We start from the raw sequence: 71,916 nt of genomic DNA on the forward strand, positions 1-71,916 counted from the left end.
CGAAGCTGCCTTCGCCCTAGACGTGAAAGGTTTTAATTTCTGAGGGTTTGGTCCCAAATCTCTCTTTCAATTATTTAATTTAATTGTTTGTTTATTATTTTCCTTTAAGTTACTATCGTGTGTATTTTATTATTAGAAAGAGGTACGAGGCATCAAAGTAAGTATTTTAATGGTTTTTAATTGATATTATGATGTAGATATCATGTTTATATTGTTATTATGATATTCCTAGTATCATGTCTAGGGTAATTTAATATTAAATATGATTGTTACGATGCTTCTTATGTTCTTCCTAATACTTATGATTGTTAGTATCATGTTAGGGTTAAAGATTTGATTTTTATTGCTTAGTGACATGCTAGGGTTTGTTATAAATCTTGTTAGTATCATGCCTAGGATCCTGCTATTATTATTATGCTTTAATATTAACATGAACATGATTATGATTATAATTGTTATAATTTATGATGATTATGAATCTTATTATTATTATTTTGATGATTATTATTTTATTTATGACGATTATTATTATGATTATTATTTTTATGATTATTATTATTTTGATGATGATTATAATTTTATTGTCATGATATTTATTATTATTATGTTGCTTGATATTTATTGTTATTGCTTGATCACGCCTTTTATGAATGTTTAAAGGGAATTTGTACTTGTAATCACGCTTATATAAGATAATTAATAATCTTTTTAGGGTTAATTGTGATTATAATTTCAAGTGATCGCCAATAATATATTTATTTGTGCATTATATTCAACCAACATAGATAAACAGGTTTAGGGTTAAACCTATTAATTGCATGTTAGTTAGAAAGCGCACATGAATACGATCTGAATAAAGTAGAGGCCTATTATTAGGGCAGGTTCAATCTCTTTTAGGTTGGATTTGTACCTTCATCCCCGAATTACCAGTCATGGTTCCAGACCTATTGGAGTTAACGATCTCTTGGATCGTTAAGGGGTGTAACCTTCACCTCGTGAACAGTTTACAAGTTCCTAAAACTTGTTGGCGACTCTTTCGCTCTATCTTCTTCCCTTTTGGACGCCACCGTACTTTAGTGTGTGATCACAGTGGGGTTCAAGCTAGGGGATTAACGCTTGAATTTATTCCCTACAGTATAGGAATAAAGAAATTGTTTGATTGAACATTGAACCTATTTCATGCAAGAACTGTATTATTTTGTTTTTGGGGAAGGGAATTCTTTTCTAAATCTTTTCTTTACATGCTGTAGGGAATATTTCAAGCGTTATTCCTAGCTTGAACCCCACTGTGATCATACACTAAAGTACAGTGGCGTCCAAAGGGAAAGAAGATAGAGCAAAAGAGTCGCCAACAAGTTTTAGGAACTTGTAAACCGTTCACGAGGTGAAGGTTACACCCCTTAACGATCCAAGAGATCGTTAATTCCAATAGGTCTGGAACCATGACTGGTAATTCGGGGATGAAGGTACAAATCCAACCTAAAAGAGATTGAACCTGCCCTAATAATAACCCTCTACTTTATTCTGATCGTATTCATGTGCGCTTTCTGACTAATATGCAATCAATAGGTTTATCCTAAACCTGTTTAATCTATGTTGGTTGAATTTAATGCACAAATAAAACTATTATTGGCGATCACTTGAATTATAATCAAATTAACCCTAAACAAGATTATCAATTAACTTATTAAGCATGATTACAAGTACCAATTCCCTTTAAACATGCATAAAAGGCGTGACCAAGCAATAACAATAAATATCAAGCAACATAATAATAATCATAACAATAATCATAATAATAATAATAATAATAATTATAACAATTATAATCATAAAAATAATCATAATCATGTTAAAGCATAATAATAGAAAGATCCTAGGCATGATACTAACAAGAATAATAACAAACCCTAGCATGCCACTAAATATTAAAAATCAAAGCTTTAACCCTGACATGATACTAACATGAATATTAGGAAAGAATATAGGAAGCATCATAGAAATCATAATTGACATTATATTCTTTACCCTAAACATGATACTAGGAAGTAATAAAACATCCTAACATGATACTAGGAATCAAAATAACAACGTAAGCATAATTTCTATATCATAATATCAATGCAAGCAATTAAAGCACTTACTTGGATGCCTCGTATCTCTTTCTTATAACAAAATACACGCGTTAGTAACTTCAAGGAAAATATAAAACAAACAATTAATAAATTAAATAATTGAAATAGAGATTTGGGACCAAATCTTTAGAAATATCAAACCTTTCACATCTAGGGCGAAGGCAACTTCGAACTTGGCTAGGTATGTCTAGTGCTAATGTATGAGGAATTGTGTTTGTAAAAGGCTAAGCTAGAAAGAGAGAGAGAATCAAGAAATTCTTGATGAGAGTTCATGATAGAGAGAATAAGAAAGAATAAGAAATAATGAGAATTGATTATTGTTGAGAATTGATGATTCTATATGATTTAAAACGGAGTTTTTAGGAGGCTATTTATAGAGAAAATTAGCCAAAAAGATAGAAAATCGAAAAAACAGAGTTAGTGCCAGACGCTAATGCTAGCGCCAGGCGCTAATGCTGGCGTTAGGCGCTAACCATGTTTTTGAAGCGTTTTCTAAAATCAGATAGAAATTAACCGTACATGAGGATAAAATCGTATTTTCCTCAAAAACTCTCTTTTATTCCGATTAAAACTCTAAAAAGTCAACAAAAGTCAATTTATCAATGCTAATTAAATTAGGAATGAAAAGAACCTTCTAGAAGAATCTAGATGACTAAAACCATTCCTAATTGAATTAAGAATGATAAATCCATATTTGGCCCTCCCTTAGATCATTGGGCCGCATATAATGTTCAAACCGAGCCCAGTTTAGTAATTTGACCATAACTTCCTCAATATTCATCAGAATTGGGCTTATATTATATCGTTGGAAAGCTCTTTTCAAGCCCCATCCAACTACACTACTATTGGACCCATATCATGGACAAACCAAACTAGATTGGCTGTTTTCTTAAAATAAGTTTTCAAAAACAGAGAAAAGAAAAAAAATTAAAACTATCCGCAACACTAGACTTTCCACACTTTAACTTCATTCGATTATGATTCGACGTGAAAAGTACTCATCATCGGGTTTGGTTTTGGGGAGACACAAATGGGTGTCTACACATGCCAAACCTACCTAACAGATTCGCCAAACTAGGAACACTCCAAAAGAAACCTAATGAACATTCTTACGATTATGTTCAAAAGATTCGTTTTTACTGTTCCTACAGGAGTAACATTTTAAGGGAAGGGGTTTTGATAGCCTTGATTGTTCGTTGTTTGCCTGAGGAGCCCCCATATTATGCTGTCAAAGCAAAATTTGATGGTTTCTACCTACAAGGGGACATCCCAAATTATTATAAATATAGGGACTAATATGGACAGTGGTACCCTGATTACAGATTCCTAATTTCCTACCTTGTCAGGGTAGAAAAAGCTCATTGCAGATAATTCAACCTTCCATACCTGATTATTACTATAAAAATTCGATGGGACAAGATACCCCTTATCCTAGCCATCAATCAGAGATTTGCTCTTCTTCGTCTTCTTCACATGGTGATCAAGTAGAGAATGGAGAGTAAAGGGACGTAGATAGTTCAATCATGGAGATTTCTAACCCAAATCCACCTCCAACTCCAATTATCATTGATATTTTTTCTGATGATGAGAAAGAGGGAGAGTTCGTGCAAGTAGAACCTGAACCAGAGTCACCTGAACTAATGAGGAGGCAGATGATCCTGAGTTCGACCCTGGTAGCTTCATGCAGTCGGCAGACAAGAGAGACAACATTCGAAAGGATTAGATTTTATGGTTTTCCTCGTTATGGATTATCAGTTTTAATTACAGTTTATTATTATTACTATTTCAATGTTGAATTAATAACTGGCATGACCACATTGAGTCAGTGAGCTTATGTAGTACATAAGTTTCTAGACCACATATTATTTTGGTAATTCTAATTTATTTTAATTAATAAAAATCCTATTTATTTCTTTGTTAAATTATTTATATTATTGAAAAATAATTCATTTCATTTTCCAAAAATCTTCCATTTCATATCACCAACCTAATAGCCAAAATTACAAGCAAATTAATTCCAATAAATTATTTCTGAGCTATGGGAATTACTTTTTATTATTTATGTGATGATTTATTAAATGCATGGTTAATTAGCAATCAATTATTGATTTACAAAGCTACAAACTCAGGGAATTCTTAGCTTTTGCTATCCCAATTTGTTAGCTTCAGATTTCATTGTGAATGTTTCAAGGGTGTTAAGTGATAGATGAGTGTATGTCTTGAGAGCTAACCAAAGCCATTTCTAATATAAACCCTTGATCTTTATTTAGGAGAAGCAAAATGGCAGGGGGAAGTAATTCTAGTAATGATGGAAACAATTTGAATGAAGTAGTGAGACAATTGGCAGTTGCAGCCCAACAATTGGCTAGGAATTTAACCAACAATGTGGATGCTCAGGGTGAGCTTTTCATAAGGTGGCCCGAAGCAAACCACCAACCTATCAAGGAAAGCCCGACCCTACCATACTAGAAAATTGGTTAAGGGAGCTTGTGAAACTGTTTGGGGCAGTTGGGTGCCTAGAAAATTCTAAGGTGGGCCGTGCTACTTATTACTTGAGAGGTGAAGTTGATCTTTGGTGGCAACAAATGAGAGAACTATTAGAGCGCTACCAGATTCAATTGGACTATGTTCCAAGAGAAGGTGAGAGACAAGTTTTACCCTAGCTTCTTAAAGAAGTAGAAGGCTAAGGAGTTCTTAAACCTCAAAATGGAAGGAATGTCAGTGACTGAATATTATACCAAGTTTATTGAGCTGTCTTATTTTGCTGAAGAGTCCGTCTCTACGGAGAAGGCAAAGGCTTGGAAGTTTGAGAGTGGTTTGACTACTAATTTATAGCTGAACTTGTGTGGATAAGTTTTTGAAACCTTGGATGAGGTATATGCATGGTAGAGCTGCACACTTATATGCCTTAGAGGTGAAGAAAAAGAAGGAATTGGCTAATGTACAAGTGAAAGAAAAGAGGAAAGAGGTGGGACAGAACTCTGGGAACCAACAGGGTAACCAGAATAACTTCAAGAAGCGGAATTACCACCATAACAACAATAACTTCCACAACAACAACAACAACAACAATAACAATTTCCAAGGTAACAATCGTCAAGGAGGACGTAACTTCAATGGAGGGGCTAGGAACAATGACCAAGGGAATAATATAATTAAGAGGTGTTATTTTTCAAGAGATGCAAGAATAACCACCCTAGAAAGGATTGTGAAGGAAATCTTGTTGCTTGTCGTGCTTGCAACAAGTTGGGACATAGAGAATACGAGTGTTTCTCCAAAGGTTCTAATGGGAATAAGAAAAACAACAATTTAGGAGGGACCCAAAGGAACTTTCAGGGAAACAACAATAACTTCAATGGGAATAAGGAGCTCTGCAGATTGGAGCAAAGAACAATAATAACAGCAACAATGGGAACAATCAGTAGAAAAGTGGAGCTGCAAGAATAATGTATGTGTTGAGTAAGCATGAGGCTGGTTCCACAACCTTTAGGAATGTACTTTTAGAGAAAAAAGGAAAAGTGTTTCAATCTAATCTCATCAAGTTTTGGATAAAGGATTTTGATGTCATCCTAGGATTGGATTGGTTGAGCAAGTACAGTGCAGAAATAAGTTGTCGATCGCAGAAAGTGAAAGTGACCACAGGTGAGAATGAGGCAGCGACTTATTGGATGCATGGCGAAACCAAATTCCCTAGGTTGATATATGTGTTAAAGTTGGAAAAGTACATGAAAAAGGGACATCCAGTGCACTTCTATAGTGTGAGAAACATGGATCATGAGGAGGCAACTAAGCTAGAAGATATTGAAGTGGTGAATGAATTTCTGGATGTATTTCCAAATGAGATCCCCGGAATGCCACCTAAGAGAGAAATTTATTTCACCATATACTTATTCCTAGGAACAACACTAATATCAAAGGCACCGTATAGGATGGCACCTGCAGAGATAAGTGAGTTAAAGGAGCAATTGCGAGATTTGTTGGACAAAGGGTACAACAGACCGAGTGCATCTCCTTGGGGAGCACCAGTTCTGTTTGTTAAGAAGAAAGATGGGAGCATGAGGTTGTGCATTGATTACAGAGAGTTGAATAAGGTGACAATAAAGAACAAATATCCACTTCCCATGATTGATGATTTGTTTGATCAGCTTAAAGGTGCAACTGTGTTTTCTAAGATTAATTTGAGGTTTGGATATCATTAGTTGAGGATTGCAGATGAAGATATTCCTAAAATTTCTTTTAAGACAAGATATGGACACTATGAGTTTACAGTAATGCCATTTGGATTGACAAATGCACTGGTAATCTCTATGGATTTGATGAATAGGGTGTTTCATCAATTTATGGATAAGTTTATAGTAGTGTTCATAGATGATATATTGGTGTATTCGAAGAACAAAGAGGAGCATGTAGAACACCTGAGGGCAATTCTGCAAACACTAAGAGAAAATAATCTTGATGCAAAGTTCTCTAAGTGTGAAATTTGGTTAGAAAAGGTAACATTCTTGGGTCATTTTGTGTCTAAGGATGGTGTGGAAGTAAATCCAGCCAAAATCAAAGCTGTGAAGGGTTGGCCTACGCCCAAAACAGTGTCTGATGTTCGGAGTTTCCTAGGTCTAGTAGGATATTATAGGCGTTTTGTGAAAGATTTCTCGAAGATTGCTAAACCTATGACTACTCTAATGAAGAAAGACAAGAAGTTTGAACGGGATGATAAGTGTGAAGAAGCATTCAAACTCTTGAAACAGAAGCTAGTTACAGCACCAATGCTAACACTGCTAGATGAAAGTTGTATCTATGATGTGTATAGTAATGCATCAAAGAATGGTTTGGGATGTGTGCTTATGCAAAATGAAAAGGTGATTGCATACGCATCAAGGCAGTTAAAGACCCATGAAGTGAATTACCCAACCTATGATTTGGAACTTGCTGCAATTATCTTTGCACTAAAGATCCTGCATCATTACTTGTATGGAGTGAAATGTAGAATTTACACATACCATAATAGCTTACTTTTTCACTCAAAAGGATTTAAACTCTCGCCAAAGGAGAAGGTTAGAGTATACAATGGATTATGACTTAGACATACAATATCATGAAGGAAAAGCAAATGTGGTTGCAGATGCTCTAAGTCGTAAAACCAATCATGGATTAAATACCTTGATAGTGGCTGATGAATTATGTAGGGAAATGAGTAAAATGAATTTAGAAGTTATAGAATGTGGAGTACTAGCTGGTATTCTTGCAAATTTAACTATCCAACCAACCATATTCGATGAAATAAGGGAAAACCAAGCAAGAGATGTGAAAATAAAGCAAGGCAAGGCTACAAATTTCAAAATTCATGAGGATGGCAGTTTGAGGTACAAAGGTCGATGGTGTGTACCTCAAAATTGTGAAGAGGTGAAGAGAAAGATAATGGAAAAGGGACACAATACACCCTATTCAGTACACCAGGAGGGGATAAGCTATATAAGGATTTGAAAAAGGTGTATTGGTGGTCTAGAATGAAGAATGAAGTAGCGAAATTTGTAGCAAAGTGTCTGACTTGCTAAAAGGTGAAAATAGAGCACAAGAGACCACATGGAACTGTGCAATCATTGAAAATTCCTAGATGGAATAGGGATTGCATTTCAATGGATTTTATGACTTGCCTTCCAAAATCAAAGAGTGAAAATGACACCATTTGGGTAGTGGTGGAAAGACTTACAAAATTTGCGGTGTTTATACCAATGAAGGAGACTTGGAAGATGGAGTAACATGCAAAAGCTTACATCAATAATGTTGTGAGGTTACGTGGAGTTCCAAAGGATATTGTGTCTGACCGATATTCCAGGTTTCTTTCAAAATTCTAGAAAAGCGTACAGGAAAACTTTGGTATGACACTTAAGATGAGTACATTGTCACCCTACCACAGATGGATAAACTGAGAGAACCATTCAAACCTTGGAATACATGTTGAGAGCTTGTGTTATAGACTTCCAAGGAGGATGGGAGGATAGCTTGGATTTGATTAAATTGTCCTACAATAATAGTTATCATGCGAGCATAGGAATGGCTCCATTTGAGGCATTATATGGGAGAAAGTTATCGTAGTCCAATTTGTTGGAACGATATAAGTGAAACAATGATTCTATGATCGAGGATACAGTGAAGCAAGTAAGGGAAATTCAAGCTAAGATTCAAGCAGCTCAAGATTGCCAAAAGAGCTACGCAGATTTGAAGCGTAGAGAAGAGGAGTTTGATGTTGGTGACAAGGTGCTATTAAAGGTATCGCCAATGAAGGGAGTAATGAGATTTGGAAAGAAAGGAAAACTAAGCCCAAAGTACATTGGTCCATATGAAATACTGCAGAAGATAGGCAAAGTAGCTTATAGGTTAGCCTTACTTATGGAGCTAAGTAAAGTGCTTGATGTATTTCATGTGTCTCAATTAAGAAGGTACATACCTGATAAATCCCATGGGCCACAACCTGAAACCATTGAGCTAGACCAAAGTTTAACCTATGAAGAGAGACCTGTCAAAATTTTTGACAGTAAAGTGTGTAGTACACGCAATAAAAATGTTAAGATTGTGAAAGTGTTGTGGTCTAACCAAGAATATAAGGAAGACACTTGGGAGGCAAAAGAAGAAATGAAAAAGAAATACCCAGAGATGTTTCAGGTATGTTGAGTTACGGGGACGTAACTCGTTTTCTTTTAAGTGGGTAGAATGCGGTAGAATTTCGTGCTTTTTCCCTATATTTTCAGTTATTTTTATGCTTCTTGAACAATTTTATCGAGTATTTTGAGTTGTTGTGTTCACAATAAGACACAAAAAGGTAAAGGTATGACAAAAAATACAGCAATATTATACTAAATAAGGAAAAACTTTTAATTTCGTTTCCCAAGTTTATTTTAAAAACTAATTTAATCCTAGATCTAATAGTTAATTATGAGTTTTGGGATTTGATTTTTGATGTTTGATTATGAGTATTATGTTAATTAATTTTCAAATTATGTTTTTAATTAAAAAGCCCCAATTTTTGAAACTCTAGGTTCTTAATTTATAAATTATTGAACGGTTATGATGTATAATTGTTTAAACCTTTGATTAAAGTGTTGTAAGGCTTAATTACAACAAGTTTTCATTAAAATATAGAGCTGAAATTTTTGGTAGAGCATTAAAAATCAAGTTTTTTCAAGGAATTTTAATTACTCATTAATTGGGATTAAAGTATGATGTTTTAAATATAATTTCATCTTATTTTAATTAAATTACGAGGGGTTTTATAATAGTATATATTGCTTGAAATTTGTGTAGAGAGGCTTTTAATACTCTTCTATGATTTTAAATTGTAGGAGACTTTGAAGTGAGCGATTTCTATTAGTCGTGGCGATTTTAAGATCGTATACAAGGTACGTTCGCATACTTAGCATAATTATGTTAATGTAGTAGCATGCTAAATGTATTTAATTGATTACAAGTAGTATCATGCTAGATTTAGAATGGAAATTATGATTTGGATGTTATTGGTGATTGATTTATAAAGCATGATTTATTTGTGATGGATTAGTGGATGGAAAATAATAGTTTGGAATATTATTTATGAACAACATATTTATTTGTGGCATGTTAGAGAGCATGTTTAATTAAACTAAATGTTTGATTTGGTTTGGAATATTGAAAATGAATTTTATTATAGATCATATAACTTTTATTGATATTGTAAGCAAGAGAAAGGAGCTATATAAGTGTCTATGTACATGATGAAATAATTGTATGTTGGTGCCTTAGTGCACTTAAAGTGTTTTTAACACCGAGGGATAGGATTTGTGGCGCTTTATGCGTTTAAGGTGTCATTGGCACCAAGGTAGAATTAAAAATGGTTCAACATTTAATATTATGTGATCACTAATTATTCAAGAATTAAATTGGTATATTTGATTGTTTGAATGATTATTGTTGATTGAATGATTATGGTTTGAGAGTCATCGCCAAGTTTAATAATTTGTAAATAACATAAAGTGAAAGAGATTACGCACAAAAACTCCTGGAACGTACCTTAAGTATGAACATAGGGGGGAGTTATGGGGTTTTATATTTAACCATAACTTCTACTAGAGTACAGGACGCTATACATTTCTTTTATTATTATTATGCGCAGGAATTCCGCCACCTATGAGTGGTTATTGATGCTGGCACGGTTAGATCCTGTGTTAGTAACCTCAATTTATTTGGGGGAGGTTAGGGGGAAGCCCGTTCGATGCGTAGTCAACATTACATAAATTATGTAGTGTCTATTGAGAACTTTTGTTGATTGTTGTATGAGATAAGTTGTGGGTTGATATGGAATTATATGTTAGTGTTGTGTTAATTACGCTTATGTATTTAGCTTTGCTGATTAAAAGGCTAAAGTTGTATCACCTAATGAAAAGTATTACCTAAATCCTCTAACTAATGTGGATAGGAAAGTAGGGTCGAATCCACAGGGAAACAAGTGTTCTCATTCCTAATTAATTAATATAATCTAAATTATTAAGTAACCAAATTGTTGTGAAGTATATTAAACTAATGAGAATAAAAGTAGGGAAGAATAAAAGTAGGGAGAACGAAATCAATAAAAAAAAGCCTAGGGCATATGTTCACCAATAAATAATATTCCGGGATGAAAGACAACAATCAAGTATCAATGCAAAAAAATTAACCAGATTATAAAGGGCTTTCGCTACGTATTATAATCACCTAATTAATCTACCGGTATTACATCGCATCTCTCGAATGTTGGCTTAACCATTTATAAATTAACCTGCCTATTGAAACTAAGCCTAAATATCAATTCTCATATCTCGAATCTCGAATCAATATTGCTTAACTCATACAATTAAACCTACGCAAGTTTAATTGCATAGCATTAAATCAATCAATAGAAAATCAATCAAGCATTGACAATCAATAATAATAAATTATCTTTTCGTATTAATCATGGATCCCCATAACCCTAGAATTAAACTACTCGTGTATAATTAAAACTAAACTAATAAAAAAGATTAAAGAAAGCATGATAAAGATCAAAGCAATTAAGTAAATCATAATAAAAACAAGAATTAAAGAAAATTACAGAAATAATATTAAACTAATTATGAAAACTATAATAATAAGTAGTTAAAGAAAACAATACGGAATATTAATCAAACTAGTAGAAGTCAACTAATACTACAAAATTGACGAAAAGCGAGTAAAAGCTACGGAGCAATAATCCTAAGTAAATAATCAAATAAAGCTGCCGAAAAGAAACAAAACTAAGTAATGAAAAGCTTTTTTGACCCCAGTAATATTCCATACTTTTATAAGGAATCAAGGATAAAACCCAAAAGCACTAACAGATTGTTTGGATAACGAAAAGGGAAGGAAAAGAAGGGGAGGGAGGAGAAGAGGAGGGGAGGAAAAAAGGATGAGTTTTCCTTTCAAATATCTCCATTGTTGGAGTGATCAATTTCCTACAATTTAATCCTTCCACTTCTCTCCCCTTCAATTCCCACCCTTCCTCATTTGCTATCTAAATGAAAGATACTACATCTCTCAATTTCTCCTCCCTTCCTTTCCCTCCATTTCCTTCAATCCAAACACACCAAAAAAGTCGGAAACCGACATTAGCCTAGTAGCTGAAGTAAGGCCCAAGGAAAAGGGTGCGTCCAGCTGCTAATTTATTTATCTAATCGGGCCCTATTGTTTAGAGTAAGCTCGCGGACTTGATCTTGAGCGCGAACTTGATTGGGCTTCTAAAGCTTGGTCCCAATTTCCTTCCTTTGTTGATTTGTAATGATAACTTGTAAAATCTTGGACCATCTCATATATCGAGCCCTTAATCACCGAACTAAATTTCTTTAACTCGGTCTTGTGCTTTAAATACCCGGCCATAAAATACACTTCAACTCTAATATCTTTGTAGTGGCTCAATATGCTCGGGAATTATTATAATTCTGCAAATTCCTACAAAATAATACCAACTTTACAAAAACACTAGAAAACGTATATTAGTAATAAAAATAGCTCCACAGAGCTCAAATAAGCATAAATATGACCGTGGGACGGGGAATTAAAAATATATAAAATAGACTCATCAAACTCCCCCAATCCAAACCTTTGCTTGTCCTTAAGAAAAGCAATGAACAAATAAATCAATACTTTACCCCAAAAATATTTTAAATCAAAAAATATAATTCAAGGTAAATCTGACAAACATGTATCAAAGTCAACCAATCAAATCCATCCAACTACCAATCTTCCCTAACAATTGTCAAATAGAGCAAACCACAAGAGCATATATAATTCAAGACTAGTTCTCACACACTTAACTCTCATTTATGTGGCAAGTAAAAGATGTACTCGATCGCTCTCCAACCAACCCCTTTTATGTGAACAATGCCCTCCCAACTCACGCACTCGTGTGTTTAAAAGACATGCACTCAACCTAATAGTCGACTCAAAATATATCAAATCATTCTTTGCATTGATAAACGACTAATTTCATATTCATACAACTCTATGCACAAAGGTCAGAAGGTCTTCAAAGCTTGTAATATAAGACTAGGGTAAAGGGTACGAAGTATTTGGGAAAATGTGAGAGTAAAGCCATGCTTAAAAGAGCCAAATTCCTAATAAAACCAAGGCCAAAAATAAATAATGACCAAAAGATCTCCAACACAATTCAACTCTACTCTACAAAAATTCACCAAACAACTAATTATATAAAAAAAATTCCCAACACTTACAACTCCACTCATAAAAATATGATAATATAGAACTTGAGTGAAATAACAAACCTTAAACAATTTTTTTTCATCAAATTTGAATTTTTTTATTTGATTTTTTTTCTTAAGAAACCTTCAATTAGAACACTTGAACATTGAAACAATTTTTTTTTTCTCTTGCTCTTTTTTTTCCTTTTTATCTCACACTGGAATTTTTCAAATTTTGAACAACAAATTCTCATTTTTTTCCAATCATAACATAAGAACAAATAACTCCTCTTATTCACCCACATTGTGCAAATTATGTGCATACTACAACTCCCTCACCATACTAACTATTAGCTCCCCCAAGTCAAGCTTGGGACTAGTAACCAATGGGGCTCAAATAGGCTTGTAATGTGGCTAAATAAATAATGAAAGGGCACAAGCAACAACATGGGTAGCAAGAAGGGAACAAATGTATCTAATATCATCTGAAAGCCACCTAATAGAATAAACCCCTTCGTCCTCCTCAATGTGCATAATAATGAGTCATATAAATATTAATTATAGTTAAAAAACCAATAGTCAATTTCATTGACATACCAGGAACTAACACACATTCCTAACCAAATCAACTAGTCAAGCACTATATTCAAAAATAGTTGGACAAGATTGACGCATGTTAAGGTTCCAAGGCAATTAAACATCAAATCTTGATCAACTAATTTACAATATTTATCATCATATACTAAGAATCAAAACAATTTCAAAAAGTTTTCATCAAGGGGCACAAGGAAGCATGATATATAATGCACTGGAATGTATTTTTGTGTGTTTTTTTTTTATTTTTTCAATTTTTTTGTATTTTTTCATTTTTTGAAGCAATAAAATCTATACTATAAAAGTAATAAAACTAAACTAAGAAAGCAAAGAAACTAAACTAAATACACCAAAGAAAATAAAAAGAAATGGGAAAGAAAGAGTACCTATATATACAAGATATCCCCCCAAGCTAAATCAGACAATGTCCTCATCGGCTCATAGGGAAACAAGTAATCCAAGTGACTACCCCTCATCATCAAACTCGATGCAATGCATCACCTTAGTACAATTTTGGACAAAAAAGAAGCAAAGTGTTAGTAAGAAAAAAGGCAAAAACGAGTTAGGTTTACTATTTTGCTTATAACTTTTTTTTATACAAATGATAATGGAGTGATTCTAATTGCATGAAAAAGTAGACTAGAAGATCTTTCGAATGATAAGTCACACGGAAAATTTCGTTAAGAAACGCAAAAGTTATGACGTTTTGAAGTTGGCCAGTTTTGCTGCCGCAGGCCCGACTCCAAGGTACGGTCAGGTGGTTTTTCACCATTTGATGGATGAAATTTCTTCCTACACTCGATTTTCTTCGTTTTTACCCTTGATTGAGCAAATATCACTCGATCGGGTGGAACTTTCACTACGGGCCCAAACTCTACATCTTGTTTCTCAATCTCCACTTGTTCATCTTCAAACCCGAGCCCTACACAATTTAAAGCTCTTTTTATAGCATCCACTTCATCTTTCCAAGTACTAGTTTTTCCTGCAGAAGATGCAACACAAGATATCGCCTCCAAGGGATCTCTAACGGGAGCTTGGGGCTTATTAGAAAAATTATTTACATCAACCACACCAATACTAAAATACTTTTCCTCTAACATGGGACTTTTAGGGACATTATTTAGATTAAAACTGATATTATCATCCCCTACACATAATGTAAGATTACCACTTTTCACATCTATTATCGCGCCTGCAATATGAAGGAATGGTCTACCCAAAACAATCGGAATTTGCAAATCTTCCTCCATATCAAGAATAACAAAATTAACAGGTATATAAAATTTACCTACTCTAACTGGAAGATCCTCTAAAACACCTATAGGGTATTTAACAGAACGATCGGCCATTTGCAGAGTAATATTAGTAACTTTTAATTTACCCATATTTAATTTAGAGCTCACAGATAATGACATAACACTTACACTAGCACCCAAATCACATAAAACTTTTTTAATCATCAGATTACCAATATGACATGGAATAGAAAAACTACCCGGATTTTTAGTTTAGGTGGAGATTTATTCTGTATTATAGCACTACATTCTGCAGTAAAAGAAACCGTCTCTATCTCACTAATAGATCTTTTTCTAGTCAAAATTTCTTTCATAAATTTAGAATATGCAGGAACTTGAGTAATTAAATCTGTGAAAGGGACTGTTACCTGTAAATTCTTCAAACCTCCAGAAACTTACCAAATTGCTTATCCAACTTACTCTTTAAATGTCTATCAGGGAATGGAAGTTTGATAGCAAGACCCTAGACATCTCCACTCTTATCCTGGGGTTTACCCTGCAAAGAATTATCAGAAGAGTTAGTTTTTCCTTGTAGCCCAACAGGTCTAGTAACAACATTGTTTGGTTTAATAGAACCAAGATTAGCCATTTTTGTTGTAACAAGTTCATCATCTTTGGGCATAGGAGTCTCATCATAGTGTGTACCACTCCTCAGGGTAATTGCATTTGCGTATTCTGTTATTTGTACTAGCTGTGGTGGTAGGGCTTCATGCTGGTGAGTTTGCATAGTATAGGAAACTTGCGCAATCTGAGTATCTATTATTTTATTATGTGCTATTAATGAGTCAATTTGCGCATCTCACTCTGCATCTGCTTCTGCATATTGGGTAACATCGTTTTGATTTCTAATAGGCCAGAATCAAATAGAGGAGCAACAACCTGTTGTGGTCTCTGATGTGGAGGTTAGTAGTACCTCTGTTGTGGTCTCTGATGTGGAGGTTGGTAGTACCTCTGTTGTGGTTGTTGTACCTGTGGTGGAGGGTTAAGCACATTCGTGCTATTGTCGACATATTTTGGTTATTTTTCAACCCTGCATTGTAGGTGTTAGAGTATGAACTAATTTTCTTATAGGTCTCTGATGTGGAGGTTGGTAGTACCTCTGTTGTGGTTGTTGTACCTGTGGTGGAGGGCTAAGCACATTCGTACTATTGTACGACATATTTTGGTTATTTTTCAACCCTGCATTATAGGTGTTAGAGTATGGACTAATTTGCTTATAGGTCTGAAAAGCATTAATCTTCTCAAGTGAACTCCTACAGTCCTGTGCCCAATGACCTACAAGACCACAATTTTCACAAAATATTGCAGAGTTAGTACCAATAGCAGATACATTAGCAACGAAAGATGAATTAGAATTGATTAGGGGATTTTTATCCTCCAATCACCGTCTGACAAGTGGACCAACCAGGTTCCGCCACGTGTCCTTCACGTAGGCCAATAGGAGCCTGCCACGTGTCAATCACATATACGTCCTCTACGGACTAATCGAGGCACGCCACGTGTCCACCCATGCCAAATGGGAAAACCGGCCAACAAGGCCCAATCCTGTCTAGAGGCCCGGTCAGCCCTAGGTTTACCCTAAACCTAGAGAGTGGCACGCTTCTCAAGACTATAAATACTTAATTAATCCTCATTAAAGAGGAGATCAAGAAATCAAGCAAACATCAAGCAATTAATCTCATCTGAAGAACAGAGAAGAACAGAAACATTACGGAACACTAATAACCGGCTAATCTCGCTAACAAAGCAGATTACCAACATTAAACACTCTCACCTAGAGAGATCTTATTACTTTAATTTCCGTATTAATTACTCCTTAATCAGGTACTAACTTGACCGTTGGAGGCGGAGCTCTCAGGAGTCTCCGTTATTTTGCAGGTACAGGCGTCCGGTTCCAGTCTCGGAATTGTAACTCTCCCGCAGGACATCAGAAAACCCCGAAACATTTGGCGCCGTCTGTGGGGAGAGTACTTCAGAGATGGCATCCAAGTCTGTACCGACTCCTGAAGAGAGGCGTCCCCTAAACGACCCTCAAGTTCAGTCGGACCATGACACCGAAAGTGAATTTGAAGTTGAAACTCATACAGCTCCAGACGGGACCCTAAGGGCCCGACGTACCCGTCATACCGAAAGGAGGGAACGGGAGCATCTTCAAACAGGAAGCGAGCCAGCAGGCGCACCGCCTGCTCGGCAACAGCCGACTGATGGGTCTGCTCCCATCACAAGGAACGAACTCATGACCTTCATGAGGGACTTCAAGGGAGAGATTCAAGAGTTGATCAACAAAAAGCCTCCTGCTTCAGTCAAAGAGCAGTCGGCCAAAAAACCTTCCACTTCACTGAAGAGGAAGCCAGTTCAAGGGCGAGAGGCGACTCCTCATCCTAAATCCAAGAAGCGGGAGCCACCTGCTCTTGTTTTCACAAAATTCCGTTATCCTACGGGAAATAGGAAACCGGTTCGTCATATTCAGGCGGACGGGTCAAAGCAAACGTTCACAGATGCTCGGCTACTGCTAGAGCAGAAGAAGAGTGACCGATTGTCAGAGTCGGCTTCTACTTCAAATTTTCAAGACAGTTTGCGAAATGCCTCGATGAGGCATACTCATTCGTACCATGAGAGTCAGTCAGGCGGCACCTCCCGTCAGTCCGGCTTTCATAGTGCCCAGGCGGTACCAAACTTACCATTTGTACCGCAACAACAGTATTTTATGCAGCCACCTCCATTTGGTGGACCTGCAGCAAAAAACGTCCAACCTATGGACTGGCAGCTACGGTTGCTTAGACTTGGTGAACAGCCGTCGGCTTTCTCCAAGGAAATTACTGAAGCCGCTCAGCCGGCAAAAGTAAAAAATGTACTAGTAGGCGCCTATGACGGCACTACTAACCCAGAAGACCATCTGATGGCATTCACCAACCTGATGTACCTTCAAGGGTTGGATGATCCCACTTGGTGCAAGTGTTTCCCAGCGACTCTCAAGGGAATTGCACAGCAATGGTTCGACAATCTGCCGACTGGTTGTGTAAACAGCTTCAGGACGCTTGCTTACTTATTTGCCTCCAACTTCGCCATGAACATCCCTGCGAAGAAAACGACCCTTGATTTGGGAACAATTCAGCAGGGCGAGAAGGAGGGGCTTCGTTCTTACATCAGGCGGTTCAACCTGATGAGAATACAGATTCAAGGGTTACCGGATGAGGTAGCTTATACTGACTTTTTTAGAGGTCTCAAAGACGGGACTACCTTCAAATTTGATTTAGTTCGAAAAAGGGTGGCGACTCTTCAAGAGGCCTTGATTGAAGCAGAAGCCTATATACAGGCGACTGATCTGTGTACGATAAAACAGTCGGACGGGAAAAGGTTCGACAAAAGAGAAGGACGACAGAAACAGTCGTCTAACAAAGATGAGAAAAGAAAAGAGGTCTGGGCGGCTGATTCCTCTAAACAGCCGGCCTAGAAAAAGAAAAAAGAATTCAAACCATACTCCCCAAAGTATGTGTTTAACAAGGATAACCAGTTTATCCTAAAAGAAATAAAGGGACGGTTCTCAATTGAGAAGCCGGTCCCCATGAAGGGTTCTGCAAACAACCGGAACCAAGACAAAATTTGTGCTTATCATGATGACGTTGGTCATCACACCAATGATTGCATCAGTCTCATGCGGTACCTAGACCGCCTGGCTGAGCAAGGTGATCTTGACACTTATGTCAAGAAATCTACGGGGAACACTTCCTCAAAAAAGCAGTCGGCCAAAAAGAATCAACAGGCCGACAGTTCCGATACAGATGATGCAGTCGTCTACACCATTGCAGGCGGCTTCTCAGGAGGCGGCCCCACTATTAGGGGCAACAAAGATAATATAAGGCGGTTAGATGTAAATTCCGTTTACCAAGAACGGCCGTCCAAATATACATTTCCTGAGATTGTCATCACTGAAGAGGATCTAGGAGGGGTAAGGGGGCCGCATGATGACCCTCTCGTTATTGAATGTAAAGTGGCCAACCAGAGAGTTGGCCGAATCCTCATAGATACCGGGAGCTCCTCAGATCTCATCAGCAGCAAATGTCTGTCAAAACTGAAATATCAGACGGACTGCATACATCCGGCCTCCCACCCTTTAATAGGGTTTGGAGGAGGAGTCGTCCACCCACTGGGACGAGTAGATTTACCCATTCGCCTGGGCGAAAAAGGGGAAGGACGACACATGGTAGTCCGGTTCCTAGTAGTAGAGGAACTCTCGGCCTACAACATGATTCTGGGTCGACCAACCCTGAATAATTCCAAGGCTGTTATAATCCCGTCTCTTATGCTGCTTAAGTTTGAGAGAGATAATGGAACAGTCGGCTCCCTAAGGGGAGATCAGAGGATGGCCCGAGAGTGTTATCTCTCGGATGTCAAGCCCACTGTTATGGCCACTGGGTCAAGTGGAGAAAAAACAGACCTTGACAATGTCAAGGAGAGTGCGCCTGTTCAAGAAACAGGCGACAAAAAGAGAAAGGCGTCCCAGACAGAGTCCGCAAGAAAAGCAAGAAAATAGCAATCATTGGCAGAGGAGCGGCCGGATGAGTTCCGCCCTCAGCCGGCTGGTGAGCATGCGGACCTTATCTTAGACGACTCACGTCCTGACCGAACAGTCAAAGTTGGGACGACTGCTCTGAGAAACCTTGGTGACGATTTTCACAACCTATTGAAAGAATACAAGGACATCTTTGCATTTGAAGTCCATGAAATGCCAGGCATTAGTCCTGATCTGGCAGTACATAAACTCGCTGTGGATCCGAAAAAGAAGCCGGTACGGCAAAAGAAGCGGAACCATGGCGAAGAAAGAAGTCAGGCGGCAGCCGCCGAATTTTTAAAAATTACTTGATGCAGGGTTCATTCGGCAATGTTACTTCCCAGACTGGGTTGCAAATGTGGTGCTTGTTAAAAAGCCGAATGGCACCTGGCGAATGTGTGTAGACTACACAGACTTAAACAAGGCGTGCCCCAAAGACAGTTACCCTCTGCCTAAAATTGATAATCTGGTCGACTCAACAGCCGGCCATGCCTTGATGAGTTTCATGGACGCCTATTCTGGTTTCCATCAAATTCCCTTATGGAAGAAAGATCAGGAGAAGACGGCCTTCGTCACTGATCAGGGGTTATACTGTTACACGGTCATGCCGTTTGGTCTTAAGAATGCCCCGGCTACCTTCCAACGAATGATAAACACTGTGTTTTTTTATCAGATTGGGAGAAACGTCGAGGCATATATTGATGATATGATTGTCAAGACTAAACTTCAGAAAGATCATCTGACGGACCTCCGAGAAACTTTCGCCACACTCAGGCGGCACCATGTCATGCTCAATCCCAAGAAATGTGTATTTGGATTGAGTCTGGGAAATTTCTCGGATTCCTTATCAATCAAAGAGGAATAGAGGCGAACCCTGAGAAGGTGCAGGCGGTCATTGACATGCAGTCGTCTCGTACCATCCGAGAGGTTCAGAAGTTAACAGGTTGTCTAGCGGCCTTGGGGAGATTCCTAAGCCGATCAGGCGACAAATGCCTATACTTTTTCCAGGCAATTAAGAAAAAGGCAAGGTTTGAATGGGGGCCGGATGCTGAGGCCGCCTTCCAGAAATTAAAAGTTCACTTGCATTCCTTGCCGAGGCTGGTCAGCCCTTTGCCAAAGAGGATCTCTACATGTACCTGGCCGTCTCTGATCATGCGTTAAGCGCTGTGCTCCTTGCTGAAAGGGACGGCTGTCAGCTCCCGGTCTACTTTGTCAGTCACGTACTGAAAAATGCCGAGTTGAGGTATCCCCTAGTGGAGAAATTTGGTCTTGCACTCTTCATGGCTGTTAAAAAATTGAAGCCCTACTTTTTGGCACATGCAGTCGTCGTGTATACCAACCAACCAATCAAGCGGCCCCTTACCATCATGGAGTCGTCAGGACGAATGATCAAATGGGCCATAGAAATACAGAGCCTCGAAGTTACTTTCGAGCCTAGAAAAGCAGTGAAGGGGCAAGCCTTTGCTGACTTTATTGTAGAGATGACTCGTCCTCCTGACTCTCAAGTTCCAGACCAAGTATGGAAGGTATATGTGGACGGAAGCTCTACTTCAAATGGTTGTGGAGCAGGCGTCGTATGTCAATCTCCAGAGGGCGACAGGTTCGAGTATGCTCTACGCTTCAGTTTTCAGGCTTCAAACAATGAGGCAGAATATGAAGCTTTACTAGCCGGGATCCGCATGTGCAAGGCGGCAGGGGCAAGAAAAATAGACGCCTGTTCTGATTCACAATTGATAGTGAGTCAGTACAATGGCGAATACAAAGCAACCCATCCGGCCATGATCAAGTATTTACAGGCGGTCCGACAAGCAGTCGGCTCCCTTGAGGATTTCCATCTGATCCAAGTGCCGAGATCAGAAAACAACCAGGCAGATGCACTGTCTAAATTAGCATCATCCGCCTCCTCCGATACTCCTCGAACTGTTTTTTGGGAAGTAATGGAGAAGAGAAGCATCGAGGAAAACCCTATTGGAATCCTAGACAGAAGCTCAACCTGGATGGATTCAATCAGGGCATATCTGACAAACGGTACACTGCCGGATGATCCTCAACAGGCGGCAGCACTGAAAAAACGAGCCTCCTGTTTTGAAATGATACAGGGAGAACTTCACAAGAGGGGGTACCTTCAACCTTTCTTAAAGTGTGTTACTCCTGAAAGGGACGAGAGATACTAGATGATCTTCACTCTGGTTACTGTGCTTCTCATATAGGTGGTAGGATGCTCGCTCAAAGGGCAAGGCGGCAGGGCTACTTTTGGCCTACTTTGGAAGCACATGCAATGGAGATGGTGAAAAAATGTGACAAGTGCCAAAGGTTTGGCAAATTAATTCACCGTCCGGCTACTGACCTCACTACCATTCACAGCCCACTACCGTTTGCTAAGTGGGGCGTGGACATTCTGGGTCCATATACGCCTGCTACAGGCGGCAGAAGGTATATACTTGTTGCCGTTGACTACTTCACTAAATGGGTAGAGGCGGAGGCTGTAAAGGGAATCAAGACGAAAGATGTAATTTCATTCATTTGGAAAAACGTCATCACTCGGTTCGGGGTTCCCATGTCTATGGTTTTTGATAATGGTCCCCAATTTGAGACGCCTGTTCTCAAAAGCTGGTTGGGAGACCAAGGAATTGCACACTACTTTGCATCTGTCGGCCGTCCACAAGCAAACGGCCAGGTAGAAGCCTTTAAGAAAATCATCTCAGACGGTCTCAAGAAAAAGATTGAACGAGCAGGCGGCCTATGGGCGGATGAACTACCACATGTTCTCTGGGCCATTAGGACGACTGAAAAAGGGGCGACTGGAGAAACTCCATTCCTCCTAACTTATGGTGCGGAAGTTGTTCTTCCAATAGAACACTACGAGCCGACTCTTCGAGTAATGCTATATGACGAAGAGGCAAACTGGGAAGCCATGCGCCTGGCATTAGATTCACTTCCTGAAAAGAGGGGCAATGCTGTTTTGCGCCATGAGATCTATCGCCTGAGAATGACTAGATCATACAACAAAAAAGTACACAGGCGTCCACTCAAAGTAGGGGACTTTGTACTTAGAAAAATAGAAGCAGTTGGTAGGGCTAATGAGTCTGGCAAACTAACTCCCAACTGGGAAGGACCCTACCGAATCTATGAGGAAGTCAGGGACGGTACCTACCGTCTGGAAACACCAGACGGACAACCGTTGCCTCGAACTTGGAATGTAGATAACCTTAAAAAATATTTCTTCTGAATAATGTAAAGTAAAGAGCTACTTAATAAAGTTTGCACTTAATATTCAATTTTGTATTACGAGGGGCATGCCGTCTGTACCTTTACAGTCGGCTACTCTCCATTGAGTATTTTACTCACAATACTTAGCTAAAAAGATTAGGGCCTGGCCGACCCTGTGCCTAACAGGCGGCTACCCTTCTTTTACTTAGCACCTACGTTCACCAAGAACTTACCAAGGCCACCGGCCGAATGATCAGACCAGGCGCCAAGCCAACTGATCAAATCTACAAAATTAATACGACCTGTCCCAACATCATAGCAGGCGTCCGACGGCATCCCTCCGGATGAAATTCGTCGCAGAGAGCAGCTCCCTTTTGGGTGGAACATTGTTCTATAAACTAATTACACGGCACCTATACGACTGTCCCCAAGGGCAACCACGTAGCCGTTTTTGAGACAAGGATAACTCTATCACTAACCAAACCAGTGGTAGCAGTTGACATCTGAGTCAGATGACCGCCTGTATTACTTGGGATAAATGCAGGGGGTACCTATTGAGTTAATAGCCAACAAACATTGGCGAATCAAGGGGTCTACCTGGCCTACGCCGCCTGGTACCTCTACTTCTCAAACAAAAGTGACGGCGACTGAGTAACTCCAACGTTAACTCATAGTCACTCCAAATTTGGTATGGAACCTAAAAGGTTTGAGTCGTCCGCCTGTTTTAAACAAACAAGGGCACTCAAACCCCTATTCCTACTAGGTAACCTATTGAGTTAATAGCCAACAAACATTGGCAAATCAAGAGGATCAGCCGGCCTCCGCCGCCTGGTACCTCTACTATTCAATCTAGAGTGTGACGAAGACTAAGTAACTCCTATGTTAACTTAATAGTCACTCAAACTTAGTATGGAGCCTAAAAGGTATGAGTCGTCTGCCTGTTTTTAACAAACAGGGACTCTCAACCACTACTCTTGCTAGGTTCACAAATTACGAGTTAAAAGCCAACATTGGCAATAAAGGGAAACAACCGGTACCCGCCGCTTGTTATCCTACTTAATTCCTTGGCGACTAGGTAATACTATTTACTTGGTCAGACCGATTGAATAAATAGTTCGAATACCGATTGAATAAATGGCCGACTGATCGTCTATCCTGGAAACAGACAACCAGTCGTCCAGGGGCATAGGCGGCGTACTTACTATTTGTACCTGTCTGCAACGTTCGGCCATGTACAACAGTCGGTCTAGTGAACAATGGGATATTAGATATTGAATACTTAGACAAATTTGAATCAAAACAAAAATTTGATTAAAAATAAGCCGGTCATTAAAGACCAGCAAAATATTCAAAGCCCCGGCCCCCTGGCCGGGTAAAAACAAAGCAAACGGCACGCAGGCCGTGGAAAAAATACTTTAAGCTTAAGAAGGGGGCAGTTCAGTATTAGCAGCTGCCGCCTGGTCAGCACTCTTCTTGCTGGACTCGGCTTCAGCTGCACCCTCTTTTAATGCCTTACCCCCAAGTGGCACAAGCGCCACAACCGGCTTTTCCTCCTCCTCCAACGTATCTCCCAATGCCTCTTCTTCAGCAGCCGCCAGGATCTCTTGATTATATGTTTCCGAACACTGGCGGTACGTTCTTTCCCATGAGGCAAAGTCGGCATTGGGGAACAGGCGGCCCCAGGTCATGCGCTGGATTTGAGCGGAGTCTTCCACCATCTCCCGGACGAGCTCTTTCTTCTCTTGCTCGGCCTTTTCCGAGAGCTCTTGGGTAAGACTCTTCTCTTGGCTCACCAGGCGTTCTTTTACGTTGGCCAAAGATTTCTCCATGGCTTCGTAAGAGTGCATTTTTTGGCGAAGAGGTTTCAGCTCGGCCTTAAGATTTGTGACGGTCGCCTCCAGCTCGTCATTCTTCTTCTGGGCCGCCTCTAACTGAGCTCGAACAGCGGCGGTAGCCTGCGCCTGATAATAAAGAATATCAATGGTCAGTACTTCATTTTGGGCAATTTGAAACATTGCCTTATCACAGTTGGAGGCGGCCATAGCTTTTGCAGCCTTTACCTCTTTGTTTTTCCGATCAATCGGCTTGCGAAGGCTGTTAACTCGGAGCAGGGCCTAAGTACAAAAAGAAAACAGGCGTCAGTTTCCAAACAAAAAAGATATCAGGTGTCCTGGAATTCAAATACTCAAAAAGTATACCTCAGCAAGGACCCCTGCAATCCCATCAAGGTCAAGGGTGCCGGCACCCCTGACCGCCTCCCTTTCAGATGGAGGAACTACTTTGATCATGGACTTGGCTACCTCAACCAAGTCAAGCCCCTGAGGGCCGGCTGCATCAAGCGTAAAAAAGCAAGTTAGACCTAGTCAAGAAGGAAGCAAGTGTGAAAGTTTTTACAAGTGATGGTCCATACTTCTAGGCGGCCCCGCCGGGGTTTTAGAAGAAGTGGCCGGCTGCTTCTCAACCGCCACTGTTTTCCTGGAAGACCCAGGAGAGCTTGCAACAGTCGTCCTCCGGGCCTTGGGGTCCGGCTGTTGCGAGGAAGAAGCTCTTGGAGTGCCCGACTGAAAATAAAAAGAGTTAGTATATGCATAAGACAACTCCTAAAAGAGGAAGAGTTTTCGAAGCCTACCAAGGGTGCCCCCTTGTTAGGGGAGTCGGCACAAGACTGTTGCATGAGAGAGGCCCGCAACATGGCCGCCGCAGTCTTGGATGCTGTTATTTTACTCATGGCGTCAGCTGCAAAAAATGAACAGCAAAGTTAGTAAAATCCCAAGTAAACAAAGCGTGAAAAAACAGAGTATTTGACAGGCCGACTACCTCTAGAGCACCGACTGCTGAGGCCACAGGCGGCCAAAAAGTACTCGTCATAGAGCCACTTGAAGCTCGGGACGCAGTTTAGGGGTACTTGCTCTCGTACCCCTGAAGTAGAGTTCACCCTAGTCTCTACTTTGAAGAGTCCTTTGTCTAGGATCTCTCTTTTAGCCTTTGGGGGAACAGGCGGCATGCTGCGGCGGCCTGCGAGAAGAGGCGGATCCCTATTCCACCTGTTAAAACGTTGGTTCAGCTCCGTGTTTGAACCCTCAATGATAAGGAAGGTGTTCCGCCAATCCTTCCATTTGTTCGCCTTACCTCTCGTCATGAGGTAACCCCTATGGCTTGTTAATTGATACCAGCCGGTACCTCCCGACTTAGGGGTCCGGCTGAGATAGTTCATGTGGGCGAAAGCCTCAAAGCTTGGCTCCACCCCGTACATTTCGCACCCGGCCACATAGCCGAGTACGTTTACCCAAGAGTTGGGGGCTAACTGCCATAACCCCAAATCATACCCATCTAAAATCCGCTGAACAACCGGATGTAATGGGAAGCGCAGTCCAGCTTTGATGGCCGCCACATAGCAGCCAAAGCAGCCGTCATCATAGCTGGTACCAGCCGGCCAGACGACAGTGTCTTCTGGATCTGGCACGAACAGTAAAAATTCCGGGCCCATTCTGTGGTTAGCAATAAAGCTCTCCACTTTGTCTTGCATGGTTACGATCCGGCCCCGGGGTACCATGCAGTAGTAATGGGCGTTTTCCTCTCTGTAAGAGGCGGACGGCTCCGCCCAATTGTCCCCCTTCTCAACTGCATGAGAAAGTCTCGCCTCTTGTAGGCGGCTGTTTCTTTCTTCTGAGCCTGGAGAACTGTGGCCAGAAGAGCTGGACTCGGACTCGTCCTCTGACGAGTCCGAAGAGGACGACTCCTCCCCTCTCCCAGAGGGGCCCGCCTCCTCTCCCTTAGAAGGAGCAGGAGGAAAATTAGACATATGAACGGTAAGATGGGAAGGGACCACCTTGGCCCCTCTCTCAGAATTGTCGGCTTGGCAGCCGTCTCGTTTCAATTCTACATCTGGCGCCTGGTCAGATGTTTCACTAATGAGCACCCTTTGGGAGGAGCCGTCTAAGTTTGATATCATAGCAGTCTTTTTTGTTCTGGCCATCACGTTCTGCATAGACACAGATACAGTCGGACTTTGTATAAAGGGCAAAGATGGGTCCAGAAAAGGGCAGGCGGCACTCCTAGTCCTAGATTCAGCCGTCCCGGTGACCGGCTGATCACTAACTTAGGTCGTGTCGTGTGCTTCCGTGGTGCCATTTCAAAAAATAAAAAGAAAATTAAGAGTAAGAGAACTGAGTTACCTGAACGAGTGACGGTTGATGAAGTTCTGGAAATCCGGTGCAGTCGGCTTGTCAGAACAGGCGGTAGGCAGAAAAGGTCCGAAATGTCAGAGCAAGTTCAGGGGTCCGAATGTTCTCGCAAAGTTCTCAAATGTGAAAATGACCGAAGTCAGCACTTCCTTATATAGGCAAAGTGAGAAGGCGAAGGGTCGCTTCCAAATTCAAAATTTGGGCGGGAAAATCTCTCGGCCGTTTGCAAGGTGACACCTGTAGCAGGCCGTCGCCTGTCACCGTGCGACACCTGTCACAGGCGACACGTGACCAGTCACGTGCCACTTGTGAGGGGCAAATGATTAGGGGATTTTTATCCTCCAATCACCGTCTGACAAGTGGACCAACCAGGTTACGCCACGTGTCCTTCACGTAGGCCAATAGGAGCGTGCCACGTGTCAATCACAGATACGTCCTCTACGGACTAATCGAGGCACGCCACGTGTCCACCCAGGCCAAATGGGAAAACCGGCCAACAAGGCCCAATCCTGTCTAGAGGCCCGGTCAGCCCTAGGTTTACCCTAAACCTAGAGAGTGGCAGGCTTCTCAAGACTATAAATACTTAATTAATCCTCATTAAAGAGGAGATCAAGAAATCAAGCAAACATCAAGCAATTAATCTCATCTGAAGAACAGAGAAGAACAGAAACATTACGGAACACTAATAACCGGCTAATCTCGCTAACAAAGCAGATTACCAACATTAAACACTCTCACCTAGAGAGATCTTATTACTTTAATTTCCGTATTAATTACTCCTTAATCAGGTACTAACTTGACCGTTGGAGGCGGAGCTCTCAGGAGTCTCCGTTATTTTGCAGGTACAGGCGTCCGGTTCCAGTCTCAGAATTGTAACTCTCCCGCAGGACATCAGAAAACCCCGAAACAAGAATTATTAATATTGTCTAGTTTCTGGCTAATAGAAGTCAATTGTGTCTGCAAAAAGGATATAGAATCGACTTGGTGTTTTCCCTTGTTTGCAAACCCTCTGGGATTCCCATATTGATAATTATTAATAGCCATCTCTTCGACAACATTGCCCACTATATTCTCATCCAAATTCATAAATCTTTCGTTAGCTGCAGAGTCCAAAATCATTCTTGAATTATATCCAAGCCCATTGTAGAAAGCTTAGATTATCTGCCACTATGCTAGTTTATGATGGGGACATTCTTTCTGCAAATCCTTAAATCTTTCCCAAGTTTCATAAAACTTTCATCGGCTTCTTGGGCAAAATTTTGGATTGCACTCCTTAGCAAAGCTGTCCTCTCTGCAAGGTAATATTTATTATAGAAATTCAAAGCAAGAGTTTCTCAATCAGTAATACCAAGTGCAGTTCTATTAAATCCATTATACCATAATTTATCTTTACCACATAAAGAAAAGGCAAAAAAATCTCCCTGATTTGGTCCTTTGTGACCCCAGCTTGCCTAATGGTGTTGCAATATTAACAAAAATCTACAATATGAATATTCAGGTCTTCACCCTTAGCTATGATAAATTGCTTCCATTCGATCATAGTAATAAACTGGGGTTTAATCTCAAATTCCACTCCATCAAGATTAGGTGTAGGAGCAAGATGTGGAAAATCCGTCAGGGACGGTTGCGAATAATTGCTAAGCTTGTGAGTAGAGGTGGTGGCGGTGGAGTCATGCCTGATTCAGGGTTCCGAAGAAACTTCATAACCGCTAGAATCAGATGGGGGTTCCAGAGGTGTGATACCTTTGGAAGTAGCTCGTATCTGTCTGGAAAGATTCTTCTGTCTATGAAAAGATCGTTCAATTTCAGGATCGAATGGAATGTAACCTGATCTAGAATCCTTGGGCATAGAAACAGAACTAAACAAACAAATACGAGAAATTTGTCCCAAAGAACTTGCGTTCTCTGAGAAGGGAGAAAATAATTTAAACTGCAAAAATAATTAGAAATAAAACTAAAATCGTTTCCCCGGCAATGACGCAAAATTTTGACAGGCTAAACTCTTATCACCTAATCAAAAGTATTACCTAAGTCCTTTAACTATGTGGATAGGGAAGTAGGGTCGAATCCACAGGGAAACAAGTGTTCTTATTCCTAATTAATTAATATAATCTAAATTATTAAGTAACTAAATTGTTGTGAAGGATATTAAACTAATGAGAGTAAAAGTAGGGAAGAATAAAAGTAGGGAGAAATCAATAAATAAAAGCCTAGGGCATAGGTTCACCAACAAATAATATTCCGGGATGAAAGACAACAATCAATTATCAATGAAAAAAAAATTAACCATATTATAAAGGGCTTTCCCTACGTATTATAATCACATAATTAATCTACCAGTATTACATCGCATCTCTCGAATGTTGATTTAACCATTTAAAAATTAACCTGCCTACTGAAACTAAGCCTAAATATCAATTCTCATCTTTCGAATCTCAAATCTGCGCAAATTTAATTGCACAACATTAAATCAATCCATAGGAAATCAATCAAGCATTGACAATCAATAATAATAAATCATCCCTACATATTAATCATGAATCCCCACTACCCTAGAATTAAACTACTCGTGCATAATTAAAACTAAACTAATAAAAAAGATTAAGGATAGCATGATAAAGATCAAAGCAATTAAGTAAAGCATAGTAAAAATATGAATTAAAGAAAATTAAAGAAATAATAGTAATCTAATTATGAAAACTATAATAATAAGTAGTTAAAGAAAACAATAAGTAATATTAATCAAACTAGTAGAAGTCAACTAATACTACAAAATTGACGAAAAGCGAGTAAAAGCTACGGAGCAATAATCCTAAGTAAATAATCTAATAAAGCTGCCAAAAAGAAACAAAACTAAGTAATGAAAAGCTTTTTTAACCCCAGCAATATTCCATCACTATCAGCAGTGAGGAAAAAAAAAACCTCTCAATCTCTCTCTACCCACTTTCTCACTCCTCCCATACAATTTCTCTCATCAAATGTTTTTTTCACTACATCAATGAGGAGAAAAAAAAACCTCTCATCACTTTTTCCTCCACTATTTACTATACCCCACCATAATACACATCATCTTTTTATTTTATCTTTATTTTGAAATAATGTTTATACTACATATTTAATTTTCCAATACAATTAAAATATGTGAAAATAATTTATTTTTTAATTACATTTAAAAATAATTTAATAAAAATGTATAATTTAATAACAATTTATAAGTTTTATATTTACTTTTCAATTACGTTTAAAAATAATATAATAAAAATTTATAATTTTTATATTTATTTTTCAATTACGTTTCAATTATAACTTAATAAGATTGTTATTTATTTGTCAATTACGTTTTAATTATAATTAATAATTTTTTTTTATTTTTCAATTACGTTTTATTTATAATTTAACATTTGAATTAGTAGCACATTTTTGTAATGAACACATTAAATAGTCACATGGGAACTTCAATAACGGTAATACAAACACATGGGATGTTAAATAACGGTACAAGTACGAACTAGATAAAAGTGGTTCTACTAAAATAAAATACAAACACGAGTATTAAAACATAAATAACGATACGGTTACAAATAACAAACTAAAAAATTATTTATTCAACCGCATTATGACGAAAGTTCTGCCATATGTGCTCCACTAAATCTTGTTTCAGAGATGAATGAATTTCTCTATCACGAAGGGAAATCCTTCTCTCCAAATACGTGTTGAAATCAATGTTGGGTGGTCGCCCGACGTTGAATTCAAATGGCTCGTTGTTAAACACCGTGGCACTTGTGCTCGGGTCTGCCCGCCTCACCGTACGTTGTGGTCGATCTTCTTCGTAGTATCGTCTCAAAACATCTGCACGTGCGTAGTTGTGTCGTTCATCCTCAACGATCATGTTGTGCATTATTATACAGGCTTTCATAATATCACAGAGAATATCTTCGTCGTATGCAAGTGCTGGTTGTCGTAGTATAGCGAACCTAGCTTGTAAAACTCCGAAAGCCCGTTCGACGTCTTTTCGAACTGCTGCTTGTTGATCAGCAAACAACTTGTCTTTTCTAACATGAGGATGTGTTATACCCTGTATAAAAGTTGGCCATCTCGGGTAAATCCCATCGGCCAAGTAGTAGCCCAACTCATATTGATGTCCATTAACCGTAAATTTATGGGTGGTGCATGACCTTGTAAAACATCATCAAATACCGGTGAACGGTAAAGGACATTCAAATCATTACATGACCCAGGCATTCCAAAGAACGCATGCCAAATCCATAGATCCTGATCAGCAACAGCTTCAAGAATGAGAGTTGCACTCTTGCTACGACCAGCATATTGTGCCTTCCAAGTAGTAGGACAATTCTTCCACTCCCAATGCATGCAGTCTATACTACCAATCATCCCTGGAAAACCACGCAGATCATTTTGATGAAGGATTCTCCTTAAATCTTCATTTGTAGGTTTTCGTAGATATTCACTTTCAAATTGTGAAATAACCCCTTGACAGAAATGTTGCAATGCCTGCCTAGAGGTTGTTTGGCCGAGACGTAAATATTCATCCACAGCGTCTGCGGCTACGCCATACGCTAACATTCTTATTGCAGCGGTGCATTTCTGCAACGGTGATAAACCAAGCTTCCCAGCTGCATTTCGACGTTGCTGGAAGAATTGATCCCCCTCAACCACTTTGCTCATAATGCGGCAGAACAATGACCGTTGCATACGGAATCTACGTCGGAATTGGTTGTCGTTATACACTGGATTATTCGCGAAATAATCGTTGTATAGTTGCACATGCCCTTTTTCTCTTTCCCTATCCCTTTTGGGCTCCGTTGATAGTTCAGTTTCATTATTTAGTGGAGGTTCTTGTGGTTGGTCTGGAGGAAATAATCTATGAGGTAGGTGATTTGCTACATACTCATCAACTAAGCAATCAAATTCATGTTTTTTGGAGAAATCATCAGAAGAGGAGCTTGAGGTGGAAGAAATGAAAGACATTTTTATTTTGGTTAGGTAGTTGGTGTGTTTGGGATTGTTTCCGTTTATAATAACACAGGTATATATAGAAAATGTGAAAGTCATTATTGGATGGTAGTGGTAAGTTTGCATGTGAGTTAAAGTGGAATTGAAATTGCATGTGACTCGAGGTGACAATTCAATGCATTATTTTAGCATGTGATTGTGCAGTGTTATTGATGTTTGAGCAGAGGTGACAATTCAGTGCATTACTTTAGCATGTGATTGTGCAGTGTTATTGATGTTTGAGCAGAGGTGACATGTGACGCGTGTCAGATTGTACCTTTATCAGATATCAGCTTTATCAATTTCAAACAACTTGTAAAACATGTGAATTAACTGAATATTAATAATAAATTTAACATTACATAAACATAAATTTAACATAAACTAAATAAACACTAGTACATTAAATTAACTGAATAAAACATAAAGTTAACATTAACTAAATAAAACATAAGCCAAATCTCCAAGTCACACGTGCCTTCTACCATATAGCATTGCACGTAATTCCTCCTTGTAGGCCTCTTCATCGGGAGTTAGATCAGTACCCTTTGAAAGTAGATCTTGCAGCATTTCATAGTTCAGCCTTCTCTCTTGTATGTCAACTTGTTTTTGTTGAATTTCGACTTGTTTTTGTTTCCTCCTCTCCCTTTCCATGTCAAAATCCAACTTCTTCAACCGTATTTGTGCCTCTGTTTCCCTACAGGCATTATTCTGCTTCATTTGCTCACCAATGGTTGAAGAATCAGAAGCCACTTCTTTTCCCTTATTACGCTTGGCCTTTGCCTTTTTAACACCATCGGGTCGAGGAAGACCTCCAGAACAGAAACCCGTGGATGGTGTATCACCTTCCTCTACGGTTCTACATCGCTTATCACTGCCACTACTATCATCTTCGACGGCATCACCTACAGCTAATCTTTCCTCTCTTGACAACGCCCACCTAAGTTTTGTCCTCCACTTTGGGTCATTTTTAACCATTTCCCAACCATGGTGACAATTAAAATTATGTTGAGTAGGCTTGGAGAAAGCATAGAATAACTTACTGGCGTTATTAATTCGATTTGCTTCGTTGTAGCCACTTCCTGTAACCCTTCCTGCTTCGTCATAGCAGCTACTCCATTGTATTAAATCAGCTGCCATCCTTCTCCAACGACTTTCCAAACTCCTCAAAGGTCTTGGTGGTAGAATGTGAGGTTTCTCAGCCTGCGCTTCATCATATGCCGCTGAAATTTTTCTCCAAAGCACAGATGCTTTTTGGTTTGTACCAACAATTGCATCTACACTGAATTGCAGATACAAACCAATAAGAGTTTCATCCTCCGCAACAGACCACATTCGACTCCCTTTTGTAAGTGGTTGGTTTTGATTGACAGACACTCTTGGAGGAGGTGGAGGGTATTGTGGAGTATCTGGAACACTTTCTTCCATTTCATCTTCATATTGAGAATTGCTCCCTTGATAAACAGGAGGTGAATGTGGTGGTGGAAATTGAGGAGGTGTTTGTTGTGGTGCAAATTGAGGAGGTGTTTGTTGCGGTGGATATTGAGTAGCTATTCGTTGAAGGAAGGTTTGAAATCGAGGGTTAGTGACAAAATCATCACCCAAATCAGAAAAATAATTAGAAAAATCTTGTTTGTTAGGATCCATTAGCAAAATAATAATAATAATAATAATAATAATAATAATAATAATAATGATAATAATAATAATAATGATAATAATAATAATAATAATAACAATAATAATAATAATAATAATAATAATAATAATAATAATAATAACAACAACAACAATAATAATACTACTACTTTTTTTTGACAATATAATAATACGATTTTTTTCAAGGATTAATAAATTTAACAGAAATAATAATAAAGAAATTAATAATAATAATAATAATAATAATAATAATAATAATAATAATAATAAGAATACCAATAAAACTACTACTTTTTTTAAATTAACGCTACTACTACTATTAGTAATAATAATAATAATTATAATAATAATAAAAATAATAATAATAATAAAAATAATAATAATAATAATAATAATAATAATAATAATAATAATAATAATAATAATAATACTAAATAATAACTGGGGTTTTTTTTTTTACGAATAATAATAATAATAAAAATGATGAAAATAACTCAAAGAAATTGGGAAAAGAAGGAAATTTGTAGTATTTATAGGTTTTTTGAAAGTATATCAAAATATATCAAAATGCATGTCTATTTATAGAGAAAAAAAATATATATCCGTTGGTGAATTTTGTTTTTTTTTTTTATAATTACAACGGTTATATTTACCTTACAAAAATATAACCGTTGTAATAAAAGCAAAAAAATCTGATTGGTTGGAAGGATAAAGCCTGACGCGTGTCGCATCCCCATTGGCTGGGTCTGACGCGCGTCAGGCCAACTGCCCCCTCTTTTTTTTCCCTTTTTTCCCCTCAAAACGGCGTCGTTTCGCCCTTCTTTAAGGCAAAACGACGTCGTTTTGCAAGCCAGAAGGGAAAAAAAAAGGGAAAGACGCGTGTACGAGTGGGGCCCACTTGTTACTGTTCACGAGTATTTCCCCTCAACTCTTGTGCGTTTTCCATAGCTCTCAACGGTGAGGGTTTTTTCCCTCACTAACGTAATGCTCGGGTATTTTTTTTACACCCTTATTTTTACTCGTGAGGGCTTTTCTCCTCACTGCTGGGAGTGCTCTTATAAGGAATTAAGGATAAAAACCCAAAATCACTAAAAGTCGGAAACCGACATTAGCCTAGTAGCTGAAGTAAGGCCCAAGGAAAAGAGCGCGTCCAGCTGCTAATTTATTTATCTAATAAGGCCCTATTGTTTAGAGTAAGCTCGCGGACTTGCTCTTGAGCGCGGACTTGCTCTTGAGCGCGAACTTGATTGGGCTTCTAAAGCTTGGTCCCAATTTCCTTCCTTAGTTGATCCGTAATAATTACTTGTAAAATCTTAGATCATCTCATGTATCGAGCCCTTAATCACCAAACTAAATTTCTTTAACTCGGTCTTGGGCTTTAAATACCCGGTCATAAAATACACTTTAACTCTAATATCTTCGTAGTGGCTCAATATTTTCGGGAATTATATTATCATAATTCTGCAAATTCCTACAAAATAATATAAACTCTACAAAACACTAGAAAACGTATATTAGTAATAAAAATAGCTCCAAAGAGCTCAAATAAGCACGAATATGACCATGTGACGGGTAATTAAATATATATATTAAGTAGACTCATCACTGATTGTGTGTTTTGTGTGTTTGTTGGCCTTGTCTTTATCTTGGCCCTATGGTGACCTATTTGTAATGAAGAGTAGTGGAAACAAGTAGATTGATTATATTTTACTTCGTTTGACTTTACTTTCATTGATTGACTTTTCAAGTTGACTTGTTTTGAATGGTTTTGAAATTAGTCTTTCGTTATGTGTCTCTTATAGTTATTTTAACCGTTTCACAGTGGCGGTAATGTCTTAGATATTACTATTTAAAATTTTAAACAAGGCTATAGACACCCAAAACCAAACCCGATGATGATAACCTTTCACCGCCATTATTGGTCGGGTTGAGTATTTAATCTTTGAAGTGCTTAAATCCATGTTTCCATTCAATACATTTCATAAACCAATCCATTTCCTATCTCATTTCCCTAAACCATAACTTTATGGCTCTTTTCGTGTCCACATCACAAAACCTAGAGAAACTGATTTTATGGCCTAATAATTTTGACCTAATTATTGTTTTGTTGGATAGGCCTTGAAATAAGCTTTCCAAACATATATTATAAGCCCAATTCCAATTTAAAATGAAAAAGATATGAGCCAAATACTAATTAGTAGAAAAAATGAAAAAGGCACCCCCATATTGCCACCGGTTCAGTCCAAACCGATGGCAAAAAAGGGTAAAAAATCCAAGAGCAAACCGGGGCAGCTAATTGGCACCGGTTCACTTCAAACCGGTGGCAAAAAAATAAAGGCCACCGGTTTGAACCGATTCTAATGTGAACCGGTGCCATTTAAAAAAAAAAAACCCCGCCTTCTCCTCACCTTCCTTCCCCCCTCCTTTCTTCACCCTCCTTTCTTCCTTCTCTTTCCTTTTTCATTTTCGATCAGCTTCACCCACTGTTGCATTCGATACACGACCCAACAAAAACCCTCACTGCCTTCTCTCCGTATCCCTCCACCACAGCCGCCACCTTCAACGGTGGAGGTTCAAAAACCCTCACTACCCTTCTCTTTTTCCCCTATCCTTCTCTTTCTCCCCTCAACCCCGTCAACCTCTCTTAGTTTCCCTCTTAATTCGAGGCTCTGTGAAGATGTTGATGTCGCGCCACCGCCTTGAGGTTTACCGCGCCACAGCCTTAAGAAACGCCGTGCCACTGCCCTGAGGCTCCTCCACCACCGCGCTGAGCCATTCTGCTTCCCTCCATCTCTCCTTCAATTCAAGGTTTTCCTTATAATTTTTTTTTGTTTTTTTCACAATTATTTTCCAATTATGTACTTATATTAATTTCTTTTGCATGTTGAACCATTGTTAGCAAATTAAAATTTAGATTTAAATATAATTTTACTCCAATTTTTCTCAATTTTAGGTTGTTTTATTGGGAAATTGTGAAAATATTAGAGATTAGTAACCTTGTTACTCAATTAGTTGGATTTTATTATGTTTTAATGGTTAATTTAATTTGTTTTGGTGGATAATTTTGAATAAATTAGAGAATATATATTAACCTTGGTGTTTCGGGGTTTTCTGATGTCCTGCGGGAGAGTTACAATTCCGAGACTGGAACCGGACGCCTGTACCTGCAAAACAAACAGATGCTCCGGATGGTTGGAGATCCGCCTCCGACAGTCAAGTTAGTACTTGATTAAGGAGTAATTAATGCGGAAATTAAAGTGGTTGGGTCTCTCTAGGTGAGAGTGTTTAATGTGTGTAATCTTCGTTGTTCGCGTAATCTCCCTTAATGAGGATTAAGGGAGGTATTTATAACCTCGGGAAACGGGCTAATCTAGGTTTAGGTTAACCTTGGGCTGATTGGGCTTCCCTCGGAAGTTGGCCCTAAGTGACCGGCTTCTCCATTAGGCATGGAGTATGCCACGTGTCATGACATAATAAGTCCAGGGTGGACGAATAAGCGTGTGCCACGTGGAAAGCCCTGAGATGTCCAACTGGGGAAAACTTGGCAGGACCTGATTGGCCCACGTGGCGCATTCCGATTGGTGGGAGCAAAATCCCCTAATCATTTGCCCCTCACAGGTGGCACGTGACTGATCACGTGTTACCTGTGACAGGTATCGCCCTGTAACAGGCGACGGCCTGCTATAGGTGTTACTCGGCGAGAGGCCGAGAGATTCTCCCGCCAAAATTTTGAATTCTGGAAGTGACCCTTCGCCTTCTCACTTCGCCTATATAAAGGAGTGTTGACTTCGGTCATTTTCACACTTGAAAACTTTGTGAGAGAACATTCGGACCCCTGAACTTGCTCTGACATTTTGGACCCTTTCTGCCTACCGCCTGCTCTGACAAGCCGACTGCAAAGGATTTTCAGAACTTCATCAATCGTCACTCGTTCAGGTAACCGTCGGTTCTCTTACTCTTAATTTTATCTTTACTTTATTCTTTTTTGAAATGGCACCACGGAAGCACACGACACGACCTAGGTTAGTGATCAGCCGGTCACCGGGGACGGCTGAATCTAGGACTAGGAGTGCCGCCTGCCCTTTTCGTGACCCATCTTTGCCCTTTATACAAAGTCTGACTGTATCTGTGTCTATGCAGAGCATGGTGGCCAGAACAAAAAAGACTGTCAGGATCTCAAACTCAGACGACTCCTCCCACAAGGTGCCGATTAGTGAAACATCTGACCAGGCGCCAGATGTGGAAGTGAAACAAAGCGGTTTGAAAGCCGGCAGTTCTGAGGGAGGAGTCAAAGTGACCCCTTCCCATTTTACAGTTGACAATTCTACATTCTCTCCTGCTCCTTTTAAAGGAGAGGAGGCGGGCCCCTCCGGGAGAGGGGAGAAGTCGTCCTCTTCGGACTCGTCAGAGGACGATTCCGAGTCTAGCTCTTCTGGCCATGCTTCTCTGGACACAGAAGAGAAAAACAGTCGCCTACAAGAGGCGAGGCTTTCTCACGCAGTTGAGAAGGGGGACGATGCAAGAGAAAGTGGAGAGCTTTATCGCAAACCACACAATGGGCCCCGACTTTTTAGTGTTCGTGCCGGATCCAGAAGACACAGTCGTCTGGCTGGCTGGTACCAGTCGAAGGTGAACTCTACTTCAGGGGTACGAGAGCAAGTACCCCTGCACTGCGTCCCGAGCTTCAAATGGCTCTACGACGAGTACTTTTTGGCCGCCTGTGGCCTCAGCAGTCGGTGCTCAAGAGGTAGCCGGCCTGTCGAATACTTTGTTGTTCCATGCATTTCTTGTTATGACTTTTATTAACTTTGCTATTTGTTTTTGCAGCGGACGCCATGAGCAAAATTACCGCCTCGAAGATTGCGGCGGCCATGTTGCGGGCCTCCATCATGCAACAGTCTTCAACCGACTCCCCCAACAAGGGGGCACCCTTGGTGGGCTTCGAACCTTTCACCCTCTTTTTGGAGTTGTGTTTATGCATATACTGACTCTTTTCTTCTTTTTTAGACAGGCGCTCCAAGAGCTTCTTCTTCCCAACAGCCGGACCCCAAGGCCCGGAGGACGACTGTTGCGAGCTCTCCTGGTTCTGCCAGGAAACATGTGGCGGCTGAGAAACAGCCGGCCACTTCTTCTAAAACTCTAGCTGGGCCACCTAGAAGTATGAAATTGTCCTTGTAAATTTTAGACTTGCTCCCTCCTTTACTAGGTCTAATCCGTTTGTTTATGCTTGATGCAGCCGGCCCTCAGGAGCCTGACTTGGTCGAAGTGGCCAAGTCTATGATCAAAGCCGTTCCTCCAGCTGAAAGGGAGGCGGTCAGGGGTTTCGGCACCCTTGACCTAGACGGGATTGCAGGGGTCCTTGCTGAGGTATACTTAGCATATTTTTGAGTATTTGAATTCCAGGACGCCTGTTTTCTTTTTTGTTTGGAAACTGACGCCTGTTCCCCTTTTTACTTAGGCCCTGCTCCGAGTGAACGACCTTCGCAAGCCGCTTGACCGGAAGAACAAAGAGGTAAAGGCTGCAAAAGCTATGGCCGCCTGTGACTGTGATAAGGCAATGTTTCAAATTGCCCAAAATAAAGTTCTGACCATTGATATTCTTTATTATCAGGCGCAGGCTACCGCCGCTATCCGGGCTCAGTTAGAGGCGGCCCAGAAGAGGAATAGCGAGCTGGAGGCGACCATCAACAACCTCAAGGCCGAGCTAAGACCTCTTCGCCAAAAGATGTCCTCATACGAAACCTTGGAGAAATCCTTGGCGAGCGTAAAGGTACGCCTGGTGACCCAGGAGAAGAGTCTTACTCAGGAGCTCTCGGAAAAGGCCGAGCATGAAAAGAAAGAGCTGGTCCGGGAGATGATGGAAGACTCTGCTCAAATCCAGCGCATGACTTGGGGCCGCCTCTTCCACAATGCCGACTTTGCCTCCTAGGAAAAAACGTATCGCCAGTGTTCTGATAGATATAATCAAGAGATCCTGGCGGCTGCTGAGGAAGAGGCACTGGAGGAGGAGGAGCAGCCGGTGGTGGCGCTTGTGCCGCTTGGGGGTAATACATCAAAGAAGGATGCAGCTGAAGCCGAGTTCAGCAAAAAGAGTGCTGACCAGGCGGCAGCTGCTAATATTGAAGATCTGCCCCCTTCATAAGCTTTATGTCTTCTTTCCCCGGCCTGCGTGCCGTTTGTTTGTATTTACCCGGCCAGGGGGGCGGGGCTCTGAATATTTTGCCAGTCTTTAATGACCGGCTTCTTTTTAATGAATATTTTTGTTTTGCTTCAAATTTGTTTAAGTATTGAATATTCTGATATCCAATTGTACACTATACCGACTGTTTTACGTGGCCGATAGTTGCAGACAGGTACGGATAGTTAGTCACGCCGCCTATGCCCCTGAACGACTGGTTTTCTGTTTCCAGGCTAGACGATCAGTCGGCCATTTATCCAATAGGTATTCGAAACATTTTAAAGACTGGATCCCCTTTAGGCAGGCGGTCCTGTCATTTGTAAAATTAACCAAGTAGGAAAGTGGTTTCCTACTTGTCATGCTTTTAGGCTAGAGACTTTAGGCCGTCTAGGCCGACTGTTCCTCGCCATATTTAATCTAGTGTGAACAGGTGCTGTATGAACACCTTTTTTGTTTCATACTAAATTTTTAAGGAGTGACCAAGTAACTGAGTAGTAGAGGTATCAAGCGGTGGGTACCGGTTGTTCCCCTTTATTCACCAATGTTTGTTGGCTTTTAACTCATAGGTTGTTAACCTAGCAGGAGTAGTGGTTGAGAGCCCCTGTTTGCTAAAAACAGGCGGACGACTCATACCTTTTAGGCTCCATACTAAGTTTGAGAGAGTGACTATGAGTTAACTTTGGTGTTACTCAGTCGCCGTCACTCCTGCTTGAGTAGTAAAGGTACCAAGCGGCGGAGGCCGGATGAACCTTTTGATTCGCCAATGTTTGTTGGCTATTAACTCAAGAGGTACCCCCTGCATTTATCCCAAGTAATACAGGCAGTCATCTGACTCAGATGTCAACTGCTACCACTGGTTTGGTTAGTGATAGAGTTATCCTTGTCTCAAAAACGGCTACGTGGTTGCCCTTGGGGACAGTCGTATAGGTGCCGTGTAATTAGTTTATAGAGCAATGTTCCACCCAAAAGGGAGCTTCTTGATAAGCCTTATTATCATGGGTTGAGAGAAGCATTTTAGGGTGTGTTTTGATGCTTTATATGTACTTTTGTTAGCTTTTGTGAGTTTTGGGCTGTGATCTCACTTATGTGCAAAAGGCGGGATTTATGAGTATAAGTGAGTGAGTGAGCTCGGGAACCAATGAAGAGTTATGTAAGAAGGATGGACCTTGGCTCGTGATTTGAGAGTTGTGATGGAGCATGGAAGAGCAAGGAAGAAAGCTTGAGGAAAAGGTGAAGCAAAGCAAGAAGAAGAAGCAAGGAAAGAAGGCGAAAACAGCAGGAACCGCTGCCAGGGCCGCTGGCAGCTGGCCAGAGCCGCTGGCAGCGGGTATACCAGAGTGAGGGGCTGCCAGAGCAGCTGCCAGCGGGTCCAGAGCAGCTGGCAGCGGCTCTGGCAGAAATTCGGGCTGTTTTGGTTAATTTTCAGCAATTTGGCTTTGTTTTGGCTCGTGTTTTGGATATTATTTTATTATTATTATTGTGTTCTGTTATTAAAATATAGAAACATATAAATAGCTTAGTTTTAATTAAGTTTTAAAAGAGAAAAAGGAGAATTAAGTTTGGAGAAAAAAAAGCTTTCTAGGGTTTTCTTGGAATTTTCAGAATTCTTTGTTTTGGAATTAGAATCCATGGAAGCTTAATCTTCCGGATTCTTGGTTAAAGATTGAAGCTTTTAGCTACGAATTGTGAGATCTTTCTTCTCTTAATATCTATTGAATATATATTGTTCCTTGAATTAATTTCATGATTTGCTTTAATCAATTGCTAGGTTAGAATTATTGGATTCGCTTGCATCTAATTAATCTTTCCAAAGTAGCAACTTTAGGTTATTGATGCATGCTTTTGGTTGATAACTTGAAGAGGGAATAATATTATTGAAGAAATTAGACCGCTTGTGTTAATTTATTCAATCCTTGTTGATTTCTCCGTTTATTTTCTTCTTGTGGATAATTTAGAGCGCTTGTCTTGAATTGTGCATTGGAAAGGGTTAGAAAGGAGCGCTTTGCTATTTCTAACTATTTATGAGAATTTAGAATCTAGGAATTCTACAACAAGGTGTTCAATAGAGCTTGATTGAGGAGACTTCTATGATCAATTTGTATGTTCATTAGTGGATTTCGCATAACCAAGACCGTTCTTCTCATTGATTACCTATTCGTTACGTTCGTTGTTCTTACTTAGTTCATTTATCATCATTGCTCGTGAAAACCCCCCTCGTTACTTAGGTTACTACCGTCCTAGAGTATTTCCACTTAGGTTTCCAGTTATTAGTCCCTTTTTCCCTGTGGATTCGAACTCGACTTCCCTAACTACGTTTATTTGCAGTTAGCTTAGTTGTGATATTTTTGGTTGCATACGACTGAGGCACACCAAATTTTGGCGCCGTTGCCGGGGACTTAGGCGTTACTTTTTAATTGTTTATCTTAGTAGAATTTATTTTAGGATTGTTCTTAGCTATTTTTTCTTTGTTTGTTCGCTAGGGTATGATAAGTACCCGTTCTGCTAACAAAGAAGTTTTGCAGTTTGATCCAGAAATTGAAAGAAATATTTCCAGGTTGCGAAGAGAGGCAAGAACAAACCCCAGTGAATCAACATACATCTTCAACATTCAAGAAGAGGAAGTGATGGCAGAAAATCGAACACTGAGAGAGCTAACAGCTCCTAACTTGAACCAACAGCCGTTGTGCATCGCATATCAGCAGTTGGAGGAAGGTGCTAATGTTGAGATCAAATCTGGTCTAATTCATCTATTACCGGCATTCCATGGCATGAAGGGTGAAGATCCAAATAAACATCTGGCAGAATTTCATGTGGTATGTACTAGCATGAAACCGATTGGGATGACTGATGAGCAAATTCAGTTGAGAGCATTTCCTTTTTCTCTCAAAGATGCAGCGAAGGATTGGTTTTATTATCTTCCCCCAGGGAGCATAACAAATTGGGCAGGTTTGAAGAAGTGTTTCTTAGAGAAGTATTACCCAGCCACTATTTCTGCAAGCCTTAAGAAAGCTATCAGCAATGTGGATCAGAAGGAAGATGAGTCCTTGTATGAGTATTGGGAGAGATTCAAGAGATTGTGTGCTAGTTGTCCGTACCATGGGTATTCCGATCAAGACCTCATCCTATACTTCTATGGAGGTCTAACAGATGATGATTTGAGGATGGTGAATGCAGCAAGTGGTGGAGGGCTAGTGAATAAGACTCCAGGAGATGCAACTAGGCTGATTGCAGAGCTAGCAGAGAATTCTAGGCAGTTCAGTCAGAGAACTCCCACGCGTCGGGTGAATGCAGCAAATTCAAATACAACTGAGTTAGAGAGTCAAGTAGCTGATTTGACTTCTATGATGCGTGAGTTCATGGTGAACTCAAGGAATCCACAGCAACTGAATGCTTGTGGTTTATGCACCTCCACAGGACATCCCACTGATGCATGTCCTCAATTACAAGAGGAACAGAATGAGCAGGCCAATGCAATGGGTTTCCAAGGGCAAGGTCCTCAGAGAAGATATGATCCATATTCGAATACATACAATCCAGGATGGAGGGATCATCCAAATTTGAGATATGGGAATTCCCAGGGGAACCAACAACAACAGCAAAATGCTCAAGGCCAGCAGCAATATCAGCAATATAGGGCACCATTGGCCAAACCTCAAGGCCAAAGCTCAAATTCGAATGATATGTCAACTGATGAAATGATTAGATCACTAACTTCTAATGTTTCTACTATGCAGCAAAACATGGTGCAATTCCAGCAAGAGACCAAATCCAGTATTCAGAATTTGGAAAGTCAAGTGAGTCAAATTTCAAGTGCAGTGAGCAGACTTGAAGCTAAGGATTCGGGAAAACTTCCATCTCAAACGGAGTTGAATCCTAAGCAACAAGCCAACGCTATTACATTGAGAAATGGCAAGGAGCTGAAAGAGACTGAAATTGCAACTAAGAGGGCTGAAGAGTTGATTGGAGCTGAGGAGAAGGAAGTGGAACATGAAGCTGTAGCAAATCCTCCCACTTTTCCATCTTATGAACCCACACCACCTTTTCCCGAAGCTTTGAAAGAAACAAAGAGGTATGAGAAAGACAAAGACATCTATGAAACATTCAGCAAGTGTGAGGTAAACATTCCCCTTTTGAATTTAATAAAAAGTGTTCCTCGATTTGCTAAATTTTTGAAAGAACTGTGTACTATAAAGAGGAAGCACAGGTTAGGAGGAAAGGAAAAAGTGAAAGTGAGTGCTCATGTTTCTGCAGTTTTCCAAAAGAAACTTCCTGAAAAATGTAGTGATCCTGGTATGTTTACTGTTCCAGTTACAATAGGGGACACCACTTTTCATAGAGCTATATTGGATTCGCTTGCATCTAATTAATCTTTCCAAAGTAGCAACTTTAGGTTATTGATGCATGCTTTTGGTTGATAACTTGAAGAGGGAATAATATTATTGAAGAAATTAGACCGCTTGTGTTAATTTATTCAATCCTTGTTGATTTCTCCGTTTATTTTCTTCTTGTTGGATTTGGGTGCATCAATTAATGTTATTCCATATTCCCTGTTTAAATCTTTAAAACTTGGACCTTTACATGGAACTGGGGTAGTGATTCAGTTAGCGGATAGGTCTAATGTGTATCCTAAGGGGGTGGTGGAAGATGTGTTGGTTAAGGTTGATGGTTTGATTTTTCCTGCTGACTTTTATGTGCTTGACATGGAACATGACAAACAAGCAGTCCCCATCTTGTTAGGAAGACCTTTCTTGAAGACTGCTAAAACAAAAATCGATGTGTCTACCGGTTCCTTGACTATGGAGGTTGATGGGAAAGCAATTGGGTATAACATTTATGATTCCATAAAGTATCCTGTCAACACTCATTCTTTATGTTCTCTTAATGTTGTCGATCCAATGGTGCATGATGTTCCTAACAATCATTGTGGGGATGAGTTCCTCACACCTATAACTAATGTTGTATCTGGTGATTTCTTGGATTTCTCTATGCCTACTAATGTGCAGGTGAAGGTGGGGGAATTGAATGAACATTCCAAGCTTCCACCTATACCACCAGGTTCAACAATCGGCCCGTCTGCAATTCCGGGCAAGAAATTGTCCCATTTATACCACAAAGCAAAGAATAGGTTGTGGCATGACAAGATGATTGCTAGGAAGAAGGTTAAAGTCGGTGAAAAAGTACTCCTATATCAATCCCGACTTAGATTATTTCCGGGAAAACTTCGGTCCCGTTGGGAGGGCCCTTTTCAAGTGGTGAATGTATATCCGCATGGAGCAGTTGAAATTCAAAGCCTCGAGACCGATAAGATTTTCAAAGTCAATGGCCAAAGGCTCAAACCCTACTTCGAGGGTTTCAAAACCGAGAACGTGGAGTGCATCGATCTCTACGAGCCATCAATGGAGTAGCGAAGTGGGATGAGCCGCGTCGAGCCAACGACGTAAAACAAAGGCGCTAATCGGGAGGCAACCCGATCGAAAACTCTTCCCCATTACTTTTCGTAGTTTAGTTTTTATTTTTTTCGTGTGATGTGAAGAGTGTTTTTATTGTTTTTGTGTAGGTGGAGGCCTTGGGAGCAATTTTTATGCGCGAAACGCAGCAAAACAGAGACAAGGGGGGCCTTCCCTGCAGAAGCCGCTGGCAGCTGCTCTGCAGCCGCTACCAGCGGGTCTTCTTGCAGCCCAAACCCCTTTTTTTCTGTCCCAGCCGCTGGTAGCTGCTCCTGAGCCGCTGCCAGCGGGCCCCCCCTCTACGTTTTGTGAATTAAAAAAAACAAAAAAAAAAAAAAAAAAAAAAAAAAAAAAAAAAAAAAATCACCAAAATCTGCCAGAGCCGCTGGCAGCGGGCCTCAAGCCGCTACCAGCGGCTCCTACAGCTCTCCCCGATTTTTTTTTCCCCTTATTTCCCCTTTTCCAAACTCCAACTTCATTATCCCCCAATTCACATAAACCCTTACTCCTTTTCTTCTCCTTCTCTCTACTCATTCATTCCCCTACTCCAATTATACCAAATTCCTACCAATTTCTCTTTCCCAAATCTTCATCTTTCATCAAATTCTCAATTCCCATCACAATTTCACCTAAGGTTTACCATTTTTCTTGATTTCAATTGTGAAATTGAGTTGGTTGTGTGGAATTGCAAGCTTAATTTATTTTCATTGAAGGTGAAGGTGAAGGTGCAAGTGAACATATTCCTTTTTATAGCCATGGGTAGAGACAACAAGAGGTCTAAAGAATCATCTCCATCAAGACCCTCAAGGGGCAAGAGGCAAGGGGCTTCTTCAAGTCAAGGGGAGGCACCTCCATTGCCTCAAGGGGATGGTTTCATGGGTGTTCGGTTGCATTCCAAGGAGAAGGGCGTATGGACTAAGCTTCAACAACCCCGACGAACGGTGCAATGCACCAAGTTCTTTGACTTAGAAGCTCTACAAGAGCTAGAGATGGAGGGAGGAGTGCGGCTCTTGCTAAGGAACGTGGGTCTCGAGAATTTCATGACCAAATGCGCTCCCACCTATGTCAGGTATACATATGAATTCCTTTCAACGCTTACTAAAGGACGTGAACAAATATCCTTTAATTTGAACAATAGGAATTATGTGATGTCTTATGATGATTTGCGTGTGGCATTTGGTTGGGATGCACCCCCATTGGTGAACCGTTGGGTGATTATAGCACGTACTCGTCCCGAACATTTTGGAGGGCTATAACTGGTTGTGAAGTTGACCCTCGTGGTGATCATAGCTTCAAAATCACCCACCCATGCCTTAGACTGGTGCATAGGTTTATATCGTCCACTATTCTATGCCAAGGGGAGGCCACTAAGGTCCCCAAAGTCACATTGTCGTATTTGTGGGCGATGACCCCTGAAGGTGTCGGTACGCCCAATTGGGTGGAGATTTTTGTTGATAGTTGTGTAAAGGTGAAGTCCAACTCCAGTGGCCATATTAGTATGGGTGGCATGGTCTCTTTGCTAGCCTGTTATTTGAATGTTCCACCCCCTGAGGATCTTGTGCCAGTAGACTCGACATACTTGACATATAACATCATGACTCTGGTCAAGATCGGTTTATTATCGCGTTCCCCCGTCGCCGGTAGTTATTTCTGGCGATACGGACCGCAGGGTTTGAACTATTTGAGACTTCCTCGTCCCGAGGGACGAGCATTACCTTTTGGCCCTACTGCTGCAGACTTTTTCCTTCCGCCCGACCCGGATGTTGCTCCTTATTTGGGAGATGCTGAAATCATAGTTGAGAACATGGGAGAGGAGAATCCCGATGTTCATATGGGCGGAGAGTTTGTTGATGAGGAAGGGGGTGAGGATGCTGCTGGAGTGCAGCACGATGATTGGCCTCGATGGAGGGCTGATGTGGATGATAGACTAGAGGAGGTGTGCGATGGGATGCACGAGCTGCTTGCATATCAAAGAAGCATGAGTCGGTTTTACACCACTCAGTATCCGCAGTATGAGCCTCCAACTGAGGCGTTCATGGATCATTTGGCATCCCGTGCTTTGCGTCGTTCCGAGAGGCGTGCTTCTCGGGGCGATGCCGGCTCTTCTGGCTCTGGAGGTCCCTCTCATTGAGATGGTAACGATTTTCTTCCTTTTCCCTTACTTTTGGTTTCATTGTAGTTGTTCTTGCATCGAGGACAATGCTTCATTCAAGTAGGGGGGGAAGATATTCTTGCATATATTCTTTGAATTTTGTATAGTTATCTTGATTTCATGTTTTGTATAACTATCTTAATTGTGGTTCAATGAAGCAAGCTTGAAAAAAAAAACAGAAAAAAGTAAAAAAAAAAAAAGAAAGAAAGAAAAAAAAGAAAAAGAAACCCGCTAAGTCGAAAACCTGAAAAGGCGGCTTAGGCAAAAATGGGGGCCCGGTTAGGTTGAAAACCCGAAAGGGCGACCTAAGCAAAAAAGTGGCTAATGAGTGGGTGAGAAAGTGAGATTTGGAAAAAGATGAGAGGCTAGGATGAAAACCCGAAAGGGCTCCTAGGCAAAATGAGAGAAAAAAGAGAGAAATGTTCATGAATTTGATTTTTCAAGGAAATTTCGCATCTATTTGCCGGAGTCGGTGTCATAAGGGGAGGAGATATAAGGAGGTGTCGGGGTAGGTTTCATCTTGGTGATTTTGGGAGATAGTTGAGATTTTGGGGGAATTTGTTGATCATCTTAGGAATTGGAGAGCATGAGTTGTTTGTTTTCACTCTTGAATGTGGAAGTGTTTTTATGAGATTTTTGGTTAAGTTGAGTTTTTGTTTGCCCAATTTTATCAAAAATTTCATTTCTTTAGGCGGTTGAGAATATTCATACTCATGGCTATGCGTTATCGTTCCAAGTTGATTTTGGGGATGAATTGATAAATAAGAAAAAAGGGAGATTCAAAGTGTGAAGTATGGGGGAGTGTGATTGTGATTGGTTGATAAGTACTAGGATGTTTTGTTGAGTTTGAGTGCATAGAGCTAGTTTGATTCCACCATCTTCTGTTTTGAACCTTAGTGAGGAGGATGTGTTTTATTCTCTAAGTTTACTCGAGGGCGAGTAAAGGTTCAAGCATGGGGGAATTTGATAAGCCTTATTATCATGGGTTGAGAGAAGCATTTTAGGGTGTGTTTTTGATGCTTTATATGTACTTTTGTTAGCTTTTGTGAGTTTTGGGCTGTGATCTCACTTATGTGCAAAAGGCGGGATTTATGAGTATAAGTGAGTGAGTGAGCTCGGGAACCAATGAAGAGTTATGTAAGAAGGATGGACCTTGGCTCGTGATTTGAGAGTTGTGATGGAGCATGGAAGAGCAAGGAAGAAAGCTTGAGGAAAAGGTGAAGCAAAGCAAGAAGAAGAAGCAAGGAAAGAAGGCGAAAACAGCAGGAACCGCTGCCAGGGCCGCTGGCAGCTGGCCAGAGCCGCTGGCAGCGGGTATACCAGAGTGAGGGGCTGCCAGAGCAGCTGCCAGCGGGTCCAGAGCAGCTGGCAGCGGCTCTGGCAGAAATTCGGGCTATTTTGGTTAATTTTCAGCAATTTGGCTTTGTTTTGGCTCGTGTTTTGGATATTATTTTATTATTATTATTGTGTTCTGTTATTAAAATATAGAAACATATAAATAGCTTAGTTTTAATTAAGTTTTAAAAGAGAAAAAGGAGAATTAAGTTTGGAGAAAAAAAAGCTTTCTAGGGTTTTCTTGGAATTTTCAGAATTCTTTGTTTTGGAATTAGAATCCATGGAAGCTTAATCTTCCGGATTCTTGGTTAAAGATTTAAGCTTTTAGCTACGAATTGTGAGATCTTTCTTCTCTTAATATCTATTGAATATATATTGTTCCTTGAATTAATTTCATGATTTGCTTTAATCAATTGCTAGGTTAGAATTATTGGATTCGCTTGCATCTAATTAATCTTTCCAAAGTAGCAACTTTAGGTTATTGATGCATGCTTTTGGTTGATAACTTGAAGAGGGAATAATATTATTGAAGAAATTAGACCGCTTGTGTTAATTTATTCAATCCTTGTTGATTTCTCCGTTTATTTTCTTCTTGTGGATAATTTAGAGCGCTTGTCTTGAATTGTGCATTGGAAAGGGTTAGAAAGGAGCGCTTTGCTATTTCTAACTATTTATGAGAATTTAGAATCTAGGAATTCTACAACAAGGTGTTCAATAGAGCTTGATTGAGGAGACTTCTATGATCAATTTGTATGTTCATTAGTGGATTTCGCATAACCAAGACCGTTCTTCTCATTGATTACCTATTCGTTACGTTCGTTGTTCTTACTTAGTTCATTTATCATCATTGCTCGTGAAAACCCCCCTCGTTACTTAGGTTACTACCGTCCTAGAGTATTTCCACTTAGGTTTCCAGTTATTAGTCCCTTTTTCCCTGTGGATTCGAACTCGACTTCCCTAACTACGTTTATTTGCAGTTAGCTTAGTTGTGATATTTTTGGTTGCATACGACTGAGGCACACCACTGCTCTCTGCGACGAATTTCATCCGGAGGGATGCCGCCGGACGCCTGCTATGATGTTGGGACAGGTCGTATTAGTTTAAAGATTGGATCAGTTGGCTTGGCGCCTGGACTGATCATTCGGCTTGTGGCCTTGGTTAGTTCTTGGTGAACGTAGGTGCTAAGTAAGAGGAGGGTAGCCGCCTGTTTAGGCACAGGGTCGGCCAAGCCCTGATCATTTTTAGCTAATTATAAGGGGGGTGGATGTGTGCTTTGGAACCAGTCGGCCCTCTTCTATGGAGAGTAGCCGACTATATATCCAAACGGCATGCCCCTATGGTGATAGAGTAAAATATTCAATGGAGAGTAGCCGACTGTAAAGGTACAGGCGGCATGCCCCTCTGAAGATAGAGTAAAATACTAAATGGAGAGTAGCCGACTGTAAAGGTACAGACGGCATGCTTTGAAGATAGAGTAAAATACTCAATGGAGAGTAGCCGACTGTAAAGGTACAGACGGCATGCCCCTCTGATGATAAAGTGAAATACTCAATGGAGAGTAGGCGACTGTAAATGTATAGGTGGCCTGCCCCTCTTAAGTAAGAATAAAAATTAAACATGGAGAGTAGCCGACTGTTTGTCAGTAGGCATGCCCCTCTTAAGTAAAAATGAAAACTGAGTATGGAGAGTAGCCGACTGTTTGTTAGTAGGCGTGCCCCTCTTAGTACAAAATTGAATATTAAGTATGCAAACTTTTATTAAGTAGCCCTTGACTATTTATATCATTCAAAAGAAATATTTCTTAAGATTATCTGCATTCCAAGTTCGAGGCAACGGTTGGCCGTCTAGTGTTTCCAGACGGTAGGTACCATCCCTGACCTCTTCACAGATTCGGTAGGGTCCTTCCCAGTTGGGAGTTAGTTTGCCAGACTCATTAGCCCTTCCAACTGCTTCCATTTTTCTAAGTACAAAGTCCCCCACTTTGAGTGGACGCCTGTGTACTTTTTTGTTGTATGATCTAGTCATTCTCAGGCGGTTGTCCTTTGAGAGAACAATACATACAGATGTCCTTTTTGGGTTGCTCAAACAGCTAATTAATCGGAGGCCTGATCTTCGTTTGATTGTCACCTCTGCTACACTGGATGCAGAGAAATTTTCAGGCTACTTTTTTAATTGTAATATCTTCACTATCCCTGGCAGAACTTTTCCCGTGGAGATATTGTATACCAAGCAACCTGAGACTGATTACCTAGATGCTGCTTTAATCACAGTGCTACAGATTCACTTGACAGAGCCTGAAGGTGACGTTCTCCTTTTCCTTACTGGGCAGGAGGAAATCGATTTTGCATGCCAGTGTCTTTATGATAGAATGAAATTTCTTGGCAAAAAAGTCCCTGAATTAATAATTCTTCCAGTTTATAGTGCCCTTCCTAGTAAAATGCAATCTAGGATCTTTGATCATGCCCCTCCTGGGAAGAGAAAAGTAGTTGTGGCTACAAATATTGCTGAAGCTTCTTTGACCATTGATGGGATATTTTATGTGGTTGACCCGGGATTTGCAAAGCAAAATGTATATAATCCAAAGCAGGGGCTTGATTCTCTTATTATAACCCCAATTTCACAAGCATCAGCCAAGCAACGAGCAGGTCGTGCTGGGCGTACGGGGCCTGGGAAATGCTATCGTTTGTATACAGAGAGTGCATATCGAAATGAAATGTCTCCCACCTCAATTCCAGAGATTCAGAGAATCAATCTTGGGATGACTACGTTGACTATGAAAGCAATGGGCATTAATGATTTGCTGTCCTTTGATTTTATGGATCCTCCTTCTCCTCAAGCACTTATTTCTGCTATGGAGCAATTGTATAGTCTGGGAGCGTTGGATGAGGAAGGCCTTCTGACCAAATTGGGTCGGAAGATGGCAGAGTTCCCCATGGAGCCCCCGTTGTCTAAGATGCTTTTGGCCAGTGTGGACCTTGGTTGTTGGTCATCACACCAATGAATGCATCAGTCTCATGCGGTATCTGGACCGCCTGGCTGAGCAAGGTGACCTTGACACTTATGTCAAGAAATCTACGGGGAACACTTCCTCGAAAAAGCAGTCGACCAAAAAGAATCAACAGGCCGACAGCTCCGATACAGATGATGCAGTCGTCTACACCATTGCAGGCGGCTTCTCAGGAGGCGGCCCCACTATTAGGGGCAACAAAGACAATATCAGACGGTTAGATGTAAATTCCGTTCACCAAGAACGGCCCTCCAAATATTCATTTCCTGAGATTGTCATCACTGAAGAAGATCTAGGAGGGGTAAGAGGGCCGCATGACGACCCTATCGTTATTGAATGTAAAGTGGCCAACCAGAGAGTTGGCCGAATCCTCATAGATACCGGAAGCTCCTCAGATCTCATCAGTAGCAAATGTCTGTCGAAACTGAAATATCAGACTGATTGCATACATCCGGAATCCTACCCTTTAGTAGGGTTTGGAGGAGGAGTCGTCCACCCAGTGGGGCGAGTGGATTTACCCATCCGCCTGGGCGAAAAAGGGGAAGGACGACACATGGTAGTCCGGTTCCTGGTAGTAGAAGAACTCTCGGCCTACAACATGATTCTGGGACGACCAACCCTGAATAATTCCAAGGCTGTTATAATCCCATCTCTTATGTTGCTCAAGTTTGAGAGGGATAATGGAACAGTCGGGTCCCTAAGGGGAGATCAGAGGATGGCCCGAGAGTGCTATCTCTCGGATGTCAAGCCCACTGTTATGGCCACTGGGTCGAGAGGTGGAAAAATAGACCTTGAAAATGTCAAGGAGAGTGCGCCTGTTCAAGAAGCAGGCGGCAAGAAGAGAAAGGCATCCCAGATAGGGGCCGCAAGAAAAGACAGAAAATAGCAATCATTGGCAGAGGAGCGGTCGGATGAATTCCGCCCTCAGCCAGCTGGTGAGCATACGGACCTGATCTTAGATGACTCGCGTCCTGACAGAACAATCAAGGTTGGGACGACTGCTCTAAGGGACCTGGGTGACGACTTTCACAAACTATTGAAAGAATACAAGAACATCTTTGCATTCGAAGTCCATGAAATGCCAGGCATTAGTCCTGATCTGGCGGTACATAAACTAGCCGTGGATCCGAAAAAGAAGCCGGTACGGCAGAAGAAGCGGAACCATGGCGAAGAAAGAAGTCAGGCGGCAGCCGCCGAAGTTAAAAAATTACTTGATGCAGGGTTCATTCGGCAATGTTACTTCCCAGACTGGGTTGCAAATGTGGTGCTTGTTAAAAAGCCGAATGGCACCTGGCGAATGTGTGTAGACTACACAGACTTAAACAAGGCGTGCCCCAAAGACAGTTACCCTCTGCCTAAAATTGATAACCTGGTCGACTCAACAGCCGGCCATGCTTTGATGAGATTTATGGACGCCTACTCTGGTTTCCATCAAATTCCTTTATGGAAGAAAGATCAGGAGAAGACGGCCTTCGTCACTGATCAGGGGTTATACTGTTACACGGTCATGCCGTTTGGTCTTAAGAATGCCCCGACCACTTTCCAGCGAATGATAAACACTGTGTTCTTTGATCAGATTGGGAGAAATGTCGAGGCATATATTGATGATATGATTGTCAAGTCTAAACTTCAGAAAGATCATCTGTCGGACCTCCGAGAAACTTTCGCCACACTCAGGCGGCACCATGTCATGCTCAATCCCAGCAAATGTGTCTTTGGAGTTGAGTCTGGGAAATTTCTCGGATTCCTTATCAATCAGAGAGGAATAAAGGCGAACCCTGAGAAGGTGCAGGCGGTCATCGACATGCAGTCGCCTCGTACCATCCGAGAGGTTCAGAAGTTAACAGGTTGTCTGGCGGCCTTGGGAAGATTTCTAAGCCGATCAGGCGACAAATGCCTATACTTTTTCCAGGCAATTAAGAAAAAGGCAAGGTTTGAATGGGGGCCGGATGCTGAGGCGGCCTTCCAGAAATTGAAAGTTCACTTGCATTCCTTGCCAAGGCTGGTCAGCCCTTTGCCCAAAGAAGTACTCTACATGTACCTGGCCGTCTCTGATCATGCGTTAAGCGCTGTTCTCCTTGCTGAAAGAGACGGTTGTCAGCTCCCGGTCTACTTTGTCAGTCACGTACTGAAAAATGCCGAGTTGAGGTATCCCTTAGTGGAGAAATTTGGTCTTGCACTCTTCATGGCTGTTAAAAAATTGAAGCCCTACTTTTTGGCACATGCAGTCGTCGTGTATACAGACCAACCTATCAAGCGGTCACTGACCATCATGGAGTCGTCAGGCCGAATGATCAAATGGGCCATAGAAATACAGAGCCTCGAAGTTACCTTCGAGCCTAGAAAAGCAGTGAAGGGGCAAGCCTTTGCTGACTTTATTGTTGAGATGACTCGTCCTCCTGACTCTCAAGTTCTAGACCAAGTCTGGAAGGTATATGTGGATGGAAGATCTACTTCAAATGGTTGTGGAGCAGGCGTCATATGTCAGTAGCCAGAGGGCGACAGGTACGAGTATGCTCTACGCTTCAGTTTTCAGGCCTCAAACAATGAGGCAGAATATGAAGCTTTACTAGCCGGAATCCGCATGTGCAAGGCGGCAGGGGCAAGAAAAATAGTCGCCTGTTCCGATTCACAATTGATAGTGAGTCAGTACAATGGCGAATACGAAGCAACCCATCCAGCCATGATCAAGTATTTACAGGCGGTCCGACAAGCAGTCGGCTCCCTTGAGGATTTCCATCTGACCCAAGTGCCGAGATCAGAAAACAACCAGGCGGATGCACTTTCAAAATTAGCATCATCCGCCTCCTGTGATACCCCTCGAACTGTTTTTTGGGAAGTAATGGAGAAGAGAAGCATCGAGGAAGACCCTATTGGAATCCTAGACAGAAGCTCAACCTGGATGGATCCAATCAGGGCATATCTGACAAACGGTACCCTGCCGGATGATCATCAACAGGCGGCAGCACTGAAAAAACGAGCAACCAGTTTTGAAATAATAAAGGGAGAACTTCACAAAAGGGGGTACCTTCAACCCTTCTTAAAGTGTGTTACTCCAGAAAAGGGACGAGAGATACTAGACGATCTTCACTCTGGTTACCGTGCTTCCCATATAGGCGGTAGGAAGCTTGCTCAACGGGCAAGGCGGCAGGGCTACTTTTGGCCTACTTTAGAAGCAGATGCAATGGAGATGGTGAAAAAATGTGACAAGTGCCAAAGGTTTGGCAAGCTAATTCACCGTCCGGCTACTGACCTCACTACCATTCATAGCCCACTACCGTTTGCTAAGTGGGGCATGGATATTCTGGGTCCATATACGCCTGCTACAGGCGGAAGGAGGTACATACTTGTTGCCGTCGACTACTTCACTAAATGGGTAGAGGCGGAGGCTGTGAAGGGAATCAAGACGAAGGATGTAATTTCATTCATTTGGAAAAATGTCATCACTCGGTTTGGGGTTCCCATGTCTATGGTTTTTGATAATGGTCCCAAACTTGAGACACCTGTTCTCAAAAGCTGGTTGGGTGACCAAGGAATTGCACACTACTTTGCATCTGTCGGCCGTCCACAAGCAAACGGCCAGGTAGAAGCCTTTAATAAAATCATCTCAGACGGTCTCAAGAAAAAGATTGAACGAGCAGGCGGCCTATGGGCGGATGAATTACCACATGTTCTCTGGGCCATTAGGACGACTGAAAAAGGGGCGACTGGAGAAACTCCATTCCTCCTAACTTATGGTGCGGAAGCTGTTCTTCCAATAGAACACTACGAGCCGACTCTTCGAGTAATGCTATATGACGAAGAGGCAAAGTGGGAAGCCATGCGCCTGGCATTAGACTCACTTCCTGAAAGGAGGGGCAATGTTGTCTTGCGCCATGAAATTTACCGCCTGAGAATGACTAGATCATACAACAAAAAAGTACACAGGCGTCCACTCAAAGTGGGGGACTTTGTACTTAGAAAAATGGAAGCAGTTGGAAGGGCTAATGAGTCTGGCAAACTAACTCCCAACTGGGAAGGACCCTACCGAATTTGTGAAGAGGTCAGGGACGGTACCTACCGTCTGGAAACACTAGACGGCCAACCGTTGCCTCGAACTTGGAATGCAGATAATCTTAAGAAATATTTCTTTTGAATGATATAAATAGTCAAGGGCTACTTAATAAAAGTTTGCATACTTAATATTCAATTTTGTACTAAGAGGGGCACGCCTACTAACAAACAGTCGGCTACTCTCCATACTCAGTTTTCATTTTTACTTAAGAGGGGCATGCCTACTGACAAACAGTCGGCTACTCTCCATGTTTAATTTTTATTCTTACTTAAGAGGGGAAGGCCACCTATACATTTACAGTCGCCTACTCTCCATTGAGTATTTCACTTTATCATCAGAGGGGCATGCCGTCTGTACCTTTACAGTTGGCTACTCTCCATTGAGTATTTTACTCTATCTTCAAAGCATGTCGTCTGTACCTTTACACTCGGCTACTCTCCATTTAGTATTTTACTCTATCTTCAGAGGGGCATGCCGCCTGTACCTTTACAGTCGGCTACTCTCCATTGAATATTTTACTCTATCACCATAGGGGCATGCCGTTTGGATATATAGTCGACTGGTTCCAAAGCACACAGCCACCCCCCTTATACTTAGCTAAAAATGATCAGGGCTTGGCCGACCCTGTGCCTAAACAGGCGGCTACCCTCCTCTTACTTAGCACCTACGTTCACCAAGAACTAACCAAGGCCACAAGCCGAATGATCAGTCCAGGCGCCAAGCCAACTGATCCAATCTTTAAACTAATACGACCTGTCCCAACATCATAGCAGGCGTCCGGCGGCATCCCTCCGGATGAAATTCGTCGCAGAGAGCAGCTCCCTTTTGGGTGGAACATTTCTCTATAAACTAATTACACATCACCTATACGAATGTCCCCAAGGGCAACCACGTAGCCGTTTTTGAGACAAGGATAACTCTATCACTAACCAAACTAGTGGTAGCAGTTGACATCTGAGTCAGATGACCGCCTGTATTACTTGGGATAAATGCAGGGGGTACCTCTTGAGTTAATAGCTAACAAACATTGGTGAATCAAAAGGTTCATCCGGCCTCTGCCGCTTGGTACCTTTACTACTCAAGCAGGAGTGACGGCGACTGAGTAACACCAAAGTTAACTCATAGTCACTCTCTCAAACTTAGTATGGAGCCTAAAAGGTATGAGTCGTCCGCCTGTTTTTAGCAAACAGGGGCTCTCAACCACTACTCCTGCTAGGTTAACAACCTATGAGTTAAAAGCCAACAAACATTGGCGAATAAAGGGGAACAACCGGTACCCACCGCTTGATACCTCTACTACTCAGTTACTTGGTCACTCCTTAAAAATTTAGTATGAAACTAAAAAGGTGTTCATACAGCACCTGTTCGTACTAGATTAAATATGGCGGGGAACAGTCGGCCTAGACGGCCTAAAGTCTCTAGCCTAAAAGCATGACAAGTAGGAAACCACTTTCCTACTTGGTTAATTTTACAAATGACAGGACCGCCTGCCTAAAGGGGATCCAGTCTTTAAAATGTTTTGAATACCGATTGGATAAATGGCCGACTGATCGTCTAGCCTGGAAAAAGACAACCAGTCGTCCAGGGGCATAGGCGGCGTGACTAACTATCCGTACCTGTCTGCAACTATCGGCCACGTAAAACAGTCGGTATAGTGTACAATTGGATATCAGAATATTCAATACTTAAACAAATTTGAAGCAAAACAAAAATATTCATTAAAAAGAAGCCGGTCATTAAAGACCGGCAAAATATTCAGAGCCCCGGCCCCCTGGCCGGGTAAATACAAACAAACGGCACGTAGGCCGGGGAAAGAAGACATAAAGCTTATGAAGGGGGCAGATCTTCAATATTAGCAGCTGCCGCCTGGTCAGCACTCTTTTTGCTGGACTCGGCTTCAGCTGCATCCTTCTTTGATGTATTACCCCCAAGCGGCACAAGCGCCACCACCAGCTGCTCCTCCTCCTCCAGTGCCTCTTCCTCAGCAGCCGCCAGGATCTCTTGATTATATCTATCAGAACACTAGCGGTACGTTTTTTCCCAGGAGGCAAAGTCGGCATTGGGGAAGAGGCGACCCCAAGTCATGCGCTGGATTTGAGTAGAGTCTTCCATCATCTCCCGGACCAGCTCTTTCTTTTCTTGCTCGGCCTTTTCCGAGAGCTCCTGAGTAAGACTCTTCTCCTGGGTCACCAGGCGTACCTTTACGCTCGCCAAGGATTTCTCCAAGGTTTCGTATGAGGACATCTTTTGGCGAAGAGGTCTCATATCGGCCTTGAGGTTGTTGATGGTCGCCTCCAGCTCACTATTCCTCTTCTGGGCCGCCTCTAACTGAGCCCGGATAGTGGCGGTAGCCTGCGCCTGATAATAAAGAATATCAGTGGTCAGAACTTCATTTTGGGCAATTTGAAACATTGCCTTATCACAGTCAGAGGCGGCCATAGCTTTTGCAGCCTTTACCTCTTTGTTCTTCCGGTCAAGCGGCTTGCGAAGGCCGTTCACTCGGAGCAGGGCCTAAGTAAAAAGGGGAACAGGCGTCAGTTTCCAAACAAAAAAGAAAATAGGCGTCCTGGAATTCAAATACTCAAAAATATGCTAAGTATACCTCAGCAAGGACCCCTGCAATCCCGTCTAGGTCAAGGGTGCCGAAACCCCTGACCGCCTCCCTTTCAGCTGGAGGAACGTCTTTGATCATAGACTTGGCCACTTCGACCAAGTCAGGCTCATGAGGGCCGGCTGCATCAAGCATAAACAAACGGATTAGACCTAGTAAAGGAGGGAGCAAGTCTAAAATTTACAAGGACAATTTCATACTTCTAGGTGGCCCAGCTAGAGTTTTAGAAGAAGTGGTCGGCTGTTTCTCAGCCGCCACATGTTTCCTGGCAGAACCAGGAGAGCTCGCAACAGTGGTCCTCCGGGCCTTGGGGTCCGGCTGTTGGGAAGAAGAAGCTCTTGGAGCGCCCGTCTAAAAAAGAAGAAAAGAGTCAGTATATGCATAAACACAACTCCAAAAAGAGGGTGAAAGGTTCGAAGCCCACCAAGGGTGCCCCCTTGTTGGGGGAGTCGGTTGAAGACTGTTGCATGATGGAGGCCCGCAACATGGCCGCCGCAATCTTCGAGGCGGTAATTTTGCTCATGGCGTCCGCTGCAAAAACAAATAGCAAAGTTAATAAAAGTCATAACAAGAAATGCATGGAACAACAAAGTATTCGACAAGCCGGCTACCTCTTGAGCACCGACGACTGTGTCTTCTGGATCCGGCACGAACACTAAAAAGCCGGGGCCCATTGTGTGGTTTGCGATAAAGCTCTCCACTTTCTCTTGCATGGCCGTGATCCGGCCCCGAGGTACCGTGCAGTAGTAGGGGGTATTTTGCTCTCGGTGAGAGGCGGATGGCTCCGCCCAATCGTCCCCCTTCTCAACTGCGTGAGAAAGCCTCGCCTCTTGTAGGCGATCGTTTTTCTCTTCTGTGTCCAGAGAAGCATGGCCAGAAGAGCGAGACTCGGAATCGTCCTCTGACGAGTCCGAAGAGGACGACTTAAACCCTCTCCCGGAGGGGCCAGCCTCCTCTCCTTTAAAAGGAGCAGGAGAGAATGTAGAATTGTCAACTGTAAAATGGGAAGGGGTCACTTTGACTCCTCCCTCAGAACTGCCGGCTTTCAAGCCGCTTTGTTTCAGTTCCACATCTGGCGCCTGGTCAGATGTTTCACTAATCGGCACCTTGTGGGAGGAGCCGTCTGAGTTTGAGATCCTGACAGTCTTTTTTGTTCTGGCCATCATGCTTTGCATAGACACAGATACAGTCGGACTTTGTATAAAGGGCAAAGATGGGTCCAGAAAAGGGCAGGCGGCACTCATAGTCCTACATTCAGCCGTCCCCGGTGACCGGCTGATCACTAACCTGGGTCGTGTCGTGTGCTTCGTGGTGCCATTTCAAAAAAGAATAAAGTAAAGAGAAAATTAAGAGTAAGAGAACCGAAGGTTACCTGAACGAGTGACGATTGATGAAGTTATGAAAATCCTTTGCAGTCGGCTTGTCAGAGCAGGCGGTAGGCAGAAAGGGTCCAAAATGTCAGAGCAAGTTCAGGGGTCCGAATGTTCTCTCACAAAGTTTTCAAGTGTGAAAATGACCGAAGTCAACACTCCTTTATATAGGCGAAGTGAGAAGGCGAAGGGTCACTTCCAGAATTAAAAATTTTGGCGGGAGAATCTCACGGCCTCTCGCAGAGTGACACCTGTAGCAGGCGCCACGTGGGCCAATCAGGTCCTGCCAAGTTTCCCCTAGTTGGACATCTCATGGCTTGCCACGTGGCACACACTTATTCGTCCACCCTGGACTTATTATGTCATGACACGTGGCATACTCCATGCCTAATGGAGAAGGCCGAGCTGAGACCTCTTCGCCAAAAGATGTCCTCATACGAAACCTTGGAGAAATCCTTGGCGAGCGTAAAGGTACGCTTGGTGACCCAGGAGAAGAGTCTTACTCAGGAGCTCTCGGAAAAGGACGAGCAAGAAAAGAAGAAAAGAGTCAGTATATGCATAAACACAACTCCAAAAAGAGGGTGAATGGTTCGAAGCCCACCAAGGGTGCCCCCTTGTTGGGGGAGTCGGTTGAAGACTGTTGCATGATGGAGGCCCGCAACATGGCCGCCGCAGTCTTGGAGGCGGTAATTTTGCTCATGGCGTCCGCTGCAAAAACAAATAGCAAAGTTAATAAAAGTCATAACAAGAAATGCATGGAACAACAGAGTATTCGACAGGCCGGCTACCTCTTGAGCACCGACTGCTGAGGCCACAGGCGGCCAAAAAGTACTCGTCGTAGAGCCATTTGAAGCTCGGTACGCAGTGCAGGGGTAATTGCTCTCGTACCCCTGAAGTAGAGTTCACCTTCGACTCTACTTTGAAGAGTCCTTTATCTAGGATCTCTTTCTTAGCCTTGGGGGGAACAGGCGGCATGCTGCGGCCGCCTGCAAGAAGGGGCGGATTCCTGTTCCACCTGTTGAAGCGTTTGTTCAGCTCTGTGTCTGAACTCTCAATGATAAGGAAGGTGCTACGCCAGTCCTTCCATTTGTTTGCTTTACCTCTCGTCATGAGGTAGCCCCTGTGGCTCGTCAATTGATACCAGCCGGTACCGCCTGCCTTAGGGGTCCGGCTGAGGTAGTTCATGTGGGCGAAAGCCTCGAAGTTCGGCTCCACCCCGTGTAGTTCGCACCCGGCCACATAGCCGAGTACGTTAACCCAGGAGTTCGGGGCTAACTGCCATAACCCCAACTCATACCCATCCAAGATCCGCTGAACAGCCGGATGTAGTGGGAAGCGCAGCCCAGCCTTGATGGCCGCCTCGTAGCAGCCAAAGCAGGCGCCATCATAACTGGTACCAACCGGCCAGACGACTGTGTCTTCTGGATCCGGCACGAACACTAAAAAGTCGGGGCCCATTGTGTGGTTTGCGATAAAGCTCTCCACTTTCTCTTGCATGGCCGTGATCCGGCCACGAGGTACCGTGCAGTAGTAGGGGGTATTTTGCTCTCGGTGAGAGGCGGATGGCTCCGCCCAATCGTCCCCCTTCTCAACTGCGTGAGAAAGCCTCGCCTCTTGTAGGCGACTGTTTTTCTCTTCTGTGTCCAGAGAAGCATGGCCAGAAGAGCTAGACTCGGAATCGTCCTCTGACGAGTCCGAAGAGGACGACTTAAACCCTCTCCCGGAGGGGCCCGCCTCCTCTCCTTTAAAAGGAGCAGGAGAGAATGTAGAATTGTCAACTGTAAAATGGGAAGGGGTCACTTTGACTCCTCCCTCAGAACTGCCGGCTTTCAAGCCGCTTTGTTTCAGTTCCACATCTGGCGCCTGGTCAGATGTTTCACTAATCGGCACCCTGTGGGAGGAGCCGTCTGAGTTTGAGATCCTGGCAGTCTTTTTTGTTCTGGCCATCATGCTCTGCATAGACACAGATACAGTCGGACTTTGTATAAAGGGCAAAGATGGGTCCAGAAAAGGGCAGGCGGCACTCCTAGTCCTAGATTCAGCCGTCCCCTAGTGACCGGCTGATCACTAACCTAGGTCGTGTCGTGTGCTTCCGTGGTGCCATTTCAAAAAAGAATAAAGTAAAGAGAAAATTAAGAGTAAGAGAACCGACGGTTACCTGAACGAGTGACGATTGATGAAGTTCTGAAAATCCTTTGCAGTCGGCTTGTTAGAGCAGGCGGTAGGCAGAAAGGGTCCAAAATGTCTGAGCAAGTTCAGGGGTCCGAATGTTCTCTCACAAAGTTTTCAAGTGTGAAAATGACCGAAGTCAACACTCCTTTATATAGGCGAAGTGAGAAGGCGAAGGGTCACTTCCAGAATTCAAAATTTTGGCGGGAGAATCTCTCGGCCTCTCGCCGAGTGACACCTATAGCAGGCCGTCGCCTGTTACAGGGCGATACCTGTCACAGGTAACACGTGATCAGTCACGTGCCACCTGTGAGGGGCAAATGATTAGGGGATTTTGCTCCCACCAATCGGAATGCGCCACGTGGGCCAATCAGGTCCTGCCAAGTGTCCCCAGTTGGACATTTAGGGCTTGCCACGTGGCACACGCTTATTCGCCCACCCTGGACTTATTATGTCATGACAAGTGGCCTTGGTTAGTTCGGTTTCCCCACAGACGGCGCCAAAATGTTTCGGGGTTTTCTGATGTCCTTCTCTTTTGTCGGACCTTCTCCCGTCTGACTGTTTTACCGTACTCCAAAGATCAGTCGCCTGTATATAGGCTTCCGCTTCAATCAAGGCCTCTTGAAGAGTCGCCACCCTCTTGCGGACCAAATCAAATTTGAAGGTTGGCCCGTCTTTGAGACCTCTGATAAAGTCAGTATAGGCTACTTCATCCGGTAACCCTTGAATCTGTATTCTCATCAGGTTAAACCTGATGTAAGAACGAAGCCCCTCCTTCTCGCCCTGCTGAATTGTTCCTAAATCAAGGGTCGTCTTCTTTGCAGGGATGTTCATGGCGAAGTTGGAGGTGAATAAGTAAGCAAGCGTCTTGAAGTTATTTACACAACCAGTCGGCAGGTTGCCGAACCATTTTTGTGCGATTCCTTTGAGAATCGCTGGGAAACACTTGCACCAAGTGGGATCATCCAACCCTTGAAGGTACATCAGGTTGGTGAATGCCATCAGATGGTCTTCTGGGTTAGTAGTGCCGTCATAGGCGCCTACTAATACATTTTTCACTTTGGCCGGCTGAGCGGCTTCAGTAATTTCCTTGGAGAAGGCCGACGACTGTTCACCAAGTCTAAGCAATCGTAGCTGCCAGTCCATAGGTTGGACATTTTTTGCTGCATGTCTACCAAACGGAGGTGGCTGTAAAAAAATACTGTTGTTGTGGTACAAACGGTAAGTTTGGTACCGCCTGGTCGCTATGAAAGCCGGACTGACGGGAGGTGCCGCCTGACTGACTCTCATGATACGACTGAGTATGCCTCATCGAGGTATTTCGCAGACTGTCTTGGAAGTATGAAGTAGAGGCCGACTCTGACAATCGGGCACTCTTCTTCTGCTCTAGCAGTAGCCGAGCGTCTGTGTATGTTTTCCTCGACCCGTCCGCCTGAATATGACGAACAGGTTTCCTATTTCTTGGAGTAGGAAAACGGTATTTTGTGAAATCAAGGGCAGGTGGCTCCCACTTCCTAGATTTAGGATGAGGGGTCGCCTCTCGCCCTTGAACTGGCTTCCTCTTCCGTGAAGTGGAGGGTTTCTTAGCCGACTGCTCCTTGTCCAGAGCAGGCGACTTCTTGTTGATCAACTCTTGAATTTCTCCCTTGAAGTCCCTCATGAAGGTCATGAGTTCGTCCCTTGTGATGGAGCAGACCCATCAGTCGGTTGCTGCCGAACAGGCGGTGCGCCTGCTGGCTCGCTTCCAGTTTGAAGATGTTCCCGTTCCCTCCTTTCGGTATGACGGGTACGTCGGGCCCTTAGGGTCCCGTCTGAAGCTTTGTGAGCTTCAACTTCAAATTCATTCTCAGTATCGCGGTCCGACTGAACTAGAGGATCGTCCAGGGGACGTCTCTCTTCAGGAGCCGGTACAAACGTGGGTGCCATCTCAGAAGTACTCTCCCCACAGACGGCGCCAAAATGTTTCGGGGTTTTCTAATGTCCTGCGGGAGAGTTACAATTCTGAGACTAGAACCGGACGCCTGTACCTGCAAAACAAACGGATGCTCCGGATGGTTGGAGATCCGCCTCCGACGGTCAAGTTAGTACTTGATTAAGGAGTAATTAATGCGGAAATTAAAGTGGTTGGGTCTCTCTAGGTGAGAGTGTTTAATGTGTGTAATCTGCGTTGTTCGCGTAATCTCCCTTAATGAGGATTTAGGGAGGTATTTATAACCTCGGGAAACGTGCCAATCTAGGTTTAGGTTAACCTTGGGCTGATTGGGCTTCCCTCGGAAGTTGGGCCTAGGTGACCGGCTTCTCCATTAGGCATGGAGTATGCCACGTGTCATGACATAACAAGTCCAGGGTGGACGAATAAGCGTGTGCCACGTGGCAAGCCCTAAGATGTCCAACTGGGGGACACTTGGCAGGACCTGATTGGCCCACGTGGCGCATTCCGATTGGTGGGAGCAAAATCCCCTAATCACTTGGTACTTAATTAGTTGAAATTTGGTATGTTTTAATGGTTAATTTTAAGTTATTTTGATGGGTTATTTTGAATAAATTAGAGATTGGAAACCTTGTTATTAAATTAGTTGAATTTTGGAATGTTTAAATGGTTAAATTTAAGTTGTTTTGATGGGTATTTTTGAATAAATTAGAGATTAGTAACCTTATTACTAAATTAGTTGAATTTTGGAATGTTTTAATGGGTAATTTTGAATAAATTAGAGATTAATAACCTTATTAGTTTAGTAATTTTTAATAAATTAGATGAATTTTGAACAAATTAGTGAATACATAGTTTAGCAATTGTTAGTTTGATGAATGATGTGTTTTAGCTTAGAAATAAATTAGTGAATTGACGTGTTATGAGAAAGAAATAGTACATACATAATATTTAACCTAATTTTTTGTTTTAATAGATTCATATGTGAAGCACGAGTTTAGCTTGAGGACTACATATTGAGCTCAAGTGGATAGTTCTCAAGTGTACATCCATTGTACTTGCTATATTGGTATGAATTATAAACTTTACTAAGTTATATTTCTTTCTATTTATCCATTTAATAAAAGTTTATTCATGATATTGCAACTTGTGTATTGTTCAATTGCAAATAAATACAACAATATATAGAATTCTTGCATCATTATATGCCTAGATACCCGTTCAAGGCTTTCTCATTAGGAGAAAGTCTTGAATAGTTCCCGGTTGGGACTGTTCTTGAATGTGTACTCTCACTTAGGTGGTAAATGTATGTCTTCTTTTCGATTTTATGGAACATCTTGGCTTACCATTTCCTCACTATGTTTTCAGGGTACATATGTGGGTAATTAATTATCTACATCGTGTACTTGGATAACTAGGGAGAAATGCTGCCGGATTTTCCTTAAAATTGGAAAGTTGACACACATTCACTAGTGAGAGTAGACATTCAAGGATGGGCTAGGTTGGAGCGATAAGGACCCTTTGGAAACATGTATTTTTTCACTATATGAATGGTATATTCACGATGTGTACTTGAATTTGATTTACATAAAATATGTAGCAATTACACATTATTCATTATATGTTGCCATATATGTTTAGAGATAATTTACTAAATGGAGAAGGATCGTGTTTGGATGTATGGTAGACGCGATACATTGGAATTTTGGAATGGGGTTCAAGAGTTTTGCGAGAGGAATTTATCTTATCAACACAAACTGGGTGACAAAGGCCTTTATTGTCCTTGTGTTGATTGTAATAATGTGAATGTGGTCGATAGTGTTGAAATCATTAGAGATCATGTATTATGTAATGGTTTTAGGCATAAATACCATGTGTGGATTTGACACGGTGAAGGTGGAGAGTACAGTGGGGATCTTGATCGGAATGATGTGCATGTTAGAAGCAATGAGATTCATGTGGACGAGGAGTACAAAAATGATGACTATATTGTTAATAATGGTGAGGATGGAGTCGATGATGATCAGGCGGTTGAGGTCGAGAATGAAAACGTGGATGAGTTGTTGCATGGTGTTGAAGGTGACATGTTTGAGTTATTATCGGAGGCTTCCAAAAAGCCTTTGTTTCCTGGGTGCAAAAAATACTCCAAATTATCGGTCGTGCTAACACTTTTCAACATTAAGTTAAAGCATAGGTGGACGGACATTAGTTTTACTTCATTGTTGACCGCATTAAGTGATATGTTGCCTGATGGGAATGAAATTTCTAAGTCTTATTATTATGCAAAGAAGCTCTGTGTCCCTTTGGTTTGGAGTATAAAAAGATATATGCATGTCCTAATGATTGTATTCTTTATCAAAATTAGTATGAACAATTGAAGGAATGTTGATGAGTGGCATTTATGCCACTCTTTTATCCTTTTTCTCTAAAGATTCTCCCCTCATTTGCACTTGTTTGGCCCTTTTTCTAAGCATTTTAATTAGTTTTGCTTCCTCTTTTCTTTTCTCCTTTATCTTCCCTTTTCTTAGTCTTCTCGCTTTGTTTTTATTGTGATTTCCATGCTTATGCTTTGTAGGAACCATAGGGATTTTCAACAGTAGGAAACTAAGCTCAAGGGAAGCTGAAGGAAGCATGATTCAGAAGAGGTTCGGCCGAACCTCCTGAAGGTGTGGCCGAACCAAGGTGTGGCCGAACCTGCTCAGTGGTTCGGCCGAACGTCGAGGCAGGGACAAGATGCAATTTGGCAATTTGCAGGAGTGGTTGAACCACAGAAGTTCGACCAGACCAGGATCAGGGAGGTTCGACCGAACCTAACCATGGTTCGGCCGAACCTACCCTGTAGTCCGGCCGAACCTTCCCATTGTTCGGCCGGACCTCTCCTTTTTTCAGCTGGCTCTGTACGAACTATATAAGTCCCATCTTAGAACGTTTTGATGTAATTTCTGGATAACTTAGCACGAATTCTAAAGAACATTAGCCTAATCTAGAGAGAGAGAAATAGATTGTTATTCAAGCTTCCTTTATTGTATTCAACTTTGCTCAAGTTTTAATCTTCCTTCAATCAAGCAAGGATCCAAGTTTTAATCTTTCATTAATCCCTTCTTTAGTAATCTCTTCTCCTTTCCTTTAATATTATTTATTTGTTTTATTGTTACTTATTTTTGTCAATCTTATTAGTTTATGTAGTTATTATTGATTTCATTGATTTCAATCATGTTTTGTTTTGAGTTTCTTGAGTTTATTGCTAGTTTTGATATTATGTTTAATCTCCCTTCTCTAGGCTAAACTTTTATCTAGGGGAAGAGGGTGGAAGATATGATTTGATATTGGATGAATGATGATGGTTGGATTGAACTTATGCCATATATTGATAAAAGACATGATTTTTATAAGCTTGGGATTATTGTTGCACTCTATTTGATGTTTTCTAGTTTAAATGAATGGAAGTGATTTGAACTAGATTAGGATCACCTCTATTTTAATGATTGCATGAGAATGAGTTATTAAAGTGGAGTTTTTAATGGATTGTGCTTCTTTATTCTCTTGATTTGATTGTAACTAATAGGATGCATGAGAATGATCCTTATTAGTGTAGACCTCTTTCATTGATTTGCCTAGACTATTGCATGAGAATGAATAGTTTAGGTAGAACCTTGTGTTCTTTGGCATATGTTTCATGATAATCACCATTATTCTCCCCTTTCTAATCATATTGGACACCCCCGTATCCCTAGCATCATTTTCTATCGATTTAAATCATCATTTTCTTGCTTACTTGTAGTTTTAGTGTTCTACTCAACAAAACCAACAAAAATAATCCCCTTTTCACTCTTGCATTAGTGATATTTGATGTTGAATTAGCGTGCTTCCCTAGTGGTTCGACCCTTTACTTGCCACTAACTAGTTTAGTGTAGGTTTAGGTATTATAAATGAGTAATTTGGTTAGGGTAGTATCATAACGACCTATCTGTCTGCGATCAAGTGTCCACGATGCAAGATGTCGCACTACAAGCGCATGAGTTGCAATCCTGGTACAGAGGGACCACCTGCTAAGGTGTTGTGGTATCTTCCCATTATTCCAAGGTTTAAGCACATATTCTCAATACCAAAAAACGCTAAAAACTTGAGGTGGCATGCAGAGGGAAGAAAGAAAAATAGAATGCTGAAGCATCTAGCTCACTCCTCGGAGTGGAAGAACATTGATTTGAAGTTTGAGAAATTTGGTGATGAAGTCAGAAATTTAAGGCTTGGGTTGTGCACAGATGGGATGAATCCATTTGGCACTCTTAGTACCCATCACAGGACATGGCCGGTACTTTTTGTGATTTATAATTTGCCTCCTTGGCTGTGCATGAAACGCAAGTATGTGATTGTAGACACCCAAATATGTCTCCCCAAAACCAAACCCAGTGATGAATACCTTTCAGGTCATTTGATTATCGAACGAGGTGAAAGTGTGAAAAGTCTAGTGATGAGGATGTTTTTATTAAAATATTTCTTCTTTTTTTTTAAATATTTCTTTTCTTACCCTATTTATGAAAAACATGCATTCCACTTTATTTTGATCCATGAAAAGGGTCCAATAATAGTGTAGTTGGATGGGGTTTGAAAAGACCTTTCTAACGATATATTATTAGCCCAATTACGATGAATAATGAGGAAGTTATGGCCAAAATACTAAACCAGGCCCGGTTTGGTTCTTACATACGGCCCAATGATCTAGAGGTGGGCCTATTGTTAATTATCATTCCTAACACTATTACGATTGATTATAGTCTTCTAGAATACTCTAAAAGGTTATCTTAACTAATGGAGTTAGGATTGATAATTATGTTTCAAAGAGTTTGAAATTGAATAAAACTACTCCTTTTGAGAATCCTTGTTTTGTACGAAATGAAATATATTCAGATATTATTTTCGTGCCATATAATCTTTATCCAAATTTTATATTGTTGGATATATCTTGAAATTATCTTTCCAATGATATATTATAATATTAATTTCGATCTATAACGAAAAAGATATAAATAAGATACGAAACTCTATCCAAAACTGACACCGTCCCACTATTTCGGCCATATCTTTTTATCTACAAAATATTTTAATCTAATACTAATTGAATTGAAATGTAGACTTCAATAGCTTTCCAACGACATATTATATGCTTTATGTCGACTTCTGAATCAAAAGATATGATAAAAACAAATTTCGCAAAAACTGTTGTCTACGAGTTTTATTTCGATTCGAATTCGGATTCTTTTCTTTATTCTTCGACCCTCTTTTTTTCTCAATAAATAATGGTCATATCTCCCTTTTTTCAATCATCCACAACCATCACAATTCTCTCTTTCTCTCTTTTAAGCATTAGCTTATTCTTTCTCCCTCTTGATTCTAAAACTAGCCTTTTCAAAATACACTATACCGCACTCATTAGTTCTAGACACACCTAGCCAAGTTCAAAGTTTCCTTCGCCCTAGACATGAAAGGTTGATAATTTCTGAGGGTTTGGTCCCAAATCTAGTCTAAAATTTTTAACTCTTTCTTTCAATTCTTTAATTTAATTCTTTAATTTAATATTTTCTTAAATTTTACTAACGCGTGTATTTTGTTATTACAAAAAGGTGCGAAACATCAAAGTAAGTAATTCGGTTATTTACTATTCCTTTGGTATTAAAATCATGTTTATAATCTTATATTAATTTCTAGAATCATGTTTAGGGTATTAACTAATATTTCTAATATCATGTATGTTCCTAGTATCATGTTTAGGGTGCTTCCTATTCTTTCTAGTATCATGTTAGGGCTAAAGCTTTGATCTTTAATGTTTAGTGATATGCTAGGATTTGTAATTAATCTTGTTAGTATCATGCCTAGGATCTTTTTATTAATACTATGCTTTAACATGATTATGATAATTAAGATTATGATTATGATTATTGTTGTGTCGAATTATATAATATAACGTAATTTGTTAATTAGCGAATTGTTTCACGTAATTTGTTAATTTTCGAATTTAATCACGTAATTTGTTAATTAGCGAATTGTTTTCGTAATTTTTTAATTTACGAATTATTTTACGTAATTTATTAATTTATGAATTATTTCATGTTATTTATTAATTAACGGATAACTTACATATAAATTGTTATTATTATGTTGCTTGGTATATATTTATTGTTATTTCTTGATCACGTCTTTTATGCATGTTTAAAGGGAGTTCATACTTGTAATCACGCTTAAAAAATAATTAATAATCTTATTTAGGGTTAATATGATTATAATTCAAGTGATCGCCAATAATAGTTTAATTTGTGCATTTATATTCAACCAACATAGATTAAATTTATTTAGGGTTAACCTATTGATAGCATGTTAATCAGAAAGCGCACATGAATACGAATAGAATGAAGTAGAGGCCTATTTTATAGGGCGAGTTCTTTCTCTTTTAGATTGGATTCGTACCCTCATCCCCGAACATCAGTCATGGTTCCAGACCTATTGGAGTTAACGATCTCTAAGATCGTTAAGGGGTGTAACATTTACCCTGTGAACGGTTTACAAGTTCCTAAAACTTGTTGGCGACTCTTTTGCTCTAGCTTCTTTCCTTTTTGACGCCACCATGCTTAAGTGTATGATCATAATTAATGGGGTTCAAGTTTGGGGTAATGCTTGAAATATTCCCTACAGTTTTTGGCGACTCCACTGGGGAGGATTTCTATTTTAATTCCTAAAATTTTTTTTGGCATTGATTTAGAATGAGTGGATAAGACTCGAAAAGTTCTAAGTATTTTATGTGCGTAATTTTGATTAACATTATTGTCAAATGCATAAAAAAGGTTTTCATTGGAAAGACCATCCGTAATGAGTAAAAAACATAGGATTTTTACATTTAGGAAATTTGAGAAATATCTTTCGAACTAGAATCGAAATAATACTGCAAAAGCTAGAAAATTCTAACAACACAGAAAGCTGCTGAGGCATGTAGGAACTAACGTCTACAAAGCAGAGTGTGTCGCCTGAAAAATGGCTTTGTCGCCTGGCGACAATTTTTTCGTCTGGCGACAGAACTATTTTCTGGCGACATACTCTATTGTCTGGCGCCGTGTTCTTCCAATACTGAGCCAAAAATCTGCCTTCTTGTTTCGACTAGTTCTAGCACTATTGGCTCGATTCTACTTCCTGATTGAGTTTTTCTCTTTTATCTGAAACATATATGTGTTCCACATATGGACATAACCCTCTGGTAATTCATGATCCATCTACCCGATTGAACGCTCTAAGCAACAAAGGGTACATCCGAGAATGTTGAATTCACCAAACCATGGAAGAGAGTTTAACTCGCTGGGTCCCATCCACACGCTCAACCCTTCCAAAGGTAAGGCTTCCGCGCAGTGCATCCGGACTCATAACCTAGGACCCTCTTTGACTAACCCATTTCCTGAACTTTAGAGAACTAGAGCCATGGTTAGGTTGCAAACTCATTGCATTATGTTGTGACTACTTGACTATTTGCGCATCTCTTACTTGTTATAGACACCCATTTGTGTCTCCCCAAAACAAAACCCATTGATGAGTACCTTTCGCGTCGAATCATAATCGAATGAAGTGAAAGTGTGGAAAGTTTAGTGTTGCGGAAGTTTTAATTTATTTTCTCTTCTCTCTGTTTTTGAAAACTTATTTTAAGAAAACAGTCAATCCATTTTGGTTGGTCCATGATATGGGTCCAATAGTAGTGTAGTTGGATGGGGCTTGACAAGAGCTTTCCAACGATATATTATAAGCCCAATTCCGATGAATATTGAGGAAGTTATGACTAATTTACTAAACTGGACCCGTTTTGAGCCTTATATGCGGCCCAGTGATCTAGGGGAGGGCCTAATATGATTTATCATTCCTAATGCAATTAGGAATGGTTTTAGTCTTCTAGATTCTTCTAGAAGGTTCTTTTCATTCCTAATTCAATTAGCATTGATAAATTGACTTTTGTTGACTTTTTAGAGTTTTAGTTAACGGATTTTTCACCAAATACCACTGAGTTATTTCGTAATTCACCATATACCACACAAAATTTTCTAATACAACAAAACAACTGAGTTTTTGGTAAATGTCACAACATACCATTAATGACTAACGGACGTTAACACCGTTAGTCATTAAGGCTAATAATGCCACGTGGTAACTTGTGATTGGTTCCCTTCTAAACTATTTAATTTTAGAATAATTGTTTAATTAATTATCAAATAAAAAAATAAAAACCAAAAAATAACAAAAAATAATAAAAAATAATAAAAAGTAACAAAAAT

At 41.0% G+C, this 71,916-nt stretch overlaps 5 protein-coding genes across 5 annotated transcripts; 3 read left to right on the plus strand and 2 right to left on the minus strand.

Moving 5' to 3' along the window:
* The first annotated feature begins 5,013 nt into the window (after positions 1–5,013).
* Positions 5,014–5,448, plus strand: LOC110732009 (putative uncharacterized protein DDB_G0286751). Its single transcript, XM_021911928.1, has one exon. The coding sequence runs from the start codon at positions 5,014–5,016 to the stop codon at positions 5,446–5,448; it is 435 nt and encodes a 144-aa protein (XP_021767620.1).
* A 2,819-nt stretch (positions 5,449–8,267) lies between these two features.
* On the plus strand, positions 8,268–15,876 carry LOC110732010. The gene is made up of 4 exons (XM_021911929.1): positions 8,268–8,795; positions 15,446–15,494; positions 15,595–15,680; positions 15,814–15,876. Exons 1-4 carry the CDS (start codon positions 8,268–8,270, stop codon positions 15,874–15,876), a joined length of 726 nt encoding a protein of 241 aa, XP_021767621.1.
* A 14,413-nt stretch (positions 15,877–30,289) lies between these two features.
* LOC110732011 lies at positions 30,290–31,677 on the minus strand. The gene is made up of 2 exons (XM_021911931.1): positions 30,839–31,677; positions 30,290–30,740 (listed from the first exon to the last, which is right to left on the minus strand). Exons 1-2 carry the CDS (start codon positions 31,675–31,677, stop codon positions 30,290–30,292), a joined length of 1,290 nt encoding a protein of 429 aa, XP_021767623.1.
* A 492-nt stretch (positions 31,678–32,169) lies between these two features.
* On the minus strand, positions 32,170–33,348 carry LOC110732012 (glutathione S-transferase T3-like). The gene has a single exon (XM_021911932.1). It carries the CDS (start codon positions 33,346–33,348, stop codon positions 32,170–32,172), a length of 1,179 nt encoding a protein of 392 aa, XP_021767624.1.
* Positions 33,349–46,390: 13,042 nt separating this feature from the next.
* Positions 46,391–51,473, plus strand: LOC110732013 (probable pre-mRNA-splicing factor ATP-dependent RNA helicase DEAH5). The gene is made up of 2 exons (XM_021911933.1): positions 46,391–47,102; positions 50,494–51,473. The coding sequence occupies exons 1-2, from the start codon at positions 46,391–46,393 to the stop codon at positions 51,471–51,473; spliced, it is 1,692 nt and encodes a 563-aa protein (XP_021767625.1).
* The last annotated feature ends 20,443 nt before the right edge of the window (positions 51,474–71,916 follow it).

Source organism: Chenopodium quinoa, unplaced genomic scaffold, assembly GCF_001683475.1.
Source record: "Chenopodium quinoa cultivar QQ74 unplaced genomic scaffold, ASM168347v1, whole genome shotgun sequence".
NCBI lineage: Eukaryota > Viridiplantae > Streptophyta > Magnoliopsida > Caryophyllales > Amaranthaceae > Chenopodium > Chenopodium quinoa.

Coding starts and splice junctions, on each gene's coding strand:
- LOC110732009 (XM_021911928.1), top strand. CDS start 5,014: ATGCATGGTAGAGCTGCACACTTATATGCCTTAGAGGTGAAGAAAAAG.
- LOC110732010 (XM_021911929.1), top strand. CDS start 8,268: ATGATCGAGGATACAGTGAAGCAAGTAAGGGAAATTCAAGCTAAGATT. Junction 8,796..15,445: donor AATACCCAGAGATGTTTCAG/GTATGTTGAGTT, acceptor CTGTGGTGGTAG/GGCTTCATGCTGGTGAGTTT. Junction 15,681..15,813: donor TTGTGGTCTCTGATGTGGAG/GTTGGTAGTACC, acceptor ATTTTCTTATAG/GTCTCTGATGTGGAGGTTGG.
- LOC110732011 (XM_021911931.1), bottom strand. CDS start 31,677: ATGTCTTTCATTTCTTCCACCTCAAGCTCCTCTTCTGATGATTTCTCC. Junction 30,741..30,838: donor GCACCACCCATAAATTTACG/GTTAATGGACAT, acceptor TCCTCATGTTAG/AAAAGACAAGTTGTTTGCTG.
- LOC110732012 (XM_021911932.1), bottom strand. CDS start 33,348: ATGGATCCTAACAAACAAGATTTTTCTAATTATTTTTCTGATTTGGGT.
- LOC110732013 (XM_021911933.1), top strand. CDS start 46,391: ATGACCCCTGAAGGTGTCGGTACGCCCAATTGGGTGGAGATTTTTGTT. Junction 47,103..50,493: donor CGGCTCTTCTGGCTCTGGAG/GTCCCTCTCATT, acceptor TGTATGATCTAG/TCATTCTCAGGCGGTTGTCC.